Here is a 51,045-nt window from a genome sequence, read left to right as displayed (position 1 = left end):
TTGAGAAACAAGAATGTGTCCATATTACACGGATGACCTATTTGAACTATCATTTTCTATGTTCAGTGGACCGTGAAATTGGGATCAAAACTCTAATGTGGAATTAGAATTAGAAAGATCTTATCATAGGAAACATGTGTACTAAGTTTCAAGTTGATTAGACTTCATCAAAAACTACTTTGTCCAAAAACTTTAATCAGAAGCGGATCATATATATACGGACGAAAAAAACCGTAAAGAAATCAGAAACGACTAAAGACAAACACATTACTTTACAAAACACAGTAAAGAAATAAAAAGACTTTAAGCAATACGAAGCCAACCAAAACATGTGGTTATCAGAGGTTATCAGAGGTGCCCGGAAGGGAATACAGTTCCTGCTTCACTGTGGTATACGTTGTGCTGATTATGTAATCTGATTATGTAAGCACAAATTAGAAAATACCCGCTTTAAACGCACTTATTCCACTGATAAATATAACATTTATACAATTATAAAAGGTGACATAAAATGTCAACAAATTTTCTTCATTTTTCTTCTGTAATCAATATGAAATAGACATTTTTGCATTTTGTTCAATTTGAAATAACATTTATTTTTCCTACCATCAGATAATTTTTCAGGATGGTATGCGGCTAATATCTACAGGATCACAATGTATTTGAGACAGTAAAGCATTGCCTTTCACGAAATGAAGGTAAAAAGAATTACAAATTGACTTTGAAAAGTTATACACATATTTACAAAATATATAAATGGTATACGTTTCAATGTTAGCCGATCTTGATTGCGATTTCAAGACAATTTCGTATTGTGCAACTACTTCACCAACTTAAATCTTTTGACCCTTCTTAATTAACGAAAAACATTTTTTTTATAATCATCTCCTATTATGGTACAATATTACCAGAGACTGCTGCTGCACATTAACCTTAATCATAGTTGTGCTTTGTCACTCCTCCTACGATCGCCTCGACACAATGGCCTGTAATAATGGCTCCTTTTACAACTATCATATTTTGGGTCTATGGAATAATTTCCTATATTTCTTCTTAAACTTCTATCTAAAAGCATGTTAAATGATGTCAGATGCTGAATATCCCCATACCAATAGAATCGTTGACACGCTTAAGGCTCTTTCTTTTTGAAGTAACTTTTCAACATATCGAATCATGGAATCAACTGATGAAGAAAATATGTTTTGTATTTATTATGCGGATAACACATTATTCGGTATTCAAAAGCTTGGAGCTGCTAATAAACTGTATACAAGTCACCAGTTTCTGAGTAGAAAGTCAGTGTAAGTCCGTATTTGAGTGATCTTAATGAAGATAACTGCTGAAAAAAGCGTTGGTTGCACGGAATGTGTAATGTTACTTTTCATGTACTATCAATGGTTCCATTGCGCAACTGATAAACTTTTAGTTTCCGATAGAATCTCTATCTCAGTAGTCAGTGTATATGGCATGACTTATGACATTTAAAACAAATCTCCTGAGTAAAAATTTGTTGAACCAGGGTTATGTCAAAGAACGTCTTATCTTTTTTCTTAAACAATTTCATCGGAAGATACCAAGAACTTCATTGACCTTGTTGTTTAATATTCCGTATCAACTTCCAAATGATACATGCTGGTCTAGAAGTACAAATTCTAGTTACTGACGTTGATTATCATCTTAATTACGTGTTCAAGTGTTCTTTTATTTGTCTTTGTCAATTATTACCAACACTGTTGAGTACATTTTTTGTTAATATCCTTTAGGCGTGGCTCGGTACTTAACATCCCGCCCATATGTTGTCTGGGAGTGTTTTAAATGGTTATAGCCTTGATGCATTATTTTTGTATTATTAATTGGTTTTGGCTTCTAACTAGCTTTTATTAACTGCGGATATGGTGATGGTTGGCGCCAGTTTATACGTTTAAACCCGCTGCATTTATATGCACCTGTCCTAAATCAGGATCATGGTGTTCAGTGGTTGCCGGTTGCTTGTGAGGTTCGCAAGTTATTGTTATTCTTTTTTTTTATACAGATTACACTGTTTGTTTTCCCGTTTGAATTGTTTACACTAGTCATTTTGAGGCGCTTTATAGTAGCTTGCTGTTTGATGTGAGCCAAGGCTCCGTGTTGAAGGCCGTATTTCAATGCGTACTTGTACATCCCTACCTCTTGGGCATAAATAAAACAACATATAATGAGTCACTCATTTTCATGAAATCACTTGTTTCCAGTAACTCCGGCTTGCTTACTTGATCTTACAGTTTCAAGGATTTTTTTTGGATTTTAAAAAAAATTACTAGGATAAATACCAGGGCTCTTTTCATTTGATAGGAATGCACAAGAGCGCATTCATGTTCAATAATCTAACGTTAGCAATTTTTAAAAAAATTGAAAAAACAAAATCCTTATCATAATTAAACTGCTATTTATTTGGGATGATAATTACGCTGCCTCTGTTTGACATATTCTACCAGCTTACATCGATGAGTGCTGTTTATTTGGAATGTATTTACACGCAGTTGTTATAACATCTTAACTGACGTCATTTTCGAATTTTAGAGTTGTGTCAGTGCATATCTCTTATTACTATTTTTATTTTAGGCATGTCTATGGGTCGTTTTTTTTGAAATTTTAAAATTGTACTAGCGTCTCTATATATGATGTTCGGTGAAACTGTTTCACATTTTTTTATTGTATAGAATTCAAGATTGTAGTTTAATAATCAGAATAGATTGATCTCATGAGCATTTTACATCGTGCTTATACCGATGAAGGATATCTTTTCGAAGGAAATTCTAAGTAACTAACATTTGTTCATTTTATAGTTATTTTATGGAGATGTTGTACCGATTAAGACTTGTTATATTATATTTTGTCGTATACTGTATCGTAATTATATGATTCATCGCCCCATAAGATTTATATTTTTTTTATTTATTTTTGGCTATTATTCAGACATTTTAATTTATATTAAGATAAATTAATTATAATATATGTTAAGTACATAGAAAATTACCCCAACGATGTTAGAGTAGATCTGATTCGTAACGTCCTCCACGGCCGGGGCTGGAACCTGTACTTTTTTTAAAGGAGTAGGTTCAGTAAGACCCCTTTTTGGCCCCAAAATATAGCAGTTTTACAAAATTGTTAAAATGTAAACCTTTAGTTATTTATTGGACAGTAGAATGCTTCTACTACATAAATTTGGGCTGTTTTTGACAATACAATGCACATATATCCGTACTAGCACCATTAAGTCACGCTAAATTAATGAAATTCTCATAATTCTAGCATTTTAGTTAAATTTTAGACGGTTTTCGTGTAAAACGAAAGTGGCCGCATTCGTGTTCATCCTTTATATTGAAATGTAAGTTGTATTTTATGATAATATATAACATATATAAAGGTTGAGGATGAACACGGATGCGGCCACTTTCATTTTTACCAAAAACCATCTGAAAAGTGACATTTTTCGGCATATTAGGTAGATTTTTCATATTTGAGCTTGAATCGGATCGTTTTTAATGACTAAATCTGTTAAAATCTTTCACATAAACTAATTAATTCAAATAAAATAGACACTTAAGTATTCAAAAAGTAGTCAAAATCTTTCGTCAGATGAACCTGAAATTTGAGGCCAAAATCAGTCCTTACCGGACTTACTCCTTTCTAACTTCTACGACAACACCGCCTAGAATTGCGCAGACACTTTATACAGGATGCTGATCTATTTTTAAAAGCATACTATCACTGTAAATTAATACATGTATTACATGTATGTCTGCCTATGTGTAGGGACAACTGTAAATAATACCTTATACATTGGATTTCTTACGATTAAAAAATACCAGACATAAGAGTATGTATAAAATCCCTATATATATGTAGGACTCTAAAGTGCGATGGTACTCTAAAGTGCGATGGTCTACGATAAAGTACGATGGTATATCACGCTAAAGTGCGATGAACCAAAAGGGTAAGATTATGGGGCTAAAAACGTGAAAGAACATGCATGGATGTTTACAAAAATTTATTTTTTTAAAGCTAGTAAGCTAAATTATAAATATGTGATAGGCTTTATAATTTACCGGTAGGCTGAAGTTATAGTTTCTGAATTTAGAAGACCGACCACGTTTTATTGCTACAAAGGTAAATTAGGTTTCACCAAAAAACAAAAAGATTTCGGGCGTATAAAAATATTTAGATCATTGGTGTAGCTTACCGTCTAATAATTGTGCGAATTAACCCACCAACCCCACCCCACCCAGACCTAGCTTACAGTCGTTATTGTAAATTACTATTACAAAATTCGTTCATCATACTACTAGTTTTCGGAATGTATAACATTAATTACATACGCTTTAATTCAAAGGCGAGAGAAAGGAGATGTTGAAACAAAACGCGCGTCTGGCGTATTAAATTATAGTCCTGGTACCTTTGCTAACTATTGTCCAAGTTTTCTACATTTTCGAAGCGAGAACAGGCACATGTTTTATACTTCTACTATTTACAAATTAGTAATTTAGCGGAAAATCTATAATTTACGTCCTAAAATATATACCTTTATTTCACTGACGTTTCTTTTCCACAAAATCCACAATGTTTTACCCGCGGGGACCGCAAAGTAATTTCTAAAACTGCAACTAACGTAAAGATAATTTAAATGTATCAGTTCGCTTCCAATAAAAGCAGGATACAGGATACATATGCGTATACTATTTTTTAATTATAAAGTAAACTGCAGATTCAAGTCCTCATTCAAGAAACTGAGAAAAAAAACCACACATTTGCTTCAGCCGACAAAGCACAGTTAGGTTTAAATTGATAAAGTCATAGACACTTGCTTTCTGACTGCATGGTTTAAAAGTTGTTTTAAAATGAGATGTATCTTCCAGCATGCACATTTATGGTTTGTATAAACGACTGTCACAATCCAACAACGTTTCGTACGTCTATATTTTCGCGGACCATCGCACTTTAGCGTGTGGAGGCATCGGACTTTAGCACAGACCATCGCACTTTAGCGTGACCCTCGTACTTTAGCGTGACCATCGTACTTTAGCGTGACCATCGTACTTTAGCGTGACCATCGTACTTTAGCGTGACCATCGTACTTTAGCGTCCCAATCGCACTTTAGAGTCCTATATATATATATGTATATACGAGTCTAAATTGAAAACTATGTTCAAACCTATGATTGCGTTGGATAAAAACCGAAATTTTTATACGTGTGCATGTTAAACAAATTTCGTTGTAGAAGGGTCTAAATACAGCACAAACAACATTTTCCAAAAGACCAAAAAAGTGAAAAAGTATATTTAAACAAAACGCATTTGACTAACAGGTTGAACAACTGATGTTCTTAAACCCTGCTGACTGCTATTGGCGATTGCCAAATAAAATTGATCACGAGATTTAACAAAATGAATCTTAATATAAATCTAATACTAAACAGAAAACGATAAACTTGTGGCCAAGATGTTCCATAAACACAAGGTGTCAATATTTTGTTTTGTACACCAGATCTAGATTTCGACAATATATGTCTCTTCAGTGATGTTAGGGATCGTAACTCGTCTAAACATCAACCCAACAATGTTAGATCTGTAAATTTGCTTTCGCAAATTTTTTGTTCTTCCCTCGCCGGGATTCGAACCCATGCTACTGAGATATCGTGACACCAAATCGCCTGCACTGTAGCCGTCCCGCTAGACCACACGACCACCTGGGCTATATATATATATATATATACATGTTTATATCTAAGACAAAAATATTAGCTTTGACAATTAATATTTAATCTAAAACATGACAAAACTACATACTAAGCTTGAAAACATTTAAAAACTAAATCATGAAGAGTAACATTTTCACTCGTTGCAATTTTGTGAAAATTCAAATTGGCTTGATTTCTTTGTCTAAAAATCGGCAATTACCAACAAAACAGCGACCTGTATTTCTATCCGTAGCTACTACCTTGAATTCTGTTTCATCATACGATATGGTCAGGACAAGAATGCTTTCCTTTTTGAATTGTGGAAGTTTAACATTGATGTTTCCGACTTTGGTGAAATGTTCCTCATCAATAACTGGATTAGGATCATCATCTTCAGTTGTGTAGACTTCAAGGTTTGCCCATTGTGATTTCGCCTTTAAAACGACTTCGTATTGTGTAACTACATCACCAATTTTAATCTTTTGACCTTTCTTGATTAAAGAGAAAAAAGATTTTTTTCCATCATTAGCACCCAATGATATACTACGACCAGAAACTGCTGTTGTACTAAGCCCTAGACCGTAATGATACTTTGTCATCCTGCCAACGATTGCCTCAACAAGATGCCCTGTGATAACAGCACCTTTCAAGACTATCATATCTGGTGTCAATGGAATTGTTATCCTGTATTCCTTCTCAAATTTCTCCTTGAAGGCACGTTGGACAAAGTCGGATGCAGCATATCCCCCTACCAACAAAATAGTCGACACTCCCCGCGTTTCTTCCTTCTGAAGTAGCCCTTCTACATGTTTCATCATTGAATCGACTGATGATGAAAAGATTTTATTTATTAATGACGCCGATAACGTTATACTCTTCCTGTCCTTTTGTACGACCTTTTTATGGGAATCAGGTATCTCAATTTTCTTAAATAAGTTGTCTGATATCTTTAGTTTTAATTCGGAGTCGTATTTTACACCACGTTTTCGTTGTTCCACATTTTTTAATAATTCAAGGTAGTCATCAAAATCGTCTGCTTTGAACCTTCCCATAACACTCCAACCAATAACGTCCTTCAGGGTTTTGATTATCTGGTCATTGATATAGTTACCACCCCATGGGCCTCCAGTAGCGTTGTAAATTTCTCTAAGTTGTCCGGTCGCTAGTACTTCTGATACTGTTATGTCTATTGTACCTCCTGAAATAGGATGTCATCTTATATACTCTGTTTATGATAAGTACTCAATTTGGTTCAAACAAAACTAATATAACGTTGAGCCACATGTCACTAATGCCAGTAAATGTATTTTTTAAATCTTTGATATTAGCTTCTGATGCAGTAAAATAGGATGCGTTAATGTTATTTATTTGGCATTATGATGTGTTTTCAGTTACAAATCGTTCAAAGGAAATGTTTTTTTACAAATGTTGATTCAAACGAGTATTAGATCCTATTCCAAGTACTTATTGTAAGAAATGGTCTGGTATCATTAAAAAGAGGCGAAAGATAGAAGAGGGAAAAAGTAAAATCACAAACATCGTGTTGGGATTCGCTCTGATGACAAAAGGAATCTTTTGATATATTATGTTAGGTCACTAGCAAACTATGTAATTAATAATGTCTGATTATCAATTTGGGAATAACTGTATTGTATTTTAAGCTCCGACGGCATCAATTGGTGTTTTGGTGGTCTTAAATTAATTCTAGTGGCAACGCGTTAGCGGAGCTGTTAAACAGTTTTTGCGATCAGCAAATCACCAATTCATACCGTCGGAGCTAAAACTACAAATTTTATATCTCCGTTCTGATGAAACTGTAAGAAAACAATGTCAAATCGTACATTTAGAATATATGATATTTTCCGTTGATTTTGAAGGAATAGTAGTAAAAAACAAATATTGTAACATGCACATATTTTTATAACAAAACTTTCGAAACTATCTTTTTACGTTTAAGATGTTGTGCTCTATGAAAACATATAATGTTAGAGCCTTTAAAGTTACAAATGGATATATGACGTGAAGAATTTAAACAAAGATTGAATAAAAATTAATAAGGTGGGAATTTACTATTGTTCTTCAAGGCAAATTAGCCGTACCTTTTTGTTAACAAAAGTAGATTAAATTATCTTACCGCCTAAATCCACCACCATGAAACGTGCGTTTTCATCAAATGCTTTCAGTTCAGTCGCATCGCCATGTTCCTTTTTATCTAAAGCAAGGTATTTACAATACATAGCAGCACCCTCTGGTTCCAAAGCCAATGTCAAGTTATCTTTTCCTATGCTTGCCTAAAAGTCATCAAAATTTAAGAATTCAATCAAAAGAAAGGTTTACGTTTTCATTGTTCCATACATGTTTCTGTTGTATAAGTACTGTGCCGAGCATTACTTTTGATAAGAAACTAAAACAATACAGATTTTATCATTTCTATATACAAATATTTTCTATACTAAATTCTATTTAGGTTTTCCATGTTTAAACGAATATTTGACTTGTTAACATGTCACTTGTACTTTCCGTTTGTTTTTTAAAAGTTGCTTGAAAACACGTTGACGAAAAAAGTCGTATACTAAAGGTAAAGTTGAGTGGCACTGTAGATAACGATAAATGTAAACCTAACACAACAACACAGTAGTTGCATTTTTTCAGATTTATTATAACGTGTTTTTTAAAAATGAATTACACTTTAATTGTTAATAGTGTCAAAAAACAAAATTACCTTTTCAGAAGCTGCAATCATAAATTGTCTAGCTTGATCATTCCAGATAGCCGGGACCGTCAGTACCCAATGGACATCATCTTCATCTAGACCATTTATAGCTTGACTTAATCGTTCCATAACCTTGTCTTTAATGTATTCTATACAGAATGCAAACACAACCATGGCTTTCATTGTTTTACCTCCCATTTCCTTGATAACCATGTTGCTTTTCAGCTCCTAGATATATAAATAAAAGCAATAGTAGTATATCACTGTTCAATAGTTCACTTGTGAAACAAATCCGGTTCATACAACACAACTGAGGGAAAAGCATCACGTATAAGATGAAAACAACAGACTCACAGAAACACTGAACTGCTACGAAAACAGATCCCACATACACATAAACGGACAATTAGATAACAGCTGACGAATGTGCTTGCCCGACGTCAGGAGACTGTTGTTCAAAGGTTGTCGTTTGTTGATGTGCTACTTATTTGTTTTTCGTTAATCATTTGTACATAAATTAAATCGTTAGTTTTCTCGTTTGAACTGTTTTACAGTTGTCATTTCGGGGCCTTTTATAGCTGACTGTGTGATAATGGCTTTGCTCATTGTTGACGGTGACCTATAGTTGTTAATTTTTGTGTCATTCGGTCTTTTGTTTCATTGGCAATCATACCACATCTTATTTTTTATATTAAGTATATGACACAGAGTTGTAAAGTCAACAAATGCGCCCTTAGCCTTATCATTCACAATACATTTTACAGCAAGATGAGAGGTTAAATGGGGTTACTGCAGGCCATGAAAGTATATTCAAAAGAGGAGATAAAGCGAAACTTTGAAGTGACACGAGTCATTTCATTAACAATCCATTTTCCTTCATTGTTGCGTTGTTTTAATTTGTTTGTGTACGCCTTTTTGTTTTAATTAATAAGATGTCAATATGGTAACTACAGGTAGTATTTGTTGAATTAATTGTACATGAAAAACCCAGTAAAGGTCTAAAAAGGATGTGTGTTGTAGTAATGATTCTTACTCGAGCCTTCTAAACAAGACTGCATTCAGTGAATTGTAATGACATGAATTGACCCTAATCTTTATTTTACTCTGGACTAAAACTCAATCAGTCGTTCAGTCAATATGCTCAATTTTTTCCCTCTTTTTTCAAGCAAATGAGAGAGAAAGAGGTGGGGTCAATCTGTTATAATTAAGTATAGTCCATTCCGCTTTTATCTTTATGGCAGTAAAATTAATATACTTAAATAAATAATTTATCAAAAATAAATTCTTTGTGAAACTGATATTCACAATTGTTTTTAAAGCAAAATTTTTATCAATTGTATAGAAATATTTATTTTTCTCTTTTACTGGGTATATTGACAGCTTTGTTTTAACATCTGGTATTATAAATATATATAAGTTTATGATAAGAAAAGAGTAGTTTGGAATAGGGAATACTTGTGTGAGCTGATAGAGTGTTAGATTGTATGTTCTTAAAAAATGTCTAATATTTACATTTGATTCACACTCTTTTTGAACAGTTTGTTTCATAGAAATTTTATAGCCTGGTTTTGATTGCTGAAAACATTGATATTAACAAGAGGTTTCGTGGAACACCCGTAAGATCACGCAGTATCAAGTTATTTCTAAGGATGAAGTACCAATACCTATTTTTTTTTATCTACAGAGACACCAACATGTGTCATGGAGGTAGGACAGATGCTTTACAAGATGATGTAGCATGTGTTTTTTATTGAACCATTTTTAGTTTTCTCGTTCTGATTTATATATACGACCTCACAGCCATAGTACAATTGGAAAACTAGAGGCTCTAAAGAGCCAGTAACGCTCACCTTGGTCTTTGTGCATATTAAACAATGGGCACAGATTGATTCATGAAACGATTGTGCTTTGGTGATGGTGATGTGTTTGTAGATTTTACTTTACTGAATATTCTTGCTGCTGACAATTATCTCTATCTATAATGAACTTGGCCCAGTAGTTACAGTGGAAAACGTTGGTAAAAATGAAAATTGTTGAAAATTGAATATAAAGGGCAATAACTCCTTAGGGGGTCAATTGACCATGTTGGTAATGTTGACTTATTATTAGGTCTTACATTGCTGTACATTATTGCTGTTTACAGTTTATCTCTATCTATAATAATATTCAAGATAATAACTCAAAGCTGCAAAATGTTCTTAAAATTACCAATTCAGGGGCAGGAACCTAAAAACGGGTTTTATTATGATATATTTCTATTATGAATTACAAAATACGTTAAACCACAAACGTCAAAGTTAATCAATCGTGTAGTGGAATGAACTATTTGTGGATTCTTATAAATTCTATATAATAACTTATGGGCTATTTTAAATCTCGGTCTATTCCTGAAATTAATTCTTAGATATAGGAAGATGTGGTGTGAGTGCCAATGAGACAACTCTCCATCCAAATAACAATTAAAAAAAGTAAACCATTATAGGTCAATGTACGGCCTTCAACACGGAGCCTTGGTTCACACCGAACAACAAGCTATAAAGGGCCCCAAAATTACTAATGTAAATAAAGGCAACAGTAGTATACCGCTGTTCAAACTCATAAATCCATGGACAAAAAACAAAATCGGGGTAACAAACTAAAACTGAGGGAAACGCATTAAATATAAGAGGAGAACAACGACACAACATTACAATGTAACACACACAGAAACGGACCAAGCATCAGACAAAATCAGACAAAAACCATTCAAACGGAAAAACCAACGGTCTAATCTATATAAGAAAAACAAAAACAAACAACGAAAAACGAGAAACACGTATAAATTACATAAACAAACGACAACTACTGTACATCAGATTACATACTTTTGATTTTTTAACCCAGTATGCTAACATTGCCTATGTGAAATTTTAAAATTGTTTGTATATACATTGAACGACAAACATATGTGACGTATACAATTTTCTGTCTTCAGACACGCGAATCAATGAATGTGTTTGTAGATAAAAAAAATTCTCGATTTTGCCACTTGATTAGGATTTATATCTAGAAATTGACTATGAGGGTCGGTTGAAAACAAAATTTTACGACAAAAGAGATGATTTCAGCTTCCTAATAGTTAAACGTTGGGAAACTGAAATTATCGCTTCGTTAATTTTACGGACGCCATTTACCTATTGTGTCTGTTTGTTTTGTTCACGTATCATTATCATTATCAAATTTGATGCGTCTGTCTTACAAGTGAGAGGTTTAGCGCTATAAAACCAGGTTCAATCCACCATTTTCTACATTTGAAAATGCCTGTACCAAGTCAGGAATATGACAGTTTGTATCCATTCGTTATTTGATTTTGCCATGTGATTATAGACTTTCCGATTGGACTCTCCTCTGGGTTCAGTATTTTTGTGATTTTACTTTTTCCTGAGTGGTCTGATAATTTCTTGGCAGATAGATCTTAACCCAATGATAAATTTTATCCTGTCAGATTTGCTCTTAATGCTTTGGTTTCAGAGATATGAGTCAAAAACGGCATTTTACCCTATGTATTTTTTTTTGCCATGTCATCTCTATCTATCTTGATTTGCAGGCGCGGTCATCGGAAACAATATTCAAACTAGATACCCTTATGATGATTGTGGACGAGTTTGATTAAATTTGTCTTAGCAGTTTTAGATGGAGAAGGTTTTTGTAAAAGATGACAAAAATTTACGAAAAATGGTTAAAAATTGACTATAAAGGTCATGTTGACTTATTTGTATATCTTACTTTGCTGAACATTTTTGCTGTTTACAGTTTATCTCTATCTATAATAATATTAAAGATAATAACCTTAAACGGCAAAATTTCCGTAAAATAACAAAGTCAGTGGCAGCAACCTAACAACGGGTTGTCCGATTCATCTGAATTTTCAGTGCAGATAGATGTTGACCTGATAAACCGTTTTACCCCAAGTCAAATTTGCTCTAAATGCTTTTGTTTTTGAGATATAAGCCAAAAATGCATATGAGACAATATCTGAAAAAGTCTAATTTCCATGTCCCGCACTTCACCAGCAATTATTTTTTTATTCAACCATCTTTTTTGAAAATTTTAAGTTTTAGTATAAACTAAATTATATAATGCACCATGGCCTGCCAATTAAACACTCATTCTTATATTTCTTCCAATAAAATATTGTAATTTAAATGTTCAACCCCCCTAAAATCATGTTGTCCCCTGTGTTTTTTTGAAAACTAAATCATTCAAATAATATCCAAATTAACTAAACAGGCGTCCGATTCTCACATATATGATATATTATTTAATAAACTTGCCCCTAATTTGTCTTTTTATAATATAACTATAGCATGTAATAAAATTTTGCAAATTTTAAGAGAAAAAAAATTTGTCCCCAGGGGTGATTTCCCTCCTGTTACCACTGTTTTTTTTTACCTGTGGAAACGTTTACAAGACCAAAAGTTATTTTCCCATTATGTATTGTGAAGAGCATCATTCCTTGAATGTATAAGTACAAAGAAATAGTTGGAAAGGCGGCCAGGTTTGAAAATTCAAGCCCATCCAAGGTAAGAATTTATAGAAAAATACTTATTTGTGTTCTATCCTGTTATAGCCTTTTTTTTACACTTTCTGAGAATATTTTTAAGTGTGCACCACAACATTAAGTGTGTTTTTATATCATCTTTTTAAAAGTTATATGTCACAGGAAATACACTTACATTTAATGTGATAAAAAGGACAAAAACTATCGCGTAATTCCTTTCTGTTACGTTCTGTCATGTTACCTGATCAAAAGTAACAGCATAACCATCATCAGTTACAGGAAGGATGTTCAAGACAATTTCACTGAAGAATCGAACAGTTAATCTACTATATGCCAACCATTTCATTTAATATAAGTTATCACCCCCATATCAAATAAATTTCAAAATAATATACAGTATATTGAATAAAAAAATAGGTTTTTTGCTTTTGATAACAGCAGAGAACATTGTGCAATTCTAGTATAGTAGATAGTAACAGAAAGGAATTTATTTTAGAATTTTTCATTACCTGGGCAGATTTTTCATCTTGCAAATACAGTTTCAAAGGATAAATGACATTGTTTGCTGTTATCTTCCAATTGTGACCAATCTAAAATGATTTATTTTTCTTAAACTTTTAAATAAAGCAGAAAAATCCTTTCTGTTACCAACTCTGTCCTGTTACCGTTGTCCTGTTACTCAAGATTCTTTCATGTTACCGACATATCTGACTATATTTAAGTATATTTCTAAACCTTTTGTATTGCAAATGCTAAAATCAATAATTGGCATTTGATAAACTATTGCAGGATATACTAGTAAACCACAAATAGTGTCTTAAACTTATTCCTTATTCCCATTAGAAACTTTTTAAAATTGATTCACTTTGGTAACAGGAAAGAACAGGATTTTTTTTGTACCATTTTTTAAATTGCCATTGTTTCCTTATTAAACAAGTATTTGAATTACAGACAACAGTTCCTAGATCCCCAATGTGTGTTCTTCGATTTGTGCTATTAAAATACCGGGTCTAAAGAAATTTTTTTGGTTTTTTTCTTATTGCCAAAAACTAGACTTTTTCAGATATTGTCTCATATTACCCATATGTTCTATATTTAGCCTTGGCGGCCTTCTTGGTTGGTTGGCCGGGTCACCGGACCCATTTTTTAAAACTAGATACCCAATGATGATTGTGACCAAGTCTGGTTTCTGACGACGGACGCCAAGTGATGAAAAAAGTCACTAAGCTATTCGGTCCAGGTGAGCTAAAAATAATATACGTTTTCTATTTTGTTGGCCCGTTGTCTGGCATAATCCGCGACTGAATACATTAGTTTTTTTTTGAAGTTGTGTTTCAAATTAATGGATCTAAACTCATAATTTCCCGGGAATTTGGATAACCATTTCGCAGATCGGTGTTGTTTATGCACGAATCTCACACTCTGCGAATTTACACTCATACAAAATGGTACAGTCAGGAATAAAACTCAATATGTGTAAGTGCAGATCAGAACAGTTAAAGAATAGAATCAAATGCGAACTTGAAGGGCATTAACACGTTTTTGGTAAATTAAATCTATTTGTTAGTGAATAAAAATTAAGTGTATTTAGCTATTCGACATTTTATTCACGGTTATTTTACAGAAAATTTAAATATCTATAAAATCTAGGACTAAACAAAAATGCTGGATGACAACCACAACAAAGAATTCTGCAAAGATGTGCGATATAAAACTTAGGCAATCTATGTAATTATCATAGCTTGGCCAAACAAAAAAACCAACAGAAGTTTAGAAAAATAAACAGCTTTCTCTCAGTTGATATATATAATAATTTACTAAGTTGTTAATACATTTTCCACCATTTATGCGATATTAACATCAAATGTCAATTAGCACAATGAAAATAGCCTAATATTACAACTGTATTAACAATGTATAATAAAATTGAGAACGGAAAGGGGGAAATGTTAAAGAGACAAAACCCGACCAAAAGACTGATTACAGCCGACCTCAACAATGGATCTTAAATGCAGCGAGCAAATTCCGCACCCAGAAGTAGGCCTCAGCAGAGCCGTAAATAAAAAAATTGTACTTTTTCAGTGAAAATGGATGTCATACTTAACTCCAAAAATAAATGAACTAGAATTGAAAAAACAATTAAAGACTAACAAAGGCCTGAAGCTCCTGACTTTGGACAGGCGCAAAAATGCAGCAGAGTAAAACATGTATTGCACCCAGATGTTGATTACACATAATATAATAGGGACTTTCATTACAACATTCAATTTAAATAATCACTATATACATGTACTATTTGCAAAAAAAATATTGTTTCTTTACATACAAACATATAAATTAGTATACCTTTGACTTATACAGTTGCATTTTGAAGCGATTGAAATAGTACCAACGATGAGCTTCGTCTTTTTCTGCTAAAGTTACATAATCCTCTTCTGCCTTTGCTCCAAATGAATGAAATCGTCCTTCAGGGGTTAACAGTAAGACTGTTGGGGTTTTGTACGAAAGAACATTGATGTTATCTAGTGCGATTGTCTCTATCTTTAATGGGTTGGTTTTGAAATCTTGAACTGTAGAAAAAGCACATCCAGAGTACGTAGTCCCAAAATCAATGGCTGCAACAGCTACAAATGGCCTAAAATATACAATTTATTTTGCAAATGAATTTCTGAATAATTCATTTCAGTATTGTGATTAAAGACTTGTACATGAATTTCAAAATTGGAACAACAAAAAATGTCTGTACACCAGTCACCATTAAGTAAGTTCCATTAGATGATCTGCTTTTAACAAGAACAATAATTGACGTAGAAGCGGTTAATCGCAATCAATTGACCTGAACCTTGCTTTGCGAAAAGGCAGCACATACTACATTACAAAGTGACAAGTCGGAATGGGGCACAACTCCTTCATATGGAAATCAACGATCCTTAATATTTCATTTTTATTACAAAAAAATTATTCAAAAATAATATGAAGCCTTGGACTAATTAATTAATACATATCAGCTTCTTACTTCTATGGTGGCGTAATTTATTGTTTTATTATTTGCTTGTAATGAATGTGTAATTTTGTCCTATTGAATAATAAAACAAATATCTAGTTGAAATATGAGCAATGTAGCATCTGACAGAAAACGCCAATTAAAAAGGTATGTACAATGGTTTTGTTTCTCTGAAATGTATTATGTTATTTGGTGGTATTGTAAGTTAATGTTGAAATGTGTGTTTGTCTACTTTTCTAAATTTCGATTTTGAGAGTACCCAACAAAGTTTTTCCAGCACATAATACTGATAGACAAGAGTATTTGACATATCTTGTGGAAGTGACATATGCACATTGACCAAAATCGCAAAGTTAAATTTGAGAGGTTTAAACACTAAATTAATCGATATTCACAGGCATTATCTCTAACATAATAAATATTTGAATATGAAAAAGGTGTGATATTACTACCATTGAGACAACTATTCAAAAGAGATAAAAAAAAAAATAAAAAAAATAAGAAACAACAAATAAACTAATAACTTTAGACCAAAGTGCGACCTTCAACAATGAGAAAAGCCCATTTAGTAATGAACCATGAAAATTATTAAGGATAAATTGAAATGATTGTTAGACTTTTTGATAACAATATTTGTTAAGTGCTATTTCGTCGAATAGTTTGTCAAATATATTTCGATACGTCTATATAAAAAAGATGTGACATGATTGCCAATTAGACAGTTCTCCACAAGAGACTAGATGACACAGAGATTAGCAACTATAGGTCACCGGTCGGCTTTCAACAATGACCAAAGCCTTTATCGCATAGAAAGCAATAAAAGGGCTTGAAAAGACAAATGTGAAACATTTCAATAGTTATCAAAAATATCAAACGAGACAAACTATCGGCCTAATTTATGTACAAAAGAACGGAAAACAAATGTGTTTGTTTTTGACCAAAGCCGCAACTAATTCAATGATTTTGAATAGAGAATATAGAGCACGTTATAAAATCAATTTTTTTTCTGTATAAACTTGATAATAAATACTTATAGGTCGTCCCACTGTTTTTATCACTGCTCAGCTTTTGATATTATTCCGTATCACGGCTTTGTGACGTCAAATACGTTGACCCGGTCTTCATAACTTTGACCAGGATATATACCAGCGACGTCATAATGTTTGAACCGACGTTGATAAGTCAATTTCCGGTTGCTGGTTAAAATATCAGGTGCTCAACACAAAATGAAGGCTTTTTTTACTAAAAGCATCATATTGTGACTCACAGCTGATCATATTTTACGATATCAACATGCAGACAACCTGATAATCGGTACCTACTATATATCAGTATTTAGATAGTATATCATAACTTACTTTTTTGGTGTCTTAAATAAAGATGCAATATCTGTTTCTATCGCTCCACCATCTTCACTTACTGTTTCTAGTTCCGGAGTATAATCAAAAGCACATCCTACATGGAGACATTGAAGGAACAATACATTATTAAATTTAGTAAAAATAATAAAGTAAGGTACATAGTAGCAATCAATTTTGAAATAAACACGTTTCATCCCATTACATATGAATTTTAGAGTTACTGATGCAGGTAAATCCTGGTAAAACGCATTAGACGAATTAATTTCATTTGATTTCTTCACAGCAGCTTTTGTATAGCTAGCAATTATTCTTCAACTATAGACATCTTTCGATACTATGATCTACTGTAGTTGCCAGGACACCAGAAATAGCACTAATAGATAAGTCAATAAAAATATTATTATAATGTCCCAACTATGCTCCATCAACCTATAATACGTTATTTTTCAATCCAAAAGGAATTTGTCAAGATATTGAAATTCAGAATGGAAATGGGGTATGTGCCAAAGAGACAACAACCCGACCATAGAGCAGACAACAGCAGAAGGTCACCCCAACAGTTCTTCAATGCAGCGAGAAATTCCCGCACCCGGTTATTGTCGATTTGTGGAAAAGTTACTAAGCAGTATGATGTAGATAAAATGATCAATATCTTGAGGAATATATAATGTACACTGCAATGTTGGCATGTTTGGTTGCATAACCTGCTATCATATCCTAGATTGTTTTTGTAATAACGATTCGATAATTCTGTTTTATTATCATTTATTTTGTTTACCTACCAAGCATAAATGAAAATTATAAATGGTACATATATCGAATTAAATCAAGAAACATAATAACAATAGTTTTAGAAGAAATATGTTTTCTTCTGGGATTTAAACAAGGATTCTGACTTGCATTGGTTTTGGATGAGTATGAATCCGAATTCAAATTCTACTAGTAGATATTGAAATTTCAAATAGTTTTTGGATTAACAATTAGTGAAATCAACAAAACATTTAACTAACTCAATTAGGGAGGAAGATTAGTGACAAGAGAATATATGGTGAAATAAAACCGTTTTTTTATATTCAATAGAGAACAACACTGCCAGATTCAAATATTGACTTAGCCGTTATGACATTCATTATTCATAGACTATATGGAGACAAATTAGGTTATACACATTTCGCAAGGACCGGAAACATTTTTGCATCCTGTTGTTATGAACATAAAATGATAAGTTTTCTTACAAATTACTTTCAGTTAAATGTTTGGGATTACGTTATTTTAAAAGGTTGCTATGAGAACCAAATTGTTTTTTTCCTCATTTTTTAATTTAAAAAAAATTGTTTTATATATATAAAAAAAAGGCGGCATTTGAATTGAACGTATATGGAGCATAAAATATTGATAATTATTATAAGTATCTACGTTAATATCCCTAGATTAAATAATTATGACATCTTAAAAGGCTAGTATTTTCTTTTTATTGACGCCTTACATCGACGTCATAACACTGAACTTATATTTTCAGTTGGATTTTGAGAGGGAATTTACTGCTTTATAAAAACGTTTCGCTGATTTATCCCCAAGATGGTTCATTTTGAGAGTATAATATATATTTTTGAAATCCGTAACATTTGACGGACCTGACTTTCCGGATAATATAAAACAAAGGTTCCGGAAATTCGGGTCTGTCAAATTATACTGAGTTTGGTGCAAACATTATTATATAGTCTCCTCAAAAGAAATCAGATAAACGTTACAAAAAAAGCAGTCGACAATTTCCCGCCGCGGATGGAATTGTAACTTATTTTATCATTACTATAGGGATTAATTGGAAATATTTTGCACAAACAAACACATAACAGGTAAGAATTTTTATATATGCAATCAATTTAAACCTTCAATGAAAATAGCAAAATTGGGTCTCAAAGTTGAGAGCAAAATATGGTCTCAAAGTCCAACCGAAAACGGTGGCGTCAGCATTATGACGTCGCAGGAAAGCGTCAAAGCAAAAATTTAAAATAGCCTTCCAAAACGTCATAATTATTTGGACTAAGTAAAAACCTGAGGTAAAGTCGAATGATGTACAGGGTTCTTAATGAAGTTTAAATTCCCATATCTACGGATATGAACATAGATAACGAATAATTATTTTTATTGTTTTATTGTTAAAAAAATGTTTTATTGAAATTTGGAAATTTTACATTTTGTTACGGGGAACAGGGTTCTACCTTTGGTTGAACCCTTATGTAAGCAAATTGACGACGTGTTTCCCTAGAGACCGAGAAACTGGATTTAATCATATTTTGCGGTTAATATTCTGATCGTCATATGACAGACGGCGTGACATCAACTTGGATCATTTGCCTAGCTATATTAGCAGTCCCGTTCAATGAAGACGTTGCCGCCATGTGATGCATTTACAATAACATGAAAATGATCGGCATGATATTTCAAAATCGTCAGTGGATTATGTATTTGATAACAGACATCATAGATAATTTACAGATTTTAATTTTACACTTGAAACAACAATCAAACTAGGGACAACGAGCATTAGATTCTCCGGACTTTATGAGTTGCAACGTCATGGTAAAAGGATTACGACCACCCGTGCTATGTTACTACGTGTGTAAGCCAATCAAAATCCGAGAAATATACTAGGCGAGGAAATATAAATGATCTTTGATTTTTAATCAGGTTCAACGGTCGTTGATCAACTTGACTTTTGATCTTGAAGTGTAATTATGGATTTGGTCACTAAAGGTGGAGAAACAATTTTTTATAGTGTATTTGAACAATATTCAGGACGACTCAAGTCTTCACGCGGTAAAAGGTTATGGGTTAGAAGACAAGCTCGTATAAAAGAGAGCCGAAAGAAACGAAAACATCATTCAAACTCAAAATCGAAAATAAACTGACAACGCCATGGCTACAAAAGAATAAAATACCAATTGACAAACAGATATACACAAACCACAACATAGAAAACTAAAGACTGGAAGACAAGAACCAACAATAAAGTAAAGATGACAACGAAAGGGTATGCCTATCTTGCTCTTTATGTGGCATCCGTCGTGTTGTTCAAATAAAAATACTTAGCAATCACTTTTATTTGATAAAAAAATTGTTTAATGAATATATGATCTAGTAACTTGGAACTAGTTCAATGAGAGTTCATTACCTTTGTAAAAATTCCATGAATTAAATCGTCTATATTTGAAATTTGCCTCGCATTGTAGCGAATCTTGTGACACAAATCCGAAACATTGGTACCGAACATGTACTTTTGTTTCTTGAATATGATGGTGTCAAAAAACTTGATTGAATCTCACAGACTTAATTATTCACATTTATTATTCAGAAACAGTGAATAATAAGATAAATGCTATTTCAGGATTAAAAACTTAAAAAAAATATATAATTGTTTCGAACTATTCAACATTTCATAAACTGTAATTTGTCCATTTCTCATCTTTCTTTTATGATGTTTTTTAATGGCAATGCTAATACGTATTATGATGTACTAAGGTATAATGTAAATTATGTAGGTCAATTATAAAAGTCAACGATTAAACGAAATATATAATAATATAATAAAATTATAATTCATACCCGTGTCGTCATCTTCTTGATCAATATTTATTTGTAGTCTTTCTCCTGTGTCATAAAATCCCTGTTTATCGAAAAAAGATTATTCAATTATGTATAGTAAAATGTCTATCTTAATATTAATTTGGTTTTTAAGGACACGCCATCGAGAGTAATTCATGTATACAAGGACGATGACCATGAATTTGTCGACGGATATGACCATGCTTTAATGCACTAAACGACATACGGAACTACGAAAAATTCCTTTAAAATCAATTTTGTTTAAACATTAAACATTAATTGAAATAGAAACATTTGCATTTTGAACTATTTCTTCTTCTCATAATTGTTAAATTGTTGTTTCTTTTTTATCTAAAAATACGAAAATGATTTAAAAAAAAAGAAAAGAAAAAACATATATACAAAAGCGCATATCAGACATTCACTGCTGTGGCAAATAGTAAATGTAAAATTTCCAGTATTGTTCATTTCAACAAAAGGACAATACATGCTTATATTGTGTTTACCATGATTAGTATATACGAAGTGTGATTATAATAAAGAAAAAAAAAACAAAATGAGTCAGACAGACGAAAGTAATATATAAGACAATATCATAAAATACCTTAAACATTCTGTTGTTCAATTTGGTCTTAGTCTCAATTATTGCTTTAATCCATGCATTCCTCTTCTCCTTACTTTCACCTGTACACATAACAATATTTATAAAAAAACAAACAACAATAAATGTGATATTAGATTATCACGGTTGATTTTAGCCAATAAAATTCACAGATAAATGAACTATCATGCATGATATGTTATTATTCGATCAAGGTGGGAAAACAAATTCAATATATTGAATACTAAATTGCTTACAGCAACTTGTTTTAACAAAAAAATAATATTTCTTTATTCTTTTAATATGCATTCTATTCTGACATAGCTCACCTCTTAAACGGAAGACATTGTTATTTGCTGATTTAACTTTGAATGAGACGTTGTCACTCTTTTGATTTATATCTGAAAGCTAAATAAAAATGTGCAAAAATTAAAAACTAAATGTTTCATCTAGATATACCAAATTAAGAAAAGTCAACCGTCTACGAACGCTTATCAGAAATGTATTCTCTGAGAAACACGAACCTGCAAGAATACATTTAGATATTTAAAGAGACAAAATTTAAATACAATACACTGAAAATGATTTATGATGTCTTCTAGGAAATCATGTTTAGCCTATGCATTGTTTTAATAGAAACATGGACATCAATGCTTTCAATAGCCTACATATACTGTTACTTATAATCAAATGTTTTCACTCAAAATGTTAAAAATGTCATAGCACTTGAAACAATGGACGGATTGGTTATGGTCAGAAAACATTAATTCCTTATGGAAATGTTAAACAAAATAATAATATCTCCATTATCTTACCGTTTGTTTATAATCGGTCATAATGTCGGTTAGTTCGGACTTTGATATTGTACATATCACACGGGTAAAACTCTGCATTAACGTCAGTACGCTAATACCAGCGTACACAGTCAATATGTTTTTCTTCTCTTCTATGTAAAAATACATTTCTAAAGATATGTTTTCATTGTTATTGTAAGCTATTGTACAAGTTTCTAATGGTCGTTTCAAATCAGACTTCCGAATGCCTATAAAGATTTCAAAACTTTAGAAAATTCCTCTGCCGGCCTCCATCGATTTGTTTACATTCCATAAAGCGTCATTAACCTTAATGGCTGACAAAACAAGCTTAGTAACTCGTATTTTTAGGAATTTCAAAATGACAGGCACCCTATGTTTCACTCGATTTTCCCGCGAAAAAAACCCGTCCAAATGAACGAAAAACTTTGGGGAACAAAGATATTAATGCTATATTTTTGTTCATGAATAGAGTAGGTTAATAAAAAACAATATACATCATAAACAAACAAAAATGGTTTAATGTAAAGAGATTGATATTATGAACATAATTAAATATTCATTTAAAATTCCATTGAAGTCAAATTTCATGGCTAACTATGAGGTTTCCTATTGAATGAAAAAAACAAACAATGAAATATCATACAAACCAATAATATAATTCCCTTTGAATAAAAACATCACCTTATTGAAAATAGAGCAATTTGATTGGATATACCGATTCAATGTATCACGTGGTTTTGACACAATTAGAATTTGAATGTAAACAAACAGGGTCAGCTGCTCCAGTATGGAACAACAAAACATCGTACATCCAGTGAATGAGAAACAATTATGAGTAACTAAGCTTGACAATACACAGTAATATAAAAAAAATAGCTAAGTCTACAGAAAAATAAAACAAAAAACGTCAACGATTTACCATTATTACGGGATAAATATATTACGGTTTTCAGCAGATCAATTTGTTTTATTTCTTTTGGTTATGGTGGACTCTTGTTCACATAATTTCTGTTGCAAGATAAAAAATTTCAGAAAGACTGACTAATTCACTTGAAATATTCAAACACAGAAAATCTGAATTGCATGTGTAATGTCTAAAAATTTAATTTACACGTTACATAAATAAGTCCTTTGAAATACCAAGAGATGAGGTAATGCATAATAGCGCTTCTGCATGTTTTAAATTGAAATAAATGTAATTCGTTTTTAAACACGTTGAATGCAATAATTGTTTTGTAAACAAAATGCCAAAGCAAAAAGTGTAAGGCATCAAAGAAACTGTTTGTTCAAAAGCCCTTCATAGCAGTTATGGATGATATATTCATTGCATCTATATCGGATAATGCATTTTGTGTTTTCTTTTTTATTTATGTATTTTCTGTATGTAACAGTGTGTATTTACACTGAATAACACAGATTTCTGTACTTATTAATAATTGAAAGATTAAATACGAACCAATAAAAGTATTTGTCCCTTAGGTTTTTGCTTTTCCTCCATTGGTTTTTCCTGTAAATGTAAAGAAACGTTGTACAGACAATAAATAAACTGGTCATTTTACATAACAAGAAATCTGTGTTTATTAGATATGTTGGCTGATTTAAATGTAATGACCAAAGATTGATACTTCTATCTCCCGAATTAAACGGCAATCTGTACTCACTCTCAGTGCATATGAGGAAATATCTGAAGCAGAACTACAAAAAATAGAAAGAAGCAGGGGATTTCAAATGAATACTACAAAATACAAAATACTACACAAAAAAACAAAGGACTGTGCTACACAAACCCGACCATAAAATTGAACTTCATCTAGTTTTACTTGTAACAACACTGTCATTCATGTACATTTTCTGAATAAGTACTTTAAATTTACCACATTGTTATCAACATAGAAGTTTTGTTATTTATTTAGGCGTTCTGTTACGTGATAACCTGTTTACAAATCAGCATATTTTCAAATTCATAAAGAAAGCATATTTAAGGAGTCACTTTGAAGTCAAGTATTTGAACCAAAAATCCTTTTCAATAAGACGTTAGTGCTTGTGGACAGTGGATGAATTATATTACGCCACACTACTTCTGGTATTAGATGAGATAGTATCGCGCAACTGCAACCTCAATGTGTTGCTAACTTGGATATCGAGCGAACGTGGTATGTCTCGATGTGCAGCCTCTAACGCAGATTTTCATAAAGTTATATTAAGTCAATGTGATTGACTTGTACATCTATATGATTTATACTAAATGAAAGTATATGTCGCTATAAAGAATTTTTATACGAAAGTAACGATCTTACAACTTCATTTGTGAAACGAGATTATTATTTGACCAAGATGGCGGTCGCCATTCTGAACAGGGAAAAAGTAGATAAAACTTTTAAATCTTGTTTTAAAGATGATTTACCTCATTTGGATACAGATGCACTAGCATATGAAGAAAAAAGCTAAACGAAAATGCTCAAACACTAGTGTTGGTAAATGTAGTACATGTAGCGGACCACAAGTTAATAACCAAAACGCTAAAGGAAAGACCGTTTTAAACCACGAGGTGTCCGCTAGTACTTCAGATAGCAATAGTAATGTTATAATGAGTATGCTTACTGATATGAGAAATGAAGAATCCTCAGCTAATAAAATGTAAGAAGATATGAACAAACGCATTGACGTTTTAATTTTGTACGATTATGATTATGACGAAGAGTATAATAATGAAGGTGAGGTAGTTGAAGATGTGTACGAGGTCCATGAAACTGATTACTATCATGATATTGGTACCAATGAACCCCCTTGTAAGACACAGGAAACTGGCTCAAGCAGTGAAGAGTCTAGATTTTTTTATATAAATAAAAGATTCAGATCTGATCAGAGATGTAGTAAAAAATAAGATGAACTTCAAGCAAACAATACCACATATATTTTTAGAAATGATATTTCTAAAGAGAAACACAGAGAACTCATGAAAGATGAAAAGAGTAATCGACCCTAGAATTTAAAAGGACTTGTACGAGTCCAAACTGTTCAGTTGGTATGAGACCTTATATGGCCCAGAACTATACCTAATGACAATAGAATGAGACAATATCACTCTATTGTAGTCAGAGGATCAACGTATCTGTCTAAAGTAGTAAATAGACTAGACACAACTATAGGTAAAGAAATATATCAAAACAAAGAGGAAATGGTAGATATACTTAATGATTGTAAGGACTCTCATACTTTACTTGGTCATACAAATAAAGACATATACAATATGAGGTCAATATCAGAAAAATATAAACTTTCCGTATGAGGCTGCGAAACTGGGGAAGGTCGAGGTTTTACTGATTGAGGCAAAGTTTGGTTAGATATGTCTCAGTAGTTTCAGGAGAAGATTTTTGTAAAAGATAACAAAAAATTACAAAAAGTGTTTAAAATATATTGACTTTAAAGGGCAAAGACTTATTAGGGGTCAATTAACAACTTTGGTCATGTTTGACTTGTTTGTAGATCTTACTGACTGCTGAACATTATTGGTGTTCGACTGATTTTTTTAGTTGCAGATTGATCTGAACCTGATGAACACTTTTACCTTGTTAGATTTACTCTAAATGCTTTAATTTTAGAGATGTAAGCCAAACACTGCATTTTACCCCTGTTTTCTATTTTTAGCCATGGCGACCATGTTGGTTGGCAGGCGGGGTTGTCGGACCATTTTTAAAACTAGATACCCCAATAATGATTGGAAGATTTTGATTCTGAAATGTTTGTAACACCAGCAATGAAACAAAACCTGCAGTGTTGGTCAGAATACATTTATTATATAAGGAAAAAAATAATAGTGGAAAACCACGGGTTATAATTCAGACAGACGCCTCAATTCTAGGTTGGGGAGCAGTTTTGAATGAACAAAAAATTAGTAGCAGATAGAGCAATGATGAAAAAGATTACCATTAATTATTAAGAATTCTTAACTGTTTATTATGCGTTGAAGAATGATTTGCAAACTGTTGAAAATGTAGAAATTATTACAGACAATACAACTGCTGTAAGCTATATAAACAGTATGGTTGGTATACATGTAACATATATGAAGTCTACTGAATACAATAGAATTGCTAGAACAGTTTGGATTTGGTGCATTGAAAACTTAATATGGCATACAGCTACTCACAAACAGGAAAGTTAAATACCAAAGCAGACTATCAGTCAAGAAAGTTTAATGATCAGATAAAATGACAACATAATATAAACAATTTTTAAATAGTATGTTTATTTTGGAATAAATTTATTTATTTCACATCAAAATACTCAGTTACCAATTATTTGTTCATGGAAAGCTAATTCTGAATCATTTTTTTATACTTTTACTCTTGATTGGGGTAAATAGTTGTACAGTTACATGTTTCCTACTTTCAGTATAATAGGACGCTACGTAAAGAAGATAATAATAGACAAGGCAAACGTTTTATTTGTGGGTATGCCATTTATCCGTCAACGTTTATAAAGCAGAGGAATTTCAGAGAGAAAAAACTTCGGGCCTCTAATAGATGACTATGATGAATTGGGTGTGCGCATGTTGAAGACCGCATAATGACCTATAGTTGTTAACCTCTATGTAATGTGATCCTTAATTTATTGTATGCTGCTTCATATTCTGGACGCCAGTCTTTGCTCCTTTAGAATATATATTATTGTCATTTTGTTTATTTTCTTTGGTTACATCTTCTGACATCAGACTTCTCTGGAACTGAATTTTAATGTGCGTATTGTTATGCGTTTCTTTTTCTACATTGGCTAGGTATAGGGGAGGGTTGAGATCTCATAAACATGTTTAACCCCGCCGCATTTTTGCGCCTGTCCCAAGTCCGGAGCCTCTGGCCTTTGTAAGTCTTGTATTATTTTAATTTTAGTTTCTTGTGTACAATTTGGAAATTAGTATGGCGTTCATTATCACTGAACTAGTATATATTTGTTTAGGGGGCAGCTGAAGGACGCTTTCGGGTGCGGGAATTTCTCGCTACATTGGAGACCTGTTCGTGACCTTCTGCTGTGGTTTTTTCTATGGTCGGGTTGTTGTCTCTTTGACACATTTCCCATTTCCATTCTCAATTTTATTATTTCGACATTTTTACCCAAAAGGATTTCGCACCACGCTCCTCTCAGTAGAATAGTAGTTTGTGCACCCTTTAATCCTTTATCTCATATGATTGGGCTGAAAATTTTATGCATTAATATATATATATGAATCAACTGGCTCTACTATTCCGTGTGCCCCTTTATAAGATGCTGACTTCAACATTTTGTTCATAGTCAATTTACATGTCAACATAAATAAGATTTCATTGTCTTCCAGATATTTCATTTTGCCTTGACTTTACCAATCCTATACCCTTGTAATATCTCTATGTTATGCAGATTGGTATGCCCATCAGCGTGTGCATGCAAAACATTATGGTGGCTTCATCTCATATCTTTAAATCTGAATGCATGTCTACACGGTAACTCGTCTGTCTCAATGTCCACAAGTAAGGTTAAAGGTATATCAGTACATGTATATCTATACTATTAAATGAGTAGACTTCATTTTGTATGTCGCTTCTCTTCCTTCCATATTAGATTTATTATCATGCCTCTGTGTCCTACCGGTATTGGTACAATACATAGTCTCATAATTCATCCTCGCTGATTATCATTCAGTTTGGGTTTGGGAAGAAAACAAAAATATAGACGTCCGGATATTATGTCCGTAATTATACGTACTTTCAAGTCATAGGCAAGACTTCCGTTTAAAACTATAATGAATTCTTGTACTTTTCATTTATTTAATGCTTGTGGACAGGACAAATATTTTCGTGTTTTTTCTGTATACCATGATCATACATAATATACTTAAATTAAATAAGTGTATTCCTAATCAATTTTTGTTTATGGTATATGTAGAGCTAACCTAACCTTTAAACAGACTTATTAAGAAAGGATATAGATACATACTGTTATCAGGTCATCAAAGATTGCATATTTTGGCTTAAATATTGATTCACTTACAGGGTCTTTGCATCGGAATTAAGCACATTTATTCTAAAACCAGTTGTTGGCATGCCACGGGTTATGTTCTTCTCATATATGTCATGATGGTATAATACTAAACCTCTAACAGGAGGGATTGTGTCTGATACTAATATGATGAAGACATAATCTTTCAATCAGTTTAATTGAGGTCTGGAGCTGTCATGTCAGTAACTGTTAGTAGTCTGTTGTTATTTATGTATCATTGTCATTTTGTTTATTTTCTTTAGTTTCATTCTCTGACATCGGACTCGTAATTCTCTTAAAATGAATTTAACTGTGCGTATTTTTGTGCTTTTGTTTTTCTACATTGGCTATAGGTATAGGGGTAAGGTTAAGATCTCAATAAACAAGTTTAACCCGGCCGCAATTTTGCGCCTGTCCAAAGTCAGGAGCCTGTGGCATTTGTTAGTCTGGTATGATTTTGAATGTTAGTTTCTTGTGTATGATTCGGAGTTACGTATCACGTTCATTATCACTGAACTATGTATGCATATTTGTTTAGGGGCCAGCTGAAGGATGCCTCCGGGTGCGGGAGTTCCCGCTATATTGAAGACCCATCGGTGGCCTATGGTCTGGTTGTTATCTCCTTGACACATTCCCAATATCCATTCTCAATTTTCTCATAGTATAAACAAAACTATTTACGAAGTTTACTATTCAAGGCGGTCACTGATATAGTATATGGAGAGTCTCCATATTATAATCAGTGACCGCCGTGGTTAGTAACTGTCGAACTTTTATATCTGGGCGTCACTGGTGAGTCCTGTGTGGACAAGGCGCGTTTCTTGCGTATTGAATTTTAAACCTGATGCCTTTTGTTAGCTATTATTCATGTGTTTTTTTGTCTAATATGTTCTCCTATTTATTTGTATTTTAGTCCTGTTATATTATTTTGTCATTTTAATGTTATATTTAACATTGCCACTCAAGTGCGAGGTTTGACATGCCACAAAACCAGTTTCAACCCACCATTGTTTTCTTTAAAAATGTTCTGTACCAAGTCAGGAATATGGCCATTTTTATATTATAGTTCGTTTCTGTGTGTGTTACATTTAAACGTAGTGTTTCCGTTGTGTCGTTTATTTTCTCATATATTTGAGTGTGAATTCTCATTACTATAAGACGTGTTACGGTACTTTTCTATCCCAAATTCATGTATTTGGTTTTGCTGTTATATTTGTTATTCTAATCGGATTTTGTCTAATGCTTAGTCCGTTTCTGTGTGTGTTACATTTTAATGTTGTGTCGTTTCCCTCAGTTTTAGTTTGTTACCCCAAATTTGTTTTTGTCCATGGCTTTACGAGTTTTGAGCAGCGGTATACCACTGTTGCCTTCATCTAGTAAACTTGGTATTGATAGTAAATATGTATGTTGATATTATACAAAAAACCACGTAAAAACAATTGAAATTAACAGAAAACAAAACGTAACGGATTTTAGAAAAAAGGAGGAGTGCTAAAATTGTCCTGTCCCTATGTACCTTTTGAGACACCTTTACGGAAATTCCCTGATATATTATAAAGAGAGTCTCTATATTATGATATATCAGTGACCCCTGTGGATAGTCAACTTGAAATTGATAGTAAATAGCAAATAATTTTGATGAATAATTAATTTTAAACAAAGTACCACAAAGGGGGAACAATAAGAGTCTTGTATAACTAGTCGCAATATACCATGATCCTAGAGTGCCCCAATTATGGTGAGGGGGAGTTGGATCCTGTCCAAAATGTCTAGGGGAATGACTATATGACACCGTAAATGGAAAAGAAATTTAAACCTTTTATATCAAAGTCGAAAATCAATTATGAAACTGAACTTCCATGTTATTGATTTGTTTTGTTATGATACTTAGTTGTATTTCTTATATTATGTCACACGATCATCAAAACATCGAAGTTTGTTAAAATGGCCATTGAATTTTGCTTACAAATTAGATAAAAAATTAAAATGTCTAAAAACGTATTCATAGATGATCATGCTATATACGCTACATTTAAGGCAGAACTATTTCCATTTTAAATATTAATGTAGGTAATAAACTGTCACATAATTATATATATTGATATACAGATGAGTTAAAATAAATGTAAACAAGCATACACAGAAAATTGAAACCTTCTATCTAGTGGGGAAAAATATTCAATGATTTTTTTTAGTTTCGGTTTGTGCCCTTTGAACTTAAGGACGCTTAACTATGGCAACAGAATACGCATGCTCGAAAATCCTTTCTGTGATTGGACAAAATGCTGTCATGGTGGGTGATTTGGTTGTGTTTGAAAAAACGTCTCGTTAATAATATCGTGATGGAAAGCAAGTGAAAAACTATAAACATTTGAACTAGATCTTACAAAGATTTATATTTTTATTAAAATAATTGTTTCTCCAATAGCTCTTTGCATCCGTGACAGCTGTTTATTCGGGACAATCATAATTTTTAATGTAAACTTTGTTGTACGAACGTACATGACTTTTAGAACGCACCTACGCATGTGAGATTTCCGCGGGATTTTGTTGAATGTAAACAGAAAGATACGAGGACCGGGAATACTGAACACAAACAGAAAAAATGTTATTTAAATGGTATCTTTGTGCCTCTGAAGGTTATCGAAATGATAGTTTTAAACATATACTCAAATTTAAATACGTCGGATATCTTTTTTACAGATAGTTCTTGACATGTTTTAAACTGTTATCATGCGAATGAATCATATGAAAGTCAAGTGTTCGTTGAATAAAAAAACATTCAAAATAAGTAGATTAAATATACCTACGAGATAGTACTTAAGATGTCCATCTTGTGTCAAAACAAACCACTGGTCTCTATAGCCTTTAAGCAGCGACAACTTCTTTTTTAGATATCCTTCCATCGACATGACTTCTGAAAATAAACACATATATATCTAATATGACATTGAAAAATGAAGGATTAAAAGTTCCTAAATGTTTTGCCAAATACAGCTACGGTGATCTATTCCTGAGGTAACAAAGCCTTAGTATTTAAAAAATTTCGAAGTTTTATAAACAGATAATTGATGATTATGACTATAGCAATGTTAATTCATGTCAACACAGAATTACTGACTACTGGGCTGGTGATACCCTTATGGAATAAAAACACCAGCAGCAGTGGCATTGACTTAGGGCAGAACAAGTTTTTGGTTTTGTCATTGATAAGAGACTTTTCGTTTTGATTTTTTTTATTGTCTTTTTGCTCAGATTTGAACCATCGAGTTTCTTTTCTTTCTTGAAAGACGAAAAGAAAAAACAAAGAGACATCTTTTTTGCATTCAACATTTTAGTTTGCATTTGATTTGGAATTATGGTATTTTGCTTTAAAAGGTTGAGATAACTATTTTGAAAATACATATCACACAAGTACCAGAAAAGAGCATTTGTTTTTAATTCTAACTAAATAAAGTTTTGACCGTTGACCTAGATTAAAGAAAATTGCAAAATACAAATTACTGACGACAAAGCAATACAAAAAGTGCAAAAAGTAAGCTTTCGAATGATATTTAACATAGCCGTATGGTAGGTGGGTGCATTAAAGTCGTTTATTACGCATCTTTTAAAAACTGTCACTTGCATACTTGTAAGTGAACATCCTACAAATCCTTTTGGCTATGATGTTACCAAAAAACAGCATTTTGGAAGATACCAAAGTGAAGTTCAACTCATAAAATCGCAAAGAACCTGACAATGCCATGGTACAAAAACGGAATACGACGAAAGTCAATGTATTAATAGTAGACACAATTGTAAAACAAAAAAAGTGAAAACCATCTACTGAAATTAAGTGGGTGGAATGTTGAAAAATCATTAACGACTCTCTTTCCTCTGATTGTAAAATTGTTAAAGACATGAGATTTGATTTGATTTTATTTTGGTGTTTTAACGCCACTTTTAAGCACCGCATTTAGGCAATTTCGTGGCGGCCAGTTTTTATCGATGGAAAGCCGGGGGGCACAGATAAAACCACCGATCTCCGATAGGAAAAATAACAACCCTAGTCAATTAATATTGAAGTCGAGTGTAACCGCATGAGAGGGGTTCGAACTCACAACCTCAGTGTTGACTGGCTAGTGATTTTAGTAGTAACTACCGAGACCATTCAGCCACCGAGTTTTTGAATAAAAAATTCAAAAAATATAAACGAAAGCATTTCTTAACACAAAAGAAAAGTCAACCTTAATGTCGAAGTGAATGGTAAAAATAAAACGGGATTACGAGATTCCTAAAGAAAAATGAATTTGCATTAGGCTGGGGAGCTTTTTATTTGTCAAAATATCATGACAAGGGAAACAGAACCAATGATAACATAGTCATACTTTCTAAGTTAAAAGCAAGCAGTCGAATCTCCAACGTGCATAAGTATAGTTGTCATTCGGTATATCGAGAAAAAAATATCGTGAAAGAATACCTAACGGTGTTCAACATTGTGATCGGATCCCTGATGCAATTATGTGTAATTATATTTCACAATCTGTTCAAAATCTTATGTATTTTCAAAACGTGGAACAAATTCGGTAAAAATATGTCCGTCAAATTATTTTAACTTTCAATAATACTGTGCAATTGGTGAAAAAAAATTAAACACTACTTTATAAGTAAACACACAAGGCGCAACACAAGTCTATGGGATTCATTTAGAAGACAAACGGATATGTTTTCTCTCAATGGATCTATAATTTCATTTATTTATCTTTTGAGTCAGTTTCAGTATCGGTCTCGGTACCGATTTTGGATTCAAATTATAATGATGATGTCTATTATTAGCCAAACAGTGCTGACTGCCAAGTTGATGGTTCGACTGGAGATAAAACGTTCACCGACAATATCATCAAGCTAGTGCTTGGCAAAACTTATCAAAGATTCGAGGCATGGTAAGTTTAAAATATACTTAGCAATGTTACATGAATATGATGTAAGGTGAGAAGACCAATTCAAATACGAACCTAAAGAGGTCATCAATGATAATCGGCAGCCTTGTGATAAGACCAAAAATATTTCTGATAATATTTTTGTACCTGAAGGTTTTAAACGTGCGACATGAACCATAAAATTTCATTTTTAATGCACCTACCTAACATACGACTAGATCAAATACCATTCGAAAGATAATGATCTGTTCTAAAATAAAATTTTAAAATCACGATAAAAGGTCAGGGACATACAATTTCATTTGCGAGATTGCAGTATTTTGCATATTCGGACTTCGGATTTTAAAATATTTTGTATAGAAATGTAAACACATGTTAGAGAACGCATGATATATACAAGGAATGATACTGGTAATCGTTTAAAACATTTCAAATTTACTTTATACAAAATGTTTTATCAAATATACATTCTCTTGGAAACCGTTTGGTCATTGCATCCACTGAAAAATTCGAAAAAATAAATAATGTTATCGTTTGACGTACGGGTTAAATTGAAATACCCCAAAACGAGATATAAAATTCGACTTATATTACCACTATTTTACAGTACTGTGACACAACATATGTCAAAATAAGTATTCACTATTTCGGTAAAATTGAAAAACTGTGAAGCTTTTAGTAAGATACAACTCTTTGGAGATAAGTTTCTCGACAGTGACAATTTCAGTTTTCTTCCTTTTATACTATACACCATCACACAAAATGCAATATTACCAAAGACAAGTTTCCTAATCAAATAAAAGTGTCTTATTTTGTATTCTGCACAAGGAAAATAATATTTGAAACAAATTGTTTTACATTGTCATTTCGGGGCCTTTTATAGCTGACTGTGCGGAATGGACTTGGCTCATTGTTGAAGGTCGTACGTTGACCTATAATTAATAATTAATGTGTCATTTTTGTCTCTTGTGGAGATTTGTCTCATTGACAATCATACCACATCTTCTTTTTTATATGAAAATTTCAATACAAATGTCAACAGTCAGATACGCTATTTGAAGTTTGAAGAAAATATGTCTTTTAAAACAAAAAGTCCATTTTTCAGAAATTACGATCAAAATGGTAAAATTTAATGAAAGTAAAAATTCTTCTTAGAAATTCAATTGTTAATATCATGTAACTAAATAAATTCCTTAATTCAAGATCAATTTAAATAATACACGAAGTAGTCCTGGTTCTAGTACTAATTATGGACTGAACCTTGATATCATAGTTCCTAAATATGCATTATAACTGTCAATAGAAAGATAGTTACAGAAGAAGAAAAAAACATAATTCGTACCTCGAAAATATAATTAGATTTAAGAAGCTGTCGTACTAATGCCTATGAGACAATTCCAAATCCAAGTCACAATTTGTAACAGAAAACTATTATAGTTCGGCTAATTAAGTATGGTCTCCGACACAGAGCCTAGGCTTACACCAAACTGAAAGATATAAAAGGCCACACAATTACTAGTTTTAAATGAAATGTGTAAGCATGAATTAAGTTGTTACGACTTTCCTCGCTATGGGCAAAAAGAAAAATTTGCAATATTTCAACAAAGTTTTCAATTTTGAAAAATATACTTTGATTTATTAATTTTAAAATGTAGCAACGGTTCACTTAAAAATATACTCACCGTAATGATTGAGGTTTATGGATATTGGTAAACGATTGCTAAGCTAAATCTACTTCCCCTATCTGTAATGCTGTATCTTTAATGTAAAGAAGGGTTTTACAGTATAAAATCTTTTACAATTTTTCTCTCGATTGAACCCACATCCGATGCAGATGCTGCAAAATCAATCTTTTGTCATATGATCCGTGCAATGATGGTTTTAGTTTTAAACATGTGCTACCAATAATCGTTTGTTACATATTTTGAACAATATAAATTTATCCTAGTCAATTTGACCATATCATGTATCATTACTTTTTTAGCTCACCTGGTCCGAAGGGCCAAGTGAGCTTTTCTCATCACTTGGCATCCGTCTTCTGTCGTCCGTCGTCGTCCGTCGTCGTCGGCGTTAACTTTTTACATTTTGAACTTCTTCTAGAGAACCACTGCATGGAATGAAACCACACTTTGCATGAATGTTCCTTATGAGGAGATGACCAAGTGTTGTTACTTTGTAGCCGATCCATCATCCAAGATGGCCGCCAGCAGGGACTTGGTTTAACATAGGAACTTATTGGAAATGCATACACATGACTTCTTTTAGAGAACCACTGAATGGAATGAAAACAAACATGGCATGAATGTTTTTTAGGAGGTGCTGACCAAAAGTTGTTACTTTGTGGCCATCCACCGTCCAAGATGGCCGCCAGCGGGGGACTTAGTTTAATAAAAGACCCTATGGGAAATGCATACAAAGAAATTCTTTTAGAGAACCACTGAATGGAATGAAACCAAACATAGCGTGAATGTTCCTTATGAGGTGCTGACCAAGTGTTGTTACTTTGTAGCCGATACATCATCCAAGATGGCCGCCAGCGGGGGACTTAGTTTAACATATGAACCTATTGGAAATGCATACAAATGACTTCTTTTAGAGAACCACTGAATGGAATGAAAACAAACATGGCATGAATGTTTTTTAGGAGGTGCTGACCAAAAGTTGTTACTTTGTGGCCATCCACCGTCCAAGATGGCCGCCAGCGGGGGATTTAGTTGAAACATAGGACCCTATTGGCAATGCATACAAATAAATTCTTTTAGAGAACCACTGAATGGAATGAAACCAAACTTAGCGTGAATGTTCCTTATGAGGTGCTGACCAAGTGTTGTTACTTTGTAGCCGATCCATCATCCAAGATGGCCGCCAGCGGGGGACTTAGTTTAACATAGGAACCTATTGGAAATGCATACAAATGATTTCTTTTAGAGAACCACTGAATGGAATGAAAACAAACAAGGCATGAATGTTCTTTAGGAGGTGCTGACCAAAAGTTGTTACTTTGTGGCCATCCACCGTCCAAGATGGCCGCCAGCGGGGGACTTAGTTTAATAAAAGACCCTATGGGAAATGCATACAAATAAATTCTTTTAGGGAACCACTGAATGGAATGAAACCAAACATAGCGTGAATGTTCCTTATGAGGTGTTGACCAAGTGTTATTACTTTGTAGCCGATCCATCATCCAAGATGGCCGCCAGCAGGGAACTTAGTTTAACATAGGAACCTATTGGAAATGCATACAAATGACTTTTTTTTAGAGAACCACTGAATGGAATGAAAACAAACATGGCATGAATGTTCTTTAGGAGGTGCTGACCAAAAGTTGTTACTTTGTGGCCATCCAGCGTCCAAGATGGCCGCCAGCGGGGGACTTAGTTTAATAAAAGACCCTATGGGATATGCATACAAATAGATTCTTTTAGAGAACCACTGAATGGAATGAAATCAAACATAGCGTGAATGTTCCTTTTGAGGTGCTGACCAAGTGTTGTTACTTTGTAGCTGATCCATCATCCAAGATTGCCTCCAGCGGGGGACTTAGTTTAACATAGGACTCAATGGGAAATACATACAAATGTCTTCTTTTAGAGAACCATTGAATGGAATGAAGTCAAACATAACATGAATGTTCCTTATGACATGCTGACCAAGTGATGTTACTTTGTAGCCGATCCATCATCCAAGATGGCCGCCATCGGGGGATTTAGTTGAAACATAGGACCCTATTGGCAATGCATACAAATGACTTCTTTCAGACAATCACTGAATGGAATAAAACAAAACATAGAATGAATGTTCCTTATTAAGTACTGATAAAGTGTTGTTACTTTGTAGCCGATCCATCATCTAAGATGGCTGCCAGCTGCAGAGCACTTGGTTTAACATAGGACCCTCTGGGAAATACATACAAAATGTCTTTTTTTTTAGAACCACTGAATTGAATGAAACCAAACATAGCATACATGTTCCTTTCTTAATGAGGTGCTGGCCAAGTGTTGTTACTTTGCAGGCAAGTTTTATCTTTTTTATATGATTCCGAAAACCCAAGTAGAATCATATGAGCGATACAGGCCCTTGAGAGCCTCTAGTTTAATTCACACAGAAGAAACACTAGAAATTTTAAACAAATATATGATATAAATTTCACGACCACTCGTAGCCAGGGCGCAATTCCCATTAGGAAAGCCGTCCTTAAAACACCTACAGAGGAAGAAACCGGATTTATCTTTTATAAAGATCTTGCAGGGGTACTATCAATCACCCACCGCCTAAAAGGCCAATCGTTCGGAGTCAATCAACAATTCCCCGACGAAATTGAGCAGGCTAAAAAGAGTCTTTACCAACTAATGAAGAAAAACGAGCAGAAGGTGGCCAGGTCAAGTTAGTGAGGGATATTTTGTATGTCGATTGGGAAATATACAATAAACAACGCAATGTTGAAGACGAACTAGCTACAAACACAGACTCACAAAAAAATGTCACATACTCCAGATAAAAACCCGTACAAAAACGCAAACGTACAACGACGCCTAAACGTGATTAGCACCACAATCAATGAATTACTTCAGGCGTTTTTCGAAATACAAATGCGTTTCTGAAAGACATTTAAATATCAAACCTCAACTGTTGTGGTTTAGTGAGAAAATCCTAGTATCCTGAATTTATCAAATCAAATTTGATAAGTGACCATGATATTTATTATATGTCTCACTGAAACAAAAACTGATAATTTTGATAATATTAACTTACCAGAATATTCTTTTAACTCTAAAAATCGGAAGTCACACTCTAGAGTAAAATCAGGTGGCATAGCTTTTGGTTATAAAAATTAAATATCTAAATATATTCATATTATGGAAACTAAGAGTAGCCTAGTGCTATGGGCTAAGATATCTGCAGATTTCCTAGACTGATGAAGACTTTGTCATTGGAAATGTGTACATCCTCTCTGAAAGTTCAATGTACAAACTAATCGATACATTAAACCAACTAGAACAAGAGTTGTTGAAAGATTCTGTTAAGGAGGCTCGAGGGTAAAAAAATCAGCCAAAATATAAACATTTTTTTTTCATTACAAAATTTTGTTATTACACTATTAGTTGTTACTTTATGATATGGTACAAAATCAACCAAAAAAACTAATTCGTTTCGGCCCAAGATGACTGTAAAAATGTTTATATCATTGAAAAAGTCCCAAATTATTAAAAAAGGCCATGTGGTTGCATCAAAATAAAAATATTAGTTCTTTTTTTATTTCGATATTGCCGTATTTTCTCCCATTAGTTCAACAGAAAAAAATCTACCTTTACAAAAATTCATGCTTCTTTTGAAGGCAAATTGTGAGCTTAAATGAACGGTGACCCCATATTTCTATTTTATTTTTCTATTAAGTATATGATAAAGTTGTTTTTTTTAAATAGCGAAATCATATATTTAAAAAAGAATGTTTTATACCCGTGAATCGACTTAACTATAAATATATTATCTTGTCGGAGATTTTAATAGCAGAACTGCTTCCGATATCGATTTTTGTTGTAAATAGCAAACATGATATAGTTAGTGATTCAGATATTTGCTATGATTACTCAAATAAATTTAGTATAGTAAATACATGATACAGTCTTGTCCTTAGTACGGACACAAAGTTTAAGCAAGTAAGGTTTGCATGTAACCTGGATTTTTCTTAGTGATATTACACCAATATAATATCATTTTGTTTCGGGGGAGTACCCGATCATTTAATGAAAAAAATTGAACATCGCCCGTCCACTTGTTTAAGATGAAAAGCTCATAATTTGCAATTTTATACCGTTTTTTAGGCAAAATTGTACTTGGACTCTTCTGCATATAATGAATGCAAGTGACATTAAAACAATACAACTAAATAAAGCATTTTCTTTGTAAGAGTTATCTCCCTAGTCACTGTTTATCAAATGTGTGCATCTCCTTCGAAACAAACATAGATATCGACAATATTTTTTTACAATTTGTTCATTACATCCTCAGAAATTTTTGGCTTATATGGATCGAAGCGATTCAATGAAATTTTATAGGAGTTATCTACCTTTACGAAATAAATTTGTATCAGTATGTTTTTTTTTAACTCATAACCCGTTGACTGTAAACGCCTGGTTTATCCTTATTTGAGGTCCCTAGGTCCTAACTTTGAAAATGAGGTCAAGGTCAAAGGTCAAGGTCAAGTTCTCAATTGTGAATTTAGCTTGTTTTTGCATTTTCTCCGACTTTTTGAAAGAAACAGAAAAAAGAAAAAAGGCAAAATGTCTGCTTTATTGTAATAATGACATGCAACGTTTAGTCTGATACAATTTAATGGCATCTTATAGGAGATAGTGCCCCTGAAATGTATTAATATAAGGTTATTTGATTATAATTTCAACTAAGTTCATTATAAAGCCATTTGACCTTGTACAAAAGTTTAGGTGACATATGACCTGAAAAATGACTACCAGAAGTGACCTTGACAAAACCGTAAGTAGGTTTTTTTTGCAGTTTTTTAATATAAAAGTACACAGAATCCATATATTTTGTCATATAGATACAGAAACTTATCACTCAAGACAAGAAATGTCTTCCGACAAACCGGAAGGGGCCAATTATCTCCCGTTCTACATTCAAATGTATATAGAAACTATATATTTTTGGAATCAGTGTGAAAGAAGCTATCATATGAGACCGGAAATGACATTCATTTCACCGGAAGTAGCATATAAGGTCCTTATTTTCCTCAAAAGTATAATTAAACCATTATTTATCACATCAGTATGAAGAAACTATCTTATTATCAACATTTCTTTGATGTGGAAAGACCTTCAATTGTTCTCTGAACAATTGGTTTTTTATTATGATTGTTTTTTTTTCAGATTAGAAATCGTTTTTATTAAAGGTTGTGAAAAGTTGATTGTTCATCTAAACGTGATTTCAAAATTTTATGACACCTTCAGTGGATCAGTCTTGTCTTTTAGAGTTCAATAATATTCGTCTGCACATACAGTTATGGCGATTAAGTATATGTAAGAAAACTAGAATGATAATATCTTTCTTTATGAATAAGTATGAAGTAAAATCACAAAAATACTGAACTTAGAGGAAAATCAATTCGGAAAGTCCATAATCACTTGGCAGAATCAAATAACAAAACGTATCAAAAACGAATGGACAAGAACTGTCATATTCCTAACTTGGTACAGGCATTTTCAAATGTAGAACATGGTGGATTAAACCTGGTTCTAAAGCGCTAACCCTCTCACTTTAATGACAGTCTCGTCGTGAGCGTTAGCGAGTACTTATCATGAAGAAAGGGATTATCATTCCCTTACAAACTTAGAATATTGTAAAGTGCTCATGGATAAAATGATCTCTTGATTGGTTGTATTTCAAAATAAGTGTCATTGTCAGTGCAATGTTTGCAATTAATGCATGACTTTCTTTCTAGCTATTTCATTTATGGATTAGTTTTCGAGAAGAAATGACTTTCTTCTAATTTTGGAAAATATAAAAGATTGTGATTTAGACATTCGATGACACAATCGTACGACAAGTTTCCTGATAGTGAGTACAAATGTAAATCATGTAATATATAAGAGAGAAAGTATTGTTTTGTGTATGTGCAGTTTAAACCGTTAAATTCAAAACTTGAATTTCAACTAAATTGTATTTTACAGCCCTTGTAAGTACAATCATTTACATAAGATTAAGGGAAGCAAGACGCCATCACCTCTTTTATGGGACACTTTTGGTTGATTATTTAGGGATTCACTCTTAAGTGAGGCCACCCTCTTAAGCTATCAGTGCACCCCCACCTTTATCAAAATTTCTCTATCTGCTAATGTCGTTTCTTCTAATTTTTGTCAGGGAAATGTTGAAATACAATGCTTTTACAACATATTCAAATGTTTAACTAATTGTTACATATTTGTAATTCCTTCATTTTTTTATATAAATGAGGCCGTTAGTTTTCTCGTTTGAATTGTTTTACATTGTCTTATCGAGGCCTTTTATAGCTGACTATGCGGTATGGGCTTTGCTCAATGTTGAAGGCGGTACGGTGACCTATAGTTGTTAATTTCTGTCATTTTGGTCTTTTGTGGATAGTTGTCTCATTGGCAATCATACCACATCTTCTTTTTTATAATTGATTAAATTCCTTTTTAAATGATTTGCGATTATTATATAGTGTATTTAGCTAAAAAGATTTATAGAATATTCAATTATTTGCATTGGTTTGAAATTGTTTGTTTTGTTTTAGTATAAATTTGAAGTTATTAATTTTCTCATATAAAATTAATTATACTGCATCAGTAAACTATTATAATATTAATCTGATCTTGATTGTTTGTTTAAAAGTTTAACTTTTAGTCAGTTTTCATCACGAATTCTTCCAAGTTGATAAATGTGCTTCGGGCATTTTTAACTCTTTCATATAAAATCTTTGTTTTGAACTGAACAAGGCCTAAACAAAAGGTTAATCCTTTACTACTAAGAATATGAATTCATTTATTCTTCACAATTAAGAAATACCAAATCCTACAATTTCATTGGACAAGAGCACTTTGTTAATCCGTGTGAAATTTTATGTCTAAAGTTCAGACATAAACGGTTCGTCGTTGTCATGCGATAAGTTAACACCGAAAATATTTTTGTGAAATTGTAGTATGAAATAATTGTAAACATTGTAAATATTGGAAAAAAATGCGATTATTCGAAAAACTAAGGATTTTCTTATCCCAGGCATAGATTACCATAGTCATAGTTGGCATAACATTTTTGAATTTTGGATCCTCAATGCTCTTCATTTATGTATTTGTTTGGCTTTATAAATATTTTGATATGAGCGTCACTGATGATTCTTATGTAGACGAAACGCGCGTCTGGCGCACTAAATTATAATTCTGGTACCTTTGATAACTATAAGCAAATATTCGAGTTAGTTATATGTCTTTGAATATAATAATGATGTTGGTATAACATTATCGTCGAACTCCCTACTCTCAAATTGTCAAACCTTATATAAACGATTTAATCCATTGCACATTTCAAATCATCTCCGCAATATGTTGGTAGCAGAGCGTGGTCAAATAAACTGTTATCGTAATCGTATTGTGCGAAAATGAATAATTGGGATTTATAACATGAAACAGAGGCAAGAGAGGGAGAAAAGATGGACGAAACCGTATTTGCTAAACCGGACGAAAGTGTACCCTTAGATGATCTGAAGAAGGAAAAAGCCAAAGCGAAATCGACATTCACAAAATCTAGTCATTCATTATTACAAATCTTTTCAGAGAAACTGATAAATGTAGAAGAAAAAGCGATGGATATTATGGGGAATATTAATAATGAATATAAGCAAAGGAATGGTATTCTTAATATGAAGAAAAAACAAAACGGATGGAAAAAAAGGAAGATGAATTTACGGACGCAGAAAATGAGTATCATGATTAGTTGACCGAGAGCAAGGAAGAGTCAAGCGTTGCGTTTAGTGCATCGGAAATATCGAGACGAGCTAATGTGAATAACGACAAAAAAAACGAACAAACTACGAAGGAACAAAATTAAGACAAGTGCTTGGGTGAAACAAAATTTAGTTCCGAATTTAGACAGGATATGTGGGAACAGTTAAAAAAAGTCTAAATACCGGTATTCACAGGAATTAAAAGGACTTACCAGAGCTGAAAAGCTGCAGTTTTAGCTGTATCGATCAAGAACCGGCAACAAAAGATTATAAGTTATTACAACTGAGACAATTATGTGGAAGGTAATGCTTTGCAATTGACAAAACAACTTCAAGAACATTCAGCAGTTGCTTACGATGCAGCAAACTTGTATTAAGAAGAAATTGAAAACTTTAAACATGAGAGAAGGAATTGTTCTTTGTACAACAAAAATTGTAGCGTTTGACAGAATCTATGTTGTCGAGGTACCATCGTTGGAAAAAGCTGAAAAATAGAATCAGCTGCATGTCTTAGTGAGTGGATTTTACAGGAGTCAGAGTCACAAACTATAACATCAGAAACTATTCACGGATTAAGTGCGAACACTAGTAGCAATCTCGGAAATGGGAGCATCTTGCAGTGATTATATTTCCGAATCTAGACCTATGGTTGATCTACATTATTCTTATAGAGATATACGTGGTAAAACTGGAGAACTAATTTCTATAACTATGGACTTGCATCGGAGATCCAAATAGTGGACAGGAGAATCGAGATGATTTAGATAATATTGTAAGGAAGTTTTGGGAAATCGAAAATGTCAATACACCAAGCTAAAAACAGTGATGAGCAAAGTCATTTTCTTAGGTAGACCAATCTCTGAAATTAATAGATTAAACAAAGACCTAAGTATGGCAAAAGATTGTACACAAACCAGAGTTTCATGATTTCGAAAGTAATTTGGAATTATTTTTTTCCAATTAAAAATGATAAATTACTGAGGTAGAATTTTACTCTCTTTGCAGGATTTATTCTACTTCACTGTTTCAAAATTGTCAACCAAAGTTCTGTTATACATATTATGTTTGAAACATCAGTTGAAATCTACTCGCGTACATTTACCTGTTAAATAACATACATAATTTTTCACTTCAAGATTGTTTTTTACACGGTAAAAACTTAGTTCTTTTTTTTGTTACCAAAATGTATACTATTACTTCGACTTTTAGAATATAGAAACAAATGTGTCAAAAAGCAAGATGGATTTGTACCCGATTTAATCAGAATAGCCGTTAAATATGATTTGATAAACTTTGTTGTAGATTTCATGAAATATGACAGCTTTGCAAGTAAGTCTGTATGAAACAGAAAAGTTTCCACTTCAATACCGAATTCTTAAAACAACAGATGACAATAATGAATATCAGATGACAGTGACTTTGAAATTTCCGTACAATTCACAAACACATTGTACCACAGAGCTTGGGTTATTGCTTAAGCTGATCCTAACTTCAGAGAAGGAGCTAAATATAGTGTTGACTTATGTTCCGTTATCCTAACAGAAGAGTCGCCTCTCTTATGCGATAAATGTGGACAGTTTTTCTATAACATTATTGAACATATCATGTGTATGTGCGATCGTCTATCAGACTTTATAATATTTTAACAAAATGCTTGACTAACAGGTCAAATAATTGAAATGTCACCCGAAACACTGCTCCCGGATCATTTCGTACAGCCAAGCCATCAGGTTAAAACGGATTTGTTCATCGGAATCAAAATTAAACCATCGTTTGGGGCAACTCAGACAGCAACTTAAACCAAGAGGTTATAAGAACAAAAATATTTCAGAAGCTTTCGGTAAAGCAAAAGAAAAAGACCGAACAAACCTACTTGAATACAAAGAAAAGACGGCCCAGACAAATAAAATCCCGTTTGTTGTTAGCTTTCATCCTGACCTGAAAAATCGTTCATCAATTGTCCACAAACACTGGCGTCTTGTTGAAAATGATCCTTCCTTAAAAGGGATTTTTCCATCACCTCCCGTTATGGCTTACCGCAGACCAAAAAACCTCAAAGATATTCTAGTAACATCCAAACTATCTAAACAGGAGATATCAACAATCGGAGGTTATAAATCATGCAGAAGGGGCAATTGTAAGTGCTGCAAAGTCGTTAACATCGAAACCCAAGTCGTCAGCACAGTCACAAAGAAAAAGTACAACATATTTATAACATCAAATTGTAAAACGCAAAATTACATGTATGTTCTGACGTGTGGAAATTGCAAATTACAATATGTGGGTCAAACAGAAACATCATTTAACATCCGACTAAATAACCATCGGTCATTTTATACAAAAGAAAGAAACTGTCCAATTACAAGACACCTTTTAAGAGCAGGACATGATTTTGAAAACGTCACATTTCAAATCATTGAGAAAAATAAAAATTGGGATACACAAGGAAAACAAGAGAGAGAGAGAGAGATTTTGGATGCACCAGTTACGAACTCTTGAACCTGATGGACTCAATGAGAGAGACGAAAAAAGATTTAAAAGCAAATCAAAACCATAATACCTTGAAATCATACAAATTAATTTATAGAAATTCATACACTTAATCGAAAAACTATAAATTTGTTGAACTTTTATTTCAACTTTATGTAGTTGTAGCTACAAACATATTTTATGCAACATCAATAAATATGTTACACTTTTCCTCAAATCCTGTATAGATTAAGCTACAAAAATATTTTTTTGTCATGCATCCGATTTCACCTTGAGAGATGCACACGCCTGATGAAGCTAATTTCTTTAGCGAAATATTGCGTATTTCTATTTAAAATCTAATAGAACCTTTTAATGTATTAATTAGCGTGTTTAAGTTATATTCTTAGACATATATATATATAAAACTGACGTGGAAAGGTAACACATGCCCACCGAAAGCTCTTTTTTTTTGAGACCCCAGGTGGTCGTGTGGTCTAGCGGGACGGCTGCAGTGCAGGCGATTTGGTGTCACGATATCATAGTAGCATGGGTTCGAATCCCGGCGAGGGATGAACCAAAAATTTGCGAAAGCAAATTTACAGATCTAACATTGTTGGGTTGATGTTTAGACGAGTTGTATATACATTATGTACACAGCCATGTATCACCATCATTGATGGCGATCCGATGGATACATCTGTTGTAGGGTTGTCACTGACTCAGACGTACTTATGAATATAATTATTTTCTGTGACTGTATCTTACATTAATTTGTAGGATCCTTTACTATAGATAATTTAGCTGATCTGTAACAATAACATCTTCATGCCTTATATATCATGTACTGTAGTATGCCGCTAGATTAAAACTGACGTGGAAAGGTAACACATGCCCACCGAAAGCTCTTTTTTTTGAGAGCCCAGGTGGTCGTGTGGTCTAGCGGGACGGCTGCAGTGCAGGCGATTTGGTGTCACGATATCACAGTAGCATGGGTTCGAATCCCGGCGAGGGAAGAACCAAAACATTTGCGAAAGCAAATTTACAGATCTAACATTGTTGGGTTGATGTTTAGACGAGTTGTATATACATTATGTACACAGCCATGTATCACCATCATTGATGGCGATCCGATGGATACATCTGTTGTAGGGTTGTCACTGACTCAGACGTACTTATGAATATAATTATTTTCTGTGACTGTATCTTACATTAATTTGTAGGATCCTTTACTATAGATAATTTAGCTGATCTGTAACAATAACATCTTCATGCCTTATATATCATGTACTGTAGTACGCCGCTAGATTAAAACTGACGTGGAAAGGTAACACATGCCCACCGAAAGCTCTTTTTTTTTAGAGCCCAGGTGGTCGTGTGGTCTAGCGGGACGGCTGCAGTGCAGGCGATTTGGTGTCACGATATCACAGTAGCATGGGTTCGAATCCCGGCGAGGGAAGAACCAAAAATTTGCGAAAGCAAATTTACAGATCTAACATTGTTGGGTTGATGTTTAGACGAGTTGTATATACATTATGTACACAGCCATGTATCACCATCATTGATGGCGATCCGATGGATACATCTGTTGTAGGGTTGTCACTGACTCAGACGTACTTATGAATATAATTATTTTCTGTGACTGTATCTTACATTAATTTGTAGGATCCTTTACTATAGATAATTTAGCTGATCTGTAACAATAACATCTTCATGCCTTATATATCATATACTGTAGTACGCCGCTAGATTAAAACTGACGTGGAAAGGTAACACATGCCCACCGAAAGCTCTTTTTTTTGAGAGCCCAGGTGGTCGTGTGGTCTAGCGGGACGGCTGCAGTGCAGGCGATTTGGTGTCACGATATCACAGTAGCATGGGTTCGAATCCCGGCGAGGGAAGAACCAAAAATTTTCGAAAGCAAATTTACAGATCTAACATTGTTGGGTTGATGTTTAGACGAGTTGTATATACATTATGTACACAGCCATGTATCACCATCATTGATGGCGATCCGATGGATACATCTGTTGTAGGGTTGTCACTGACTCAGACGTACTTATGAATATAATTATTTTCTGTGACTGTATCTTACATTAATTTGTAGGATCCTTTACTATAGATAATTTAGCTGCTCTGTAACAATAACATCTTCATGCCTTATATATCATGTACTGTAGTACGCCGCTAGATTAAAACTGACGTGGAAAGGTAACACATGCCCACCGAAAGCTCTTTTTTTGAGAGCCCAGGTGGTCGTGTGGTCTAGCGGGACGGCTGCAGTGCAGGCGATTTGGTGTCACGATATCACAGTAGCATGGGTTCGAATCCCGGCGAGGGAAGAACCAAAACATTTGTGAAAGCAAATTTACAGATCTAACATTGTTGGGTTGATGTTTAGACGAGTTGTATATACATAATATAGACAGCCATGTATCACCATCACTGCAGGTGATCCGATAGATAAAACTGTTGTAGAGTTGTCACTTGCTCAGACGTACTTTATAAATATAATTATTTTCTGTGACTGTATCTTACATTAATTTGTAGAATCTTTTACTATAGATAATTTAGCTGATCTGTAAGAATAACATCTTCATGCCTTATACATCATGTACTATAGTACGACGCTAGATTAAAACTGTCATGGAAAGGTAACACACGGCCACCGAAAGCTTCATTTTTGTGAAGCCCAGGTTGTCTAGCGGGACGGCTACAGTGCAGGCGATTTGGCGTCACGATATCTCAGTAGCATGGGTTCGAATCCCGTTGATGGAAGAACAAAAAAAAATGCGAAAGCAAATTTACAGATTTATCATTGTTGGGTTGATGTTTAGACGAGTTGTATATACATAATGTACACAGCCATGTATCACCAGCACTGCTGGTGATCCGATATAAATATATATATGGGAGAATGTGAAAGAGAAATAAATGAAAATAATTAATTGCAAATACAAAAAAAAAACTGTTACCATTTAAAAGAACAGTTTATTACAAAAGATTATGTCAATCCAGTATGTTAAGCTTTGAAGGATTACTACGATGACGTCCATCATTAAACGGTATACTGCTTAATAACTTGTTGGGTAACATTTGTTAATTCACATGCAAGGCTATTCTGAATGAATTAATCTGCAAAGCAAGTACATTTTCCATGTACAACAGCTTAGAGACGGCTAGCTTTTTTTTTTTAGAAAAGCTATTGCTTTCATGTTTAATCTTCAATATAACAGGTAATAAAAAACTTTAATTTTTTTGTTGAAAGATAAAATTTCGTCTTTTTAGCAAAAATCAATACCATGACTAAAGTTCAGCCCTACCATATTTCTACTTTGTGATTTATAAAAGCGTAATAAGATCATAAATTATAGATGGTGTGACATTATAACTCGTGTCATAGCAGAGAGTAATATAGTATTTGTGAATATGTTAATCAATAACTTTGATTAATTCTACTATTTGAATGTTATAATGGAGAACGTTGATAATACATGTCCCAAAAAATCATATCATGATAATGTTTAACTGTAACTAAATCAGATGACTCCAATATGATCCTGAAACAGCCATTATAAAACAACGGTCTAACGGTTTTATATATGGTTATATATATAGTATTACATATGCTCTACTTCACCTGTATTACCCATGTTATTTCAACTGATCGGGCGAAGCTTACGTTTTAATTTACATAAGGACAGTCTATTTGAAGATGTGTGTGATAAGGATGAGTGCCGTTATAATTTTAATTGATTTCTTATCACCTATCAGTGTCATCAAAGGAATTTACAAAAGAATGACTGGACACTTCATTGATGAGTTTAATATCCTAATACACCTATCTATAGATGGACTGGTTTATTATAAGCGAACCGGTTAAACCCCGCCGAGTCAAGTGAAGTCAATCGAGTAATAGTTTACCTGAGTTTTTTTTGTACCTATAAAAACGCAATATACATACGGATGATAAATTTACGGGAATCATCTATAGATCAGTCCTTGTCTGGTTCTTGTATACCAGCGATTTTAGATAATTTTGACGGGAAATTACACAAGTTTGAAATCTAAAGAAACTGTTGAACGGTTGCTACTAATATTAATGTTAGTAGTCACTTGGACTTTAAGAATAATCTCAACGAAAGTGTAAATAGCTGGTTGAGTTGAATAAAACTGTTCATTGTAATGGCTATGAAAAGACTTTGGCCAATTGTTGGTACGTTTTGTTTCTTAAATGGACACAGTTGTTCACATTGCTGGTTTAAATTTAAACTCGCTGGTAACATAGTTTTCTATTAAGTAGTCGGCACATTTATTGCAATTTCATTTATAGGAGCATTTGACATCAACTTCCTCCGCCGTAAATGAAATGGCAATCCAAAAATATGTGCGAACCATTTTCCTATCACAGTAGACTTATCTTTGTACTCATTAGCTTTGCCTGCAAAAATGTTTGTGTATCTCTAGGAAATGTCTCCATTTTTAATTGAGAATCTATACGGAAAGTAAATCCATCAAAAATCAAGAATTGATTTTCCTTTATATATTACTCAAAGATAATACAGTTGCTCGTGTTAGTGGACTTTCAAACTTGTATATGGGTGGACAATTGGTGAGTGAAACTCTATCGTTAACATGTGTATGTAAGATGACTGATAGAATAGTTTAAAATAACTAATTATGTTCTTTTGTTTTATTAAGAAAATTTGTTCAAATTAATTTCAGTTTATTTTAACAGAATTAAGTGATTATTTTTTCAAAGTGTTGTTCTTGTGTAAATCTATACAAATGTAGTAATTTTTCAACATGTAAATTTCGCGCAAACGTAATGAGTTTTGTCGCGCAAACATGGATTTTTTTCGCGCAAGTATTGGAATAATTCGCGCAAACGTAACGCGCCCGTCCCTTATAGGTCATAAGCTGTTAAAGTGTTGTAAGCCGATTTGACTCAATTTCTCATATTTCATTTACAACCCCAAAAAAAATATATATACTAAAATGTAAATATACAAAAAATATATACATTTAATTTAGTAATTGTCATTGCGTATCAAATTTGTGTTTCGCTATTCAAAGCTACATGTATTCTTGCTGATCATTAACTTAAGTTTAAGTTAACTGCAAGAAACAGACTAACAAACTTATCATTTAATCAGGAGTTGAGAAGACAGAAAAGAAAAACATATTGATTTATTTTGTTATGTTGCAAAATAAAAAGGGAATGAAGATAGTTACAGTGAAACGAATATTGATCGTTATAAATCTTACCAAAAGTTAGTTCTATAAATCCGATATTTTCACTAGCTATCAGTACGCATACTAACCCGGCAACAGGTAAAACCTACTTTTAAAAATAGCCTTTTTTAACTATGTCAATTCATACCAAAAAATGAATTTCTGAAAATGATAGGCTCCATAAATTCCTGTGTAGGGTGACCTAAGACACAGATCATCCATTGATCAAGCTATCTTTTAGAGCTTCCTTAACATTATCAACTATTAATAAATATAAAGCTTGGTGACGTGATTTTTTCTATAAAAATATTTACATCTTGTTTTTGTTATTGTGAGTTTATCCTGTTTGTTGTGATTCAAGCATCACTGATATCTGTTGAATAATTCAATAATGATATAAAAAAAAAATCTGTATTCGAAACCTAATGAATTAAAAGCCTTGTTTCATTTTTTAAGAGGATAAAAAAGAGTTTTTTTATCGTTCAATATCTTTATTTACTGTGTGTAGTGAACCTTGTAAAATAAGCAACGTGCAAGCATTATTTTTTAATTTTTCGTTCATTGCGAAATTGAAATTT

At 33.0% G+C, this 51,045-nt stretch overlaps 1 protein-coding gene across 3 annotated transcripts; it reads right to left on the bottom strand.

Annotated features, from left to right (window-relative positions):
- Positions 1-5,782: 5,782 nt before the first annotated feature.
- On the bottom strand, positions 5,783-50,588 carry LOC139484721 (heat shock 70 kDa protein 12A-like). 3 transcript variants are annotated; one of them, XM_071268611.1, is made up of 12 exons: positions 34,971-35,075; positions 34,631-34,775; positions 31,180-31,286; positions 23,814-23,864; positions 21,872-21,950; positions 21,546-21,625; positions 20,942-21,002; positions 17,333-17,429; positions 15,317-15,605; positions 8,440-8,658; positions 7,852-8,008; positions 5,783-6,915 (listed from the first exon to the last, which is right to left on the bottom strand). In XM_071268611.1, the coding sequence occupies exons 3-12, from the start codon at positions 31,279-31,281 to the stop codon at positions 5,897-5,899; spliced, it is 2,154 nt and encodes a 717-aa protein (XP_071124712.1). In that variant the 5' UTR covers positions 31,282-31,286; positions 34,631-34,775; positions 34,971-35,075; the 3' UTR covers positions 5,783-5,896. The 3 variants fall into 3 exon arrangements, with proteins under 3 accessions (XP_071124712.1, XP_071124713.1, XP_071124714.1); XM_071268612.1 differs by lacking the exons at positions 34,631-34,775; positions 34,971-35,075 and adding an exon at positions 50,501-50,588; XM_071268613.1 differs by lacking the exon at positions 34,631-34,775 and having other exon boundaries at positions 34,971-35,052.
- Between the last annotated feature and the right edge of the window lie 457 nt (positions 50,589-51,045).

The sequence above is a fragment of the Mytilus edulis genome, chromosome 8 (assembly GCF_963676685.1).
Source record: "Mytilus edulis chromosome 8, xbMytEdul2.2, whole genome shotgun sequence".
NCBI lineage: Eukaryota > Metazoa > Mollusca > Bivalvia > Mytilida > Mytilidae > Mytilus > Mytilus edulis.
The sequence above is the reverse complement of the archived record's forward strand: the minus strand, read 5'-3'. Positions and strand labels throughout refer to the sequence as shown.

Excerpts from the sequence above, each read along its gene's own strand:
- LOC139484721 (XM_071268612.1), bottom strand. The coding sequence starts at position 31,281 with ATGTCGATGGAAGGATATCTAAAAAAGAAGTTGTCGCTGCTTAAAGGC. Across the intron at positions 23,865-31,179 it reads GACATCTTAAGTACTATCTC|GAAAAACCAATGGAGGAAAA; the intron begins GTAGGTATATTT and ends TTACATTTACAG. Across the intron at positions 6,916-7,851 it reads CATGGTGGTGGATTTAGGCG|GAGGTACAATAGACATAACA; the intron begins GTAAGATAATTT and ends ATCCTATTTCAG.